The sequence below is a fragment of the Sardina pilchardus genome, chromosome 10 (assembly GCF_963854185.1).
Source record: "Sardina pilchardus chromosome 10, fSarPil1.1, whole genome shotgun sequence".
NCBI lineage: Eukaryota > Metazoa > Chordata > Actinopteri > Clupeiformes > Clupeidae > Sardina > Sardina pilchardus.
The window spans coordinates 29,780,581-29,852,669 of NC_085003.1; the positions used below are offsets into that span (position 1 = coordinate 29,780,581).

The 72,089-nt window shown below is 42.6% G+C and overlaps 3 protein-coding genes across 3 annotated transcripts in view; all 3 read left to right on the top strand.

The window, feature by feature from the left end:
• Positions 1-4,128: 4,128 nt before the first annotated feature.
• zc3h18 (zinc finger CCCH-type containing 18) lies at positions 4,129-56,067 on the top strand. Its single transcript, XM_062547592.1, has 20 exons — positions 4,129-4,275; positions 5,259-6,232; positions 8,547-8,631; positions 12,255-12,403; positions 12,740-12,835; positions 16,833-16,990; positions 18,018-18,047; positions 18,550-18,667; positions 19,884-20,179; positions 38,634-38,825; positions 39,011-39,136; positions 39,732-39,833; positions 44,020-44,211; positions 47,998-48,108; positions 49,830-50,003; positions 50,088-50,110; positions 51,147-51,364; positions 51,580-51,679; positions 51,942-52,038; positions 54,662-56,067. The coding sequence occupies exons 2-20, from the start codon at positions 5,270-5,272 to the stop codon at positions 54,888-54,890; spliced, it is 3,459 nt and encodes a 1,152-aa protein (XP_062403576.1). The 5' UTR covers positions 4,129-4,275; positions 5,259-5,269; the 3' UTR covers positions 54,891-56,067.
• Positions 56,068-58,191: 2,124 nt separating this feature from the next.
• il17c (interleukin 17c) lies at positions 58,192-59,954 on the top strand. Its single transcript, XM_062547470.1, has 3 exons — positions 58,192-58,285; positions 58,468-58,691; positions 59,267-59,954. Exons 1-3 carry the CDS (start codon positions 58,271-58,273, stop codon positions 59,496-59,498), a joined length of 471 nt encoding a protein of 156 aa, XP_062403454.1. The 5' UTR covers positions 58,192-58,270; the 3' UTR covers positions 59,499-59,954.
• Positions 59,955-64,860: 4,906 nt separating this feature from the next.
• Positions 64,861-72,089, top strand: part of tango6 (transport and golgi organization 6 homolog (Drosophila)) — a 28,366-nt gene continuing 21,137 nt past the window's right edge. Inside the window, exons 1-11 of the mRNA XM_062547591.1 lie at positions 64,861-65,000; positions 65,533-66,203; positions 66,711-66,833; positions 67,194-67,368; positions 68,053-68,159; positions 68,264-68,426; positions 68,746-68,813; positions 68,985-69,097; positions 69,344-69,523; positions 70,296-70,422; positions 71,743-71,943. Coding sequence (XP_062403575.1) covers positions 64,949-65,000; positions 65,533-66,203; positions 66,711-66,833; positions 67,194-67,368; positions 68,053-68,159; positions 68,264-68,426; positions 68,746-68,813; positions 68,985-69,097; positions 69,344-69,523; positions 70,296-70,422; positions 71,743-71,943 — 1,980 coding nt within the window. The 5' untranslated portion in view covers positions 64,861-64,948. The remainder of the gene's footprint in view (positions 65,001-65,532; positions 66,204-66,710; positions 66,834-67,193; positions 67,369-68,052; positions 68,160-68,263; positions 68,427-68,745; positions 68,814-68,984; positions 69,098-69,343; positions 69,524-70,295; positions 70,423-71,742; positions 71,944-72,089) is intronic.

Consider the following 72,089-nt stretch of genomic DNA (forward strand, 5'->3'; position numbering starts at 1 on the left):
TGACAGAAAACACAATATAATTATTTTTTTAAACTTGATTAGGACTTGTTGTATTTAGAAGTGTTGTGTAATAGCAATATAGCAACTGGTTCAGCTAAGCTTAACTTTCTGCACTCTCAAGGAATACTGACATACATTACATGCAAGCAACTCAGTCGTGGAATAGGAATAGGAAGACATTGTTATATCCCTTCCCTAAAAAAATAATACAAATAATAAAACATTCACACAACTGTGGTCTTATTTAGCACATGGTGGAGGCTGCTTCTGAGCTGTCTGTCTTCGTGCCCCTTAGATTAGACAGCTCAACCGTCACCCTTTGCCACTGCCGAGCTCTTACAATCTATGGTCTAGCTCCTCTGACAAATTTAGGCAGAATAAAAACCAATTCAGGTCAGCTTCACTATCAGACTGGAACTCACTCACACTGTTTTACTGCAGACCATTTCTGCTTTTCTATTTAGTTGCTTAGGGACCACAGAAGCTTGGCTGTCCAGCTGTGTCACTAAAGCGTTCCATTTGTGAGAGAATAGACATTTGCTCACATTTAGCTGTGCTCATCTCAAAGGCAATTGACCCTTTATAGAAAGTGTTAATGCAGACAGGTGTTTGTTTTTATTGGCCTTGATTTACCTTGACAGGAAGGCACGTTGAAACGCCTGTTGTTTTAAATAGTGCAAAAACAATGATGCTTTCCTCCAATGAGACTGTGATGTATCTTTCTGACATGTTCAAACTCTGAAACATATAGCTCACTATTACCTGTTCTAAGAATAACAAACAAGAACATAGATGCATCTAAGTAGGCTACCACAAACATTTCTAGTTTAATTCTGTCTCAAAATAATAATACTACTGTAAATAATCTAATAGTAACTTTTAGAGTCAGGTACTCTGATCATATTTATTTGCTGTGAAATTGCCAATCCCTGACAGCAACCTTGGACTTGCCAGCCTCTCTCTGGCGTGCGCCCTATTGTTGAGAAGAGGTTGTGGAGGGAGTGAGGCTGATTCAGAGCGACTGACAGCAAGAGCCACATGCCTGATGAGTGTTTGATACGAATTAGACTGCCACTCATTTTCAGCGTCTGCATTTTTCAGATTGCGTGCAGTCGGAATAATAAACATGTGAGTGACGGAGCGCGCTATGCTATAGCCTTCATGAATGCAACAAATAAAACAGAGGAATTTAGTCATTACTGACCGTGTAAGAATAAATAATAATAATAATAATAATAATAATAATAATAATAATAATACAAATAATAAAAATGTATATGGTCACATTTTTAGTACGCCATTTGACTGTATCGGTTTTCAAAGCTTTAGTCGACCCTAGTGCATCAAACACGGTCAAGCTTTGAGAGTTGAAGAACGTGGGGACAGAACACTGTTTCCAACATGACACATCTAATCATCTTTTTAGGAGTGAATGAAACAAAGTAGGATAATTAGCTACTTAAATCGGTTAAGTAGCCTAATTCAGCGTCTAAGAAGTTAACCCAGACGTCCAGACAACATGTTAATGGCTTTGTCAACGCATTCGATCTGCAATATTAATTTCCATTATTTCACATTTACTTAAACACACCACTGACAGTTTCACCCCTGACTGTTTCACACTATCTCCGATGTGGATAAAAAGTAGCCTGTGTTAATCGCTTTTGCTTCTCTCCTTATGTTCAAATGATGCTCATACTGATGCTCGGGTATGGAGCAAATCACTTTCTTCTGGCGGTCTCAACTCACATTCTTTATGGGCCTACTTAAACAAAGATTCAGCTTACCTGTTATCCATTCTCGGTGTTCGAGGTAGTCGACAGATAGCATTTGCCAACCCTTTCCAAGTTCTGCCCTTTTTCTTGCTAAACACAACTGCATGTGCTGTGTGGCGCTTGACTGCACGTTGGATGCGCGCACGGACCCGCTTCATGAAGATGCTAAATTCAGGTGAAGCTCATTGGAGTCTGTTGTTGCGCAGGCACAACTCCCCCTAGCGTTACTTAAAACATGTCGTTCGCCAGTCGTTGCTCTTATAGTGAAATTTGAATGACTGAAAAAACGAGATTTATTATAATTAAAAAGCAAAATACTGCATGGTATTGTCTCCCTGAAAGATGTCAAACAGCACATTCGACCAGCATCAGGTGTTGCTCGTTGCCATTGCTGTGTAAACTCAGGTTTGTGTTGAGTTAAATATCAGATAAACATGACTGTTGCAGCTGTGGCTTGCACTTAAAGAAGCCTTCACAAACCCAGCAAGCCACCTGACATAGGTCCCTGTCCCACAGAATTACATGGTTGGATATGCATCTCTGTGGAGATAATATATATTTTCATAGAACATGCTCAGGTTTTTCTTGGGATTCTTGATGGCCTTTGGAAATAAAAAACAGCCCACAATATAACAGCCCCTCCACCATAATTTCCATTAGACATGTTTTTTTTTTCAGTAGTCACTCTTCTACGCCAAACCCGAAGTGTTCCTTGCCAAAGCACAATTTCAATTTCAACTGACAACAGACAACAATTCTAGACAAAGTCACTGTACCATTCAATAACTCCTGCCATTTAAATGTGTAACTAGAAAAGCACTCCGAGAGCGCAGACCTCTGCCAAGTGAAAACATAACCACCTCCTAGATCTAGACGGTGATACGATCACTCCTTAAAATTTCATGAAAATCCATCCATAACTTTTTTAGTTATATTGCGAACAAACAGACAGACAGACAAACAAACGCAGAGGTAATGATAATTAAATTAGGCTTTTACCTTGCATGCCCCCTAAATAATCTATTAGCAATGATACTTTCAAAGATTTTGGGGGGGAATTGGTAACCCAAAGATGATACCTTTTCTGTAATTCTCCAACAGTGGTTCTTCAGGAATTCTTTGCCTCTCTTACAATCGTCCATAATGTGCATGGGGGTATCCACACCCAGACTTGAGTTGAAGTGCAGATATTTGATCAGAGAATGACTTAAGAAAACATTATCTTTACCACTTAAGTAAAAGTATCTATTATTTACAGTCCTTATAGCTCCTTACAAAACACTTCCTCATATAATGAAAGTAGCCGTACAATATACTTGTAAAAGCTTTCAAGGCCAGGTGGGGTGACCCGTCCCTTTGCTATGCTTTTAATAAGCATAGCAAAATAAGTAAGAAATTTGGAAAACCTGTTAAATTCATGCACCTTAGAAATTGCCTATATATACACTTCATACACAATGTCTTCGAAGCCTGAATAAAATGGCTGCCACTCATTCTTCACTGCTGCCTCTATGGCTACTTTGCCTATACACGTACGTACACTCGTTGAAAGCCTCAACAAAATGCTATCAATGCAAGTTCTAATGCAGTTAGAATTGTACTTGAATCCAGCTCCTTATACAGCCCATAGGCCTTGATGAGTTATGTCTTAGGTAGCCTATATTTGCTAGGACTTAAATCTGTGTCTTCACTCATGTGTCCTGTGGGGACATCAGGTCAGCAAATGTGAAAATGTCAGTGTATTCTCTTGTCTTTTCCATGTTGAAAAAGACTAGGACATTTAGCCTCTGTGTCACGTAGGCCTAGCCTAGGCTACATAGGCATACCTCTGATTAACTCAAAGAAGTTGTTCAGCCTAGGAAAATGCTTCTGTTAGGCCTACATAAAAAAATCTCATTGTGAGATTAAAATATAGGCCTATCACCTAGATCATTCAAAAACTTTAGCCAGTTAACTAAAAACAGGTAGGCCTGTTTTTTTTTTTTTTTTTTAAATACAAATCCATTTTTTCAAATCCTTTCTTTTGTCATTTTTTTCTCATGCAATCCTGTAAAACCTAGGCTATTTAAATAATTATTTTCGAGTAGCCTAATGCACAGGTGCATGAATTGTTTAGCCTACTTTAGACTTAGGTGTATTATTTGATCTTGTAGCCTACATTTGAACTTGAGTTGTTTGCTCATTAATTTGCTGCTGTTTTTACCATAGACAGTAAAAGAAAGGTGTTTACATGTCATAAAGTAGGCATTTGACGTTTGTCGACTTGATTAACAAATTGAAGTTTGAAATGCAAAATGCACCCGTTAAGTGACACTGTCGTGCACTGATGACGTCAAGGCAATGGCCGCTCTCACTTTGTCGTGCAGGGTTTACAATTTTCTCCGGTAAAGAAAATAACAGAAAATCGGACACATAGAGATCGTCGTCAGGTACAAAAAGAGTGAGACCGGGTAGTTCTTAATACCGAGACCCTGTCTCCCGAGTCGTTCAAGTTGGAAAGGTGAATAAGTGTTATATTTACTTTACTTTTGAGCTCGGAGAAAAGAGGAGGGCTGCATTGTTAATGAAGATCGGACAACCATGCTTCGTAGCCTATTTCAAAGTGGCATTTAAGGATCTAATGCTATACTCCAGTCCAACGTTTTTATGAAGTGAGAGGTCATTTTCACGATTGTTTTTATACTAAGAGAGTGACCATTAGTCACACCTGTGTTTGCAGCCTGCGTTGGCAATATTTGGGCCTTGTGTTGCTAGCTTGCGAAGTAAGCTAGCTAGCTAGGCGTCTCGTTGGCTAGCTAGTTTGTTAGCGGTAGATACCATTAGCCAACGTTTACTTGCTAGCTGCCAACAACCTAACCTATATTGCTTATTTGCCCCAGTAGCTTGCTAGATGCATACTGTTTTTTCGATTTTATATTTGGTTTTTAATAAGTTAACGAGATACATGCATTAGACAACGCTTTCATATGTACGCTGCCATAGTTCGCTAGCTAGTCCTAATGTTAGCTATATTATGAATTAAGTCGTTAGCCTAAAACACTTCTGTCAAAAGGCGTAGCGATAAATTGTTTGGTTTGGCTCGCTCCTTGTGTCGGCAGCGGTGAGTCTTGATTGATAGCTTATAGGGTAACATCATGGTTGGTTATGAAGAGTTGTTATAAGTATATTTGACTCCACATTTGCTTAATTAGACGTAAACGTTAACGTTACCTTGTAAGGTAAGACTTCGGTCTGGTTGATGATAACCAGTGTTAATAATTGACACTTCATTGAAACTCGTCAATGTATGTAGTGTAACTTTATCTTTTTTATTCATATGAAATAGCAAGGTTCACAAATAATGTTAAAATGGCTTATGTTGACTGAAAAGGAATGACGTGGGAAGGATTCATCTAAGTCATGAGCCAGCTTATGATAAGGGTTGCAATGATAGGCAGTACACTTGACATACATGTGACATTTTCTCTGCTAATGGCTTTTCAGAATAAACACTGATGGATACCCCGGAGAGCCCTACCCAGTCCCCACAATCACCAGAGGAGGAGGAGAAGGGCATCTCTGACAGTGAGTTGTTGGATTCACCAGCTGAGCTAGACCAGGCTGTGTCTGATAGTGAGCTGCTGAATGACGAAGATGACGAGGGTCTGGATGAAGACCGAGTTGGCAGAGACTCAGAACTTGAAGATGATGAGGAGGATGAAGGTCTCAGTGGAGCAGCAGTCATGAGAGGAGGAGGAGGTAGTGGCGGTGGTGGAGGTGGCGAACAAGAGAGAGTGTCTGATCCAGAGGAAGATGGGGTAGATCATAGAGATTTGAAGGGTGCCTCTGACCTGCCTGGACACATTGGTGGTATGATGAGTGCCAGCGTGAACGTCCGTCAGTCGGCAGACGAAGACGAGGAGGAGGAGGACGACGAGCAAGAACACGAGCATGAGGAACGAATCAGTCCCGAATCGCCGGACTTCGAGCCCGAGCAGCATAGGCCCCTTGGCCTGCCCGAAGAGGAGGAAGACGACGATGAGGAAGAGCGACCCGGCGGCCCGGCCGCGGCGAGGGTGGAGGGGGATGAGGAAGAGGAGGACGAAGAGGAGATGATGGAAGCGCGCCGACGGCGACGAGGGGTGGTGGTGAGCGACATGAAGGACGAGTCGTCGTCAGTGTCCCGCGAGCTGGACGAACACGAGCTGGATTACGACGAGGAGGTCCCCGAGGAGCCCAGCGTGCCCACGCATCCCCAGGAGCAGCCCGAGGAGGAGGACAAAGAGGAGGAGCGGGACGGCGTGGAGCGGAGCAAGCCGAAGAGGGAGCGGATCCCCATCCTGCCGCCCCCGTCTGACAAGGACGGCCAGCCCAAAAAGCCAGACGAGTCCCGGGGTCCGGAGCGGGGGAGGAGAGACTCCCTTCGAGACAAGAAGAAGGATGAGGACGATGGAGAGATCGATGAGGGGGAGATCGACGTGAGTAACCAGCTCTCTATGTTTTCATTGATTAAGGCCTTTAAAAAAAAAAAAAAAAACTTTAGACTGAATAGATTTTCTAAACACTCCAAACAGGAAAATGTGTAATGGCTTACATGATGAGAGGAGACTTGAAGTGAAGCAAGTAGATGCATGCCTCTCTTAAGTGATCCTTTGAAAATGCAGGCAAGAGCTTGGGAGAAATAGGTGTTTTCAGTCCCATGCTGTGTGTGAAAGTGTGAGTCATGTTTGAATGAATATGCTAATGTGGTTGGCAGAAAATATCATATAACAGAACAAAGTCAACATCAGTATTCACACTGAATATGAATTTCAGTATAAAATTGTAGTGTGCAATGGAAAGGATGAGATTAATTTGCAGCATAGAGAGCAGCACAGCCTATTGGTGTGAAATTCATGGCTCATTTGATCGCATTTGGTGATACCAGCTTGCGAATGACCATCAGTATGTCACTTCACTAAGAAGCGCAAAATGAATGGTCAGATTGTCCATGTATGGCTGCCGTTGCCTTTTACTGGTCGATGGAGTGTCTTATGCTGCTGTTCAGGTTGTTTGCTGTGAAGGCTTGCACCAATCAGACCATAGGCGAGAATGCAAAGTCCATGTTTGATTGTATTGGGCTGGAACTACAAGTGGTCAGTGGGCTATTAGAACTCCAGTCAAAAAAAGATTCGTTTTTGTCCTTTTCCCTTTGTAGACCTTGTTTTTATGTCAATAGTCTCACTAGCAACATCATGCATATAGACTGCTGTGAACCTGCTGCATGACTGTTCATCAGCTGTTACTACGTTATTACTAGAGCTGTGGGGAAGGCCGCTACTGCGTTTGTTTAGCATTTCATGTTATTGATGTAGGCTAATTTCGCAATGTTTCTGCAGCAAAGTTTATTGCTTGGCCTCGCAGAACGCGTTGCCAACCTGACGTGAAATCCGAAAGGTGTGCCGGTATTTAAAGATTCCACACCTGTGTGAAAATTCAGCCTGGTGCTCCTGGAATACTGGTATACCGCCCATCTCGTAGACATGCCTATCCACTCCTCTGTCTGCTCCTGCCAAACAAGGTCAGATGTGCGCATTGGGATGGAGGCCTTGGATCAGGTGTCGGATAGATGGCTGCTTGTTTATTACCTTGTCTGCGTTTCGCTGATCTGTCTGACTCCATTGGATTATTCATATGATTGCAAGTATGTATGCTGATGCTGTGATACCCTGGCTTAGCACACACTGATGCTGGATAGGTGTGGCCAAAGCGGCAGATAAAACAGAGTGGCGACACTCCCATAGACCTCCATAGGAAAAAATGGCAGCGCTTTTTCCAGGCTATTTCCGCGTTATGGGACTTTTTGGAACTATTAACAGCCAATCTCTTGGTCAGTAGTCAGTGAGTTAATTGATTACACCCTCCAGCATCCAGAAGTACATCCAACCCTCCTGCGATTCAGCCATTCAGTGCAGGTTTTTTAGAACTTTTGATCGTGTGGCGACTACATCAGAGAGTGTCACACCTCTCTTTCTATGGCTCTGGGTGTGACTATTCTATACTCACAATCACTGTCTGTGAGTGAGAATAGACTGAGACAGAAGTTTGCGTTCTGTATGGTCTATTAATAAATAAATAAATAAGTTTGAATAGGTTATTTATACTTATTTCAGTGATTATTAAGTTGTCCATTTAATTCTGGCATTAAGGATTTTGCTCAAAACATGCAGACTGTTTTTGCTGTTGAAGTGACACGGGATACCTACTAGGGCAGAAACCGTGTGTAGATGTATCAGTTGTTTGGCTTTGAATTGATGTTTATGAAAATGATGCGATTTACGTAGTTTTTGGTAGGTTATTTTATCAAAAGGACAGCACATGACTGACTGGTTTTGCTGTTTTATGTACAGCAATAAGCAAAAGTTTAGATCCACCAGTCCATGAATCCACCCCTGCTGCATTTGAAAAGAAAATCAAACTTTTATTTCTAATTAGCTTAAGGTTCACTGTCCATTGTCTTAGTCCAACCATTTTCTGTGTTCATATGAATATCAGATTCAAATACTATTGAAGCATTGATGCATCGATATCCTTTTGATTCAATTCGATTTCTCTCTCTCGCTCCCTCCCTCCCTCTCTCTCTCTTTCTTTCATTCTTTCTTTCCTTCTTTCTTTCTTTCTTTCTCTCTCTCTGCATGAATGTTTACCACTCTGTTGAATGTTTAACACTCTGTAAAGCGCCATGAGACATGTGTAATGTTTTGGCGCTCTATAAGTAAAATTGAATTGAATTGAATTGAATGTCATCTCCAGGATGATGATCTGGAGGAGGGGGAGGTCAAGGACCCCATGGATCGCAAGATTCGTCCCCGTCCCACCTGCAGGTTCTTCATTAAAGGTATGTCCTTGGAGGATGTCAGGAGCTGTACATTGGTAAAGGATGTTTGGAGAGGCTGTGCGTCTAGAAACTGCATCAGTAGCTGATTCCACAAAGAAGACACTAAACCTCGTTTGCTCTGCAGGTGTGAATTTCACTCCAGCAGCAAAAAATATTTGCAGGCTAAAGTATTATTTAAGAAAAAAATCATCAATGTGAAAATATGTGGTGTGATATTTTGCACGCTGAAAAGATGCTGTTAAAGGAAGGATAGGAAACGCTGGAAAAAACGCAGCCAGAGAAGTTAGATTCAGTTGAAGTTTACAACAGTAGATCCAGCAGAAGTTCCAGCCACTCCACTTCACAGCACCGGAGCATAATTTACGAGAACATTCGTCCACACTCTCGAGTCAGCAGTGAGGCTGGCAGTGGCATCACCTTCGAGCTGAAATACAGCAACCATGGCGTAAACGTCCACGGCTTCAACCTCATTAGTTGTCGCCATGCATCCTTTCCACTCGACAAGTTCCTCAGCTCTTAACATTATCAGGAGAAAATGTATGGAGGTAAATCAGGTGCAAAAGTCTTGGAATGGAATTTGTGTTCCAGCAATAAGAAATCTGTGAACTTGTAACCTCTGTGTTGTATTTGCAAGGCAGAAGAAAAACAATCTGTCACTTCAAATTCCATGACACAAGTGCACAACTCATTTTCACAGTACACAAGACTTTTGCACCTGATTTACTGTGGTGAAGGTAGCAAGACCATCGTAGTGGGGGGACGTTTAATCTGTGAAGTGTAGCATGGTATTTGTGTACCTGTAATTAGAAAACTGTGAACTTGTAACCTCTATGTTGTATTTGCAAGGCAGAAAAAAAAAAATCTGCGTCTTCAAATTCTATGACACAAGTGCACAACTCATTTTCACGAGTACACAAGACTTCTGCACCTGATTTGCCTCCATAAAAATGTATCTTCCTCAGCTGGAGGCACTAGGTCATCCAGGGATGGCTGCATTAAAACACAAATGTTGGGGACGCTGTGGCGTAGCAGGCTACAGCGCTCGTACCATATACGGGTCCGAGTGCCCACGGGGACCCAGGTACGAATCCGGCCTGCGGTCATGTCCCAATCCCACCCCATCTCTTTCTCCCACTTGTTTCCTGTCTACCTCTTCACTGTCCTATACCAATAAAGGCAAAAGGCCTAAAAGATATAAAAAATGTCAAACTAGTTGGCAGATTAGTAACTGATCATTTGTGACGGCCCATTCCAAATGACTGAATGGGCTTTTAACAACCCTGCAGTTTCTAGAGATGACTGAGATCTTTTGATGTCAGAGCATTTCATCACTTTGGTTGCTATCAGGGTGTAAAGAGGATTTCAGGTAATAACTAAAAAAATAATTCAGAAATGATTCTTAAGAAATTCCTGACCTATCCTACCCTGGAAAGCCACAGTTCTCGCGAGAGCACTATGAATTTGCTCAGCGAGTCACTCTGGCAATCAGTAATTGTGTTAATTAATTTCCCCTTCCCCTGGAGCCTGGCTGCACCAATCACATCGGTGTATCTGATAAAGGCCGGCCACAGGCGAACTGAACAGATGATGACAGTGCTGCGACATCGAAGTCCGACATCATTCAGTGAACACGGGTCGTGTCGTAGTGTTTTCCAGTTGCGTGTAGCGATATTTTGAAATGCGTGCTTGGTGCTGCCCTTGAGTTGGGCCATTTTTCATTACTCATAGCCAGACCCTAAATCTTTTTAGATTTGGGTCTGGATTTCCAGGTTAGACCTATCCTATCTTTAACAAATATATTACGTTTGCACTTGCACTTGTTTCAATAAAGCAAATACAAAATGTGTCAATCAGTGCGTAAGTATCTTTCAGTTGTGATACTTGTTGCTGTTTTCTTCTAAATTGTGAGTCAAGGCGCATTGTAGTATTTCACCACTAGGGGGTGCTATAATCAAAGAAAAGGTAATGCCATTTCTGATCTGTTGTATGACTTATGAACCTAATTGGGCTCCTTTTAATGCTCCCATATGTTTTAAATGATATTGCATATTTTGAATAGTCATGGATGACTGTGAAAGTATACATTTTCATCATTCTATGGTGAAAATAGGATTTACTGGCCTAGAATTCTCTATTTCTGTTGGACTCTTTATGTGATCACCATACTATTCTAGTATGTATACACAGTAATTCGTTTTGCTTGATAAATTATTTATATCCTTCATATACAACAGACTTCCATGCTCTCAGTTCAGTTGCTTGAGATAGTAAAATGCATTTTCACTCTAATGTTGCTGAATGCTCTTGGTGTCCTCTTGGGGGAAGCATTGCACAGCATCTGACACAGTTACAAATGGTCTGATGGCAAGGGTGCTATGGAATCTCCACATTTGCATGTCTGGTGGTATTAGAAAAGTTCAGAAGCAGGGCATCAACTAAGCATTATTCCTCGTAATCGATTTACCTGTAGTCATTCTCGATTAATCAATTATGTCAGAAAATTGTAAGAAATATATATATATATGTGTATATATATATATATATATATATATTCATCAGTGTTTCTCAAATCCCAAGATTTTGTCCTCAATTGCCTTGATTTGTCCACATGGCAAACATATTTAGTTTACTACCATAGTAAGTTTAAGAAACTGTTATCTTTACATTTTGTGTTATTTTACAATGAACAGATTAAAAATGATTATTGATGGTTAACAACTAATTGATTAATTGAATAATTGCAGCTGTCCTACACAGAAAATGTAGTTTCCATAGAAAGCCATGAACTGTATCATGAGGTGTTGTCCAATGGAATGATGAACTCTGGTTGAGGTTGAACTCTGTGCGTGGTATCATTTAAGCAAATGGTATGTTCTTCCTTACACATTTTGCACATCATGTTAAAGATTGTTGGGAGACGCACAAATCTCCCCACATGCGCACTGGTGACTCAATTCTCTCCATGCACCTTGTGTGCTGGACAAAGATGTGGGAGCGTGTCGTAGCCTTTAGACATACCGTAATTTCCCGACTATTAGCCGCGGCTTATACATTGATTTTGCAACCTCTTCAGCTATGAGGTTAATACACAGGGACAGTTAATATGGTATCAATATGGTTTTGTTTCTTTTAACTTGCATAAAACACTGCCCCGCGGCTTATACACAATGCGGCTTATATGAGGGAAATTACTGTACAGTTCATTTGATGATACCTGGGGCTACCTTTTGAGTAATGTTGCTGGGTAATGTTCCTCATTGTTGTGGTTTTGGCATCTTCCCATTGATACTGGCTGATACATTTTTTTCTAGAGAACACAAGTCATCAGTAGGTTAGTCATCATGATTAAATGAATAAATGAAACTGATTATGCGGTTGCTCATTGACATTGCTCAAACAATGGCTGTAGTGGTGTGTCATCATCACCCCTACAGCCATTGCCATTGTGCGTTGGGTTGGCACAATATGATGCCTTCAATGTAGAATAGTAGCACTAGCAGTTCTTTTCACATGTTCTGTTTTTCAGAGAGATTGCATTCCCTTGTGTCACGTGAAAAGAGTAATGCATTCTCTCATTCATTCTTTCTCTTTTCTTCCTGTGTGTGTGTGTGTGTGTGTTGCAGGGAACTGCACCTGGGGTATGAACTGCAGGTTCATCCATCCTGGAGTGAACGATAAGGGGAACTACTCCCTAATCAGCAAACCAGATCCCTTCTCCCACAACGGGGGCCCACCAGGTGGACCTCACCCCCTCATGCCTGCCAGTCCTTGGGTGGGTATTCAACCCCTCAGACAATACTGCACCACATCTCTCAGTCCAACATCCTATTTGTGTTATCGACAATACTGCACCACATCTCTCAGTTCAACATCCTATTTGAGTTATCGACAATACTGTACCACATCTCTCAGTCCAACATCCTATTTGTGTCATCGACAATACTGTACCACATCTCTCAGTCCAACATCCTATTTGTGTTATTGTGTGCTAATGTGTTTGGAATGGGCTTGTGTGTTTTCAAAAAGGCTCCCACCACGAGTAAACAAATGTATTGCTCTCTCTTTCTCTACCCCCATCCCCTGTTCTGTCTTTCTTTCTGATGGTCAGGGTGCACCGGCTGTTGAGGAGCTTCCCCCACCTCCACCTCCTCTGGACCCCCCAGTGGAAAGTGCTTGGGAGAGGGGCCTGAGACACGCCAAAGAGGTATTTTTTAACATTTCATATGCTGTGTTTGCATTTCAGGGTAATCGTAATGTAAGCATTTCATCACAGTTTTTAGCGTTCAGGGTTGGAGACCTCTGTGATGTAGATCGATATGCATACATCTCAAGGATGCCCTCCAAGCTGGTTTGTTGAGGAGTTCATTATTTTCCTGGCTCTTCTAGAATTCTCGAACGATCTATGGTTTCAGTGTTTTTCGTTCAGTCTATTGGGGCTTTTCCACTGCATGGTATCCGCTCAACTCGACTTGTCTCTACTTGCTTTTTTAATCTTTCCATTAGCAAAAACTGGTACCTGGTACTATTTTTGGTATCACCTCCGTTGAGGTTCCAAGTGAGCTGAGCCGGTACGAAAAAGTGACGTTAATGACATTACAGTTGTTTTCTTCAGCGTCGCTATGGTAATCGGCTAGCTGATGGGGGTACTTTATTGCAGTGGAAAACGAACACCCGGTACAACACCCGGTACCAGAGTCGAGTCGAGTCAAACTGATGCCGTGTAATGGAAAAGTCCCATATGGGAAAAATCCCTGAGGGTAATTGTCACACCACGGTACTGAACTCTCAGTTTGCGAACATTCTCAACACATATTTATGACCGTACTCCCCCAGAGCCATCGATACAGATATGTATCGATGGCTCTGCGTACTTTTCTAACAGGTTAACTACAGTTCTCTCAGGTCGTAGTAGCAGTGGAGGCCAACTCACTGTGCTCCTCCTTCTGGCTTCCAGCTCACCACCACTTTTTCTTCCAAGAGCCAACTGGAGGCTCTTTCAGTGGGTTATTCCGACAGTCCATCCTTGGCAACAGGTTGCATACAGGCTGTGTGGGGATTCCTGGCAGCTGACCTCCATGCTGATCTCCCCACCACAAATAAACATGCACAGTTCATTTTGTCACATTTACGATTTTTGAAAAAAAAATTTAAGCTTTTTTGCCTTTATTCAGATAAGACAGTGAAGATGGGGTGGGATCAGGACATGACCGCAGGTCAGATTCAAACCTGGTTTCCCGGTGGACACTTGGACCACAACGCCCCCGACATTTATGACATTTTTGACTTTTTGCACTTGTGCACTTGGCAGTCAGATCAATCACTGGCACAATTTAGACAGACATTTGGATTATTGAACTGTATCGATTCATTGACATTCAAAAGTCGCTTATCTGGGGGAAAAAAACAATCATATCATACCATCATCATATTGCAAATTGCAATATCTGAAAAAGCACAATTAGATATTTTCCCCAAATCTTGCAACCCTACTCAGAAATGGAGCTTCCTTTCCAGCTCAACTCTTATCTCGCATCCATTTGCTGATGAAAGTTGGATGAGCGTGGCTGAGACCAGAGACTCACCTCCCTTTTCCTTTCCAGGTTTCCTCCATCTTTCCTGCTCTAAGATATCTGTGAGCATGAACAGTACTTCATTATGGCGTTATCTGTACCTGCCTTGGGTCAATAATGTCTTGCTTCCTTACAGTATGTGCTTCATGGTTCCTCTTGTCTGCTAAGCAGCTTCCCTCGTGTACCTAGTGTGTCTTCCCCCACCTGTAGTTCATTGGTGCAGGGACACGATCATAGACTGCCCATAGCATGGAGGATAGGAGATCGATCCAAGTGATCTTTTTTTTTGGAGAGGTGCCCTTATCCAGGCTCAAGGTTTGTCAGCAATGCCTACAGTAGTAGATCTTCCTCATCCAGCCAGGGTTGTTCAATGCCCCCCCCCCCCCTTTTTTTGAACACCTCCACCTCTTCTTTTGAACTATAAATGTCACTCTTTAGTCTTCACCTAATAGGGATTTAGTGAAGCAGGAAGGGTTCTTGAGAGTGCGCCCATTCTCTCTTGACCTTCTCTCATCCTTTTTACATTTACATTCACATTTATACATTTGTCAGACGTTTTTATCCAAAGCAACTTACAGTAATATATTAACATTTAAGCTATCACACACACATATATTCACCCACACTGAAACACACACGCACACAGACACAGACACCGTAATATAATACTGTACTTTACACAGACTGGGATTTTCCTTCTTTTTTCGGAATGGACACAGTTTGTTTATGTTGGTGTTTGACCTCCAAGGCCCAATTGTAGAAGTATAATGTGTTTGTGCTCCCTACCTCACCATTGTGAAAGAAGATCAGGTGTCATAGATTTCCTTTTCACACTCTTGCAATCATCCCAGCAGGTCTGCGAGTATCTTCTAAATTTAGTCGATTAATCGACTATTACAGCCGCTTGTCGGCAGTCGGCAGTTGATTAGAATCAAGAATGTATCTGCTACAGGGCAGGGTTTTATGCGAGTTAAAAGAAACAAAACCATATTGATACCATATTAACTGTCCCCGTGTTTTAACCTCATAGCTGAAGAAATTTAGAGTAGGCCTACTCCCAAGTGAGCGTTTTTTCCCCTCACAGTGAAGTTGTAACACAGTCACCCGACAGTGGTCCAGTCTCCATGTCTCCCACATTGATGTCCTCGTTTTTTTTTTTCTTGTTATGAACCAATAACATGGCAGAGTTGACTTCAGAACTTATTAGGGACGCTCTAAGAACGTCCTAAGAACGCTCCTAAGAAGTTATTAGCACTTAAGAGCTTCTTAACGAATCTGGGAAACCTTGCCATCGACAGTGATGAGTAATGCAGGTATGCGATAGGCTAATGTTTACTGATGGCCACTGTCAGGAAAATCTTCCCAATATTAAGACACAAGAACCACAAACAAGTAGTATTTTTCATTAACTACTCTGGCGCCAAGAGGAGAGACATAGAGAGGAAGTGCTTCTCCTCTCCGAAACAGTCTCTGAGCTCTTGGACACAAGAAAGTTCTGGTAACACTTTACTTGACCGGTTCGTTCATAACACATTCATAACAGCTGTCATGAACTGCACGTGAAGCATTCATGACTGTTTCATGAAGCATGACTCAACATTCATACCAACCCTTTCATGAATGTGGAAGACAAAACGTCAAACACTTGTCAAAATAAAAGTCGCAAAGGAGCATTGCTGTCTTTTTTGTTTTAGCCAACCTGATCATGTCACATCTTGGTCAACGGGGAAGTCCAGTGTCCAGGATAATTTAGTTTGTCTGTTTGTTTATTTTATGATAGTAACCTCTGAAGAATGCAAAATTGTCTATAAAACAGGAATGTCCAACCATTCAGAGACAAATGGTCAATAGCCTAGTTCACTTCCCAGTATGATGAATACTTCACAACTTGTATAGATAGATAGATAGATAGATAGATACTTTATTGATCCCCAAGGGGAAATTCAAGGTCCCAGCAGCTTAAGACACCACACACAACAGTAAAGTGACATTTGAAGTAGACTTCATAAAATATTCATGAGATGTTTACAAACACTGGGGAGGATTCATAATACCCTGTATATGGATTACTTCGTTTTCGTCATTTTGTCTTCCACATTCATGAAAGTGTTGGTATGAATGTTGAGTCACGTTTCATGAATCAGTCATGAATGCTTCATGTGCAGTTCATGACAGCTGTTATGAATGTGTTATGAATGAACCCGTCAAGTAAAGTGTTACCGCGCCATCCTAACTCCCTAAATGTCTTATCTTTTCCAGGTGCATAGCTTTCCTGTGAGTCTCCCAAGTGAAACTGTGAATAACAAGTTATGAATAACAACTCTGTGAATAACAACTCTGATGCACACAAGTGAAGTTAATAATGATAATAGTTATATGCATTTCTTTGTCAGCCACACTGTTTTAATCGTTATAAGTGTTCGCTGCAGGTTTTGGTGATTCCAGTTGAATTCTTTAGCTAAGGACAGAACGAAAAATGTGTGTTTATGAATGTTTGTGTATGTTTACTTTCGTGGTCAAGGCATCCTAGCTGCCAACTGACACCCGTTGCTGCAGGCTGCTGTAGCTTATTTGTAGCTGCTGGGATTGACCAAAGCCCTTCCCCCCTCCCTCTCTCTCTGTTTGCACCAGGTGCTGAAGAAAGCCACCATACGTAAGGAGCAGGAGCCCGACTTTGAGGAGAAGCGCTTCAACGTGACCATCGGCGAGGACGAGCGTGAGTTCGACAAGGAGAACGAGTTCTTCAGGGAGCGTGGCTACCGTATCACCCGGGAGATCCGAGAACCAGGGTGAGACCTCAGGCCGCAGTCCGTTAGTGGGTGATGTGAGTCGCCATAGCAGAGGATGATATTTCCATAGTAATACACACGAGCACTATACTATAAAATAAACGAAAGCATTTATCAGCGGTTTGTTCGCACTTGTAGGTCACCAGACCTTTTTACAGCGGTGACCATAGTGAAAGGGTTCCCATGATCATGGAAAAGCTTTAAAAGTCAAGGAATTGTAAAATCCCATTTTATGGAATCCCAGAAATCCATTTAAAGTTTCGAAAAATCGTACCAGGAACATAGATAGGATGCATAATATCACAAGAATTCACATCCTTCATAGTTCTAGAATGGAAGGGGAGAGTACAGATTTGATTCAATCTTGTTATTTAAAGGAGACATGTTGGGACTTATTTGTATTCAGTCGATACATACCCTTCGTGCGCATGGTTACTCAGTCTGACGCACCCACGGCTAGCCTATCTTAGCACAGCGCAGCACAGGTGCCTCAAAGTGGCTGGCACTCTATGCTTCATAGTACTTCTGAATGACTCCATTGCAGCTTGTTGCTTTGTTATGATTTAGACATGGAAAGAGGAAGGTGCAGAAAATGCTCTAGGTGCAGCAGAAGATCTCCGCCACCAAACAAACGTGTATGTCTGATCTGTTTGTTTGACAATGGGATTCATTTGTAGGCCTGTAAGTAAAACATGATGACGTTCATGGGAAAACAGGATGTTTATTTGGTTAATGCAGCTTAAATCTTTAGTCACAAAGTCACGAAGCATGTGAATGAATTGAAAACATTCCCCGCTTTCAAAGTGCCTCCTACACTCAAAATGTAAATGAACTCTAATGCCACCAGGTGTGTGTGTGTGTGTGTGTGTGTGTGTGTGTGGATGTGATGAGGTGTAATCTGTTGAGTTTCACTGACCTGTGGGTGGTTTGAGTCAGTGGCACACCTCTATTAATATCCTCCTCCTCCTCCCCCACTCTTTGAAAGAAAGAAAGATTAAATAAATGTTTTTCATGCTTGTTTTTACAGGGACATCGAGTTCAGAGAGCTAGGCTACGGGTGAGTACAAAGGCCCAGATGGTACATCAACTACTCTCACTATGTCATCTCTAAATGTTCACGTCACCACTAACTTATCACCTCTGACATCAATGATCAATGATGCTGTTCCTGTTCTGACACGTGTGTGTGCGTGCGTGCATGCGTGCGTGCGTGCTCAAAAGACATATTTATATTCTCAACTATAGGGAAATCCCGAGAGCAAATTCCCTTCAGTGCTGCTTTAACACAAAAATAAGGAGACTCTTGAGAAGAGTTTTGAAAGTGTAATGAGAAGAAAGTACAGATTATTCTATGAAAATGTAGGGGTGTAAAGTAGAAAGTTGTAATAAATACTCCAGTAAAGTACAGATTCCTGATCATACTGATTAAGTACAGTTCTTGAGTATAGTACTGAAGTATTTGTACTTAGTTACATCCCATCTCTTTTGTGTCTGTACACATTTGTGTTTTTGAATATGTGTTTTTTTTTTTGTCTGTGTTGTGTGTGGCTGCTTGACAGAAATGACCCTTACGCTGACCCGTACTATGACTACGAAATGGAGGCCCTTTGGAGAGGAGGCCAGTACGAGAACTTCAGAGTGGAGTACTCTGAGACACCTTTACCATACCACTACCCAGTGAGTACACTCAGAGTCCCCCGAAATCCCCACTTTAGTGCTCGGAATGCAAAACTACAACTGAAGTGTGTGTGTGTGTGTGTACATAGGTTGGCGGTCCATGGACTTTGCATTGGGGGACTATATAAGACTAAGGCTAAGCAGCTAGTAAAATACTGTTCCATATCAGCAGTTATAGGTAGCATGTTTATTTGGAAGAGACAATGTTTCCTATACCCTTGATCCTGTAAACTCATGATAGATTGCTGAGCTGCTTTAATCTACTGGATTTATTCAGGAGATTTGATTCCTAATGTACTTGACTTGAGTGGAATCAAATAAAGTACAGTGAGGAGAAAATGTATTTGATACCATGCTAAAGTTGCCTAAAAAGAGGAATATAAAATCATCATTTGACAATTGATCTTAATGTCTTAATTAAAAAATTGAGTAAAAATAAAACCGCTAAGTACCCCAATTTTCTTTGTGATCGAAGAATGTTTCGTAAATAAATAAATGTTCTTCCTAAATGCTAGGGGGAAGGAAGTATTTGACCCCCAATGTAACCCTATGGGAATTTTCACTTAGGGTTAACATAGGGGCAGGCAGATTTTTATTTTTTAAGGCCAGCTATTTCATGGATTCAGGATATTATGCATCCTGATAAAGTTCCCTTGGCCGTTGGAATTAAAATAGCTCCACATCATACATACCTTTCACCATAGCTAGAGCTTTTTCCAGTAGGCCTATTAGCCTGTTTGGTGCTCATTGAGCTCAATGCAAATCAAACAGGCTAATAGGCCTACTGGAAAAAGCACCATGCCAATCTCTAGCTATGGTCAAGGGAATGTGATGATGTGGGGCTATTTTAATTCCAAAGGCCAAGGGAAATTTATCGGGATGCATAATATCCTAGATCCATGAAATAGCTGGCCTTTAAAAATAAAATCTGCCTGCCCCTATGTTAACCCTATGTGTTAAATTCCCATAGGGTTACATAGGGGGTCAAATACTTCCTTCCCCTAGTATTTAAGGAAAACATTTATCTATTTACGATACATTCTTCAATCGCAAAAAAAATTGGTGTCCTTGGCGGTTTGATTTTTACTCATTTTTTGAATTAAGGCATTAAGATCAATTGTCAAATGATGATTTTATATTCCTGTTTTAGCATGGTATCAAATACATGTGCTCCTCACTGTATATAAAATGTGTGTGTGTGTGTGTGTGTCTGCAGGAGCGAGAGCGTGAGCGAGACCCTCGCGAACGAGACCCTCGCGAACGGCACCGCGAGAGGGAGCGTGAGCGCGACCACCGCGAGCGGGAGCGCCGGCAGCGGGAGCGGGAGCGCGAACGAGAGCGCGAGCGCGAGAAGGAGCGTCTGCGGCGGAAGGAGGAGTGGGAGCGCGACCGGGTGAAGCGCGACGACAAGGAGCGCCCGCCCCGCGAGAGGCCACTCCGAGAGCCCCGCGACAAGAAGGATGACAAGGACAAGCCCAAAGTGCCCCGGTCCCCTGGCGCCATGCCACCCAGGTAAGGAGGACACACCTCCACACACTACCTACTACACCTGCATCCCGTCAATCGCACTGGCAACAGAGACACTGACATGACAATGCAATTATACCAACGGTGGGAGGTGTAAACTGTAGAGGTGTACCAATCAGATGTCTACCGTAAACAGTCATTTCGATTGCAGTGTTAACTTTACTCTACTCTTGTCTTTTTGGTAACATATCCTCACAAACTGCTCTATCACAGAACACAGAGACAAAACTCAGAGCACTGAGAGAAAACACAGAACTATTGCATTGTGTAACTAACTTTTTTTTGTGGCATTTTTTTGTGCCATTTGTGGCGTTATCTAGTAACTTCTATCACACATGCTTTGTACGTAAATGTCTTTTAATATGTAGGCCTATTTGAGGACAGCAATACTCTCATGGCCTGTTACGTTTTAACTGATACTTATCACAAAATATCACATATTTACATTTCCCAAAGTTTACTTTTCTAAGTGCTATCATAAAGCCTGTCATTTGAAGTTTGTGAAGTGTAATGTTTTCCAGTCATAGATGGCGCCCTCTGTTTGATTAAAGTTAGTAGCACTAGGGTCTATTTTAAGGTTTGCAGGATAGAACAATGCATTTTTTTTGTTTTGTTTGTTTTTCCACTGTTTTGTGGGCTGGACGGACGCTATATGCTGGTAGGGTATTGAGCAGCAAAGGGACAGCAAAAGGGATGCCAAGGGATGATTCAATATTTCCTCCCTTAGAATCGATAGACCAGAACATTCCAATAATTCATCATATGCTTCATTAGCCCGAATCTTGAATAGATAATCTCTTATCCATATACCACACCTTGCACTATGTCAGCATCAACTGTTCCACTGCCAAGACCCAACACAGGAAAGACTAGATAAATCACTTTTGCCACCACATCTGTTGACTATGAACAATTGTGTGTGAGACATAGTGGTCATATTTTGTATGCTATGTGGTACATCTAGTTGTTTACTTCATTGTTCCTGTGATGACTAAGTTATGACGATACTTAGATAATGAAGAGAGAGGAATGCCGGTGCAACACAGATGTCTTCTTTAAGATTTATTTAAAAGATACTTAGATAATGCTGGTGTATTCTTTGAGGCCCTGAAAGGAGAATTTCGGTTTTGGAATTTCAGCAGTCCTTGGTGACCTCGAGAAACCCTTTTGTATTTAAATACTGCAGGTGTATTCCTGGAGGTATTCAATCAGTACACTTCACTTGCTGTATCAGATGGATCACTTCTCTGTGCACTCAGAGAGCTGCGTGCCTAGTCAGTCCATTCTCCTGTAACGGCCCCACTTTAACTGGTTCAGATGGGTCTGCTGAGGTTTCTGGTTTCAGATGGTCCAACTGTATTAGTTGTCGTTTGCAGCAGCATGGATAGCAAGACCACACACACACACACACACACGCACACGCACACACACAGCACACGATCTGAATTGGGGATGCTACCATGGAAACTTTGCACAGGTGAAGTGTTGACGGGAACATGAAGAATGGGCCTCACTAGCACAGAAAAGAAATATGCAGAAAAGTGATACAAGCCATTGTGAACAAGAAGAATTGAAAATCTGGATGAAAATGGGTCTTTCGTGTCCATAAGAATGGCCCCCTCTTCCTCCTCATGGTGTTAATGACTTTGTTCAATTATTTTGAATTTTGAGCTCACAAGATCCTATTGAATGCACCATCTGTCTCTCTCTGGTCTTTCTTCTCTCTCTCTCTCTCTCTGTCATGCACTCTCTCTTTCTCTATGTCATGCGTGCTTGCTCTCTCTCTCCCCTCTTTCCCCTCTCTGTTTTCTCTCTTTGTCCGGATGAAGCGCTGTCGCTTTGTCTTTGTCATGCTCTCTCTCTCTCTCCCCCTTTCTCTCTCTATCTCTCTCTATATCTAGCATTGATTGAGTACATTAAGCTCTACATTAAGCCAGTGATGTTCCTCAGGAGATCAGGATACGACTGTGTGCAAGTGTTATTGCAACACCAACTCACCATAGCAGAGAAGAGTAGAGGGAGAGGTTGATTTGCATGAGGCTGGAAGCCTGAAAACCACAGTATCACTAAACGCTCCTGTATGGAGTGTCAGAGGCTTGGGCGGAAAAACCCCCAATAAACAGGTGGATGCTTCCAAAAGCACTAATGGTGTATTTTCCAAATGGATTTTCCCCAAGTGTGGAATTTTCATTCAAACACGTTTCTTTTAGGATGTGATGGGAGATTATGAGATCTGTTGGTGTAGTATTGAACAGGGTGTAGTCAGACTCCTCAGTTGGATTTTGGAGCTTAGCAATGACGAGGCCCAACAGGTGTGAGCGGAAGTACCAACCTTTGACTCATGCAGGTGTGTGTGTATGAGTGAGTGAAAGTATAAAAGGTCGAATTAACGGATTCTCTGATTTCCGCATGCTGATGTGATGAGTCAGGTTGTTTATCACTCTGCTTTAATGATATGATTGTCTGGGAGTTCGGATTTGATGACTGGCCAATATCAGGGAGAGGTTTGACATTCTCAAACAACACACATAGCAAAGGTGCAGATCCTTATGATGCACCTCCCTCTCGCTGAGTGTGACCATGGGCGTCAGAGGCATTTCAAACCTGGGTGGGACAAATGGGGCGAGGGGGGGGGGGGGTAACCTGACTTTCGCCAGATCCTGTAGTTCGCTGTCTGCTTCACACCAGGATCTGGGACTTCTCGATAGGAGATGTATTTCTGAAGGCGGGTCCTTGTAAAACATCCTCGCATGTGATTCGATAAACCACTGGCCTGTTATCTTGAATGACGTGCTAGGCTTCTTCAAGCTCTTGCCAAACCCGGTCGGAAGAAGAGTAAAAACATCCTTGCCACCAATAAATGTCTTCAAAACTATTCTCTGTTAATCTTTTAAAGAATGAATACTCGATAGATTCTACAAAACGGTTGAAATAGCAGAATCAATGTCAGCACAAGACTCCTCGCTGCGTGCCGCCATTGTTATTTGAATCAAACACTCGCTTCGGCGCTCCTGATTGGTTGCTTATTTTTTGATCACTGGCCCAGGGGTTTGGATTGCCCTCGCGTCCAGACCCTTGTGTGGAGCTCAGCGAAACGCCTCTGGTGGAGCATGGCGGAACTACAAGGGTCTGGCGAGAGTCAGGCTAGGGGGGGGGGGGGGGGTTCTGGATGTCCTCCCTCAGAAATAGTTTTAACTCAGTAGATGGGATTTCCTTAATTCCGGTGCATCAGGTGACCTACTAGAGAAGGCTGATGCCTATTTTCGTTCACATTACGTCTTGACTGCATAAGCAAACCTGTTTGAGCTGTCCTAACCTGTTATAATGGCAACCATGGATGTGATGTGACTAGGGATGTTAACCGGTGACTGTTTGACCGATGGTTGACCGTATCCACGTTAGCCGATCAAAGTTGTCGCTAGTCGGTTAAAAAAAAAAAAAAAACATCTCTAAATTAGGCTATTATTATAGACAGTGGACTAAACGCTACTACAGCTAGCCATCTCATTCCAAGGTCTTTTTTGCGTGAAGTTAACAAATTATCCCTCACACTCAATTTGTAATAACTCGCCTGCTTGTAGGCTACTTAATAAACCAATAAAAACATTCGCACGCATGCCTTGGCCGGTGCGTCTTTTGCAATCTGGAGGTGCCCGTTTTATCCATTGGTTTTTATCGTGTTGCAGCAACTTTCCGCATAAGATGGGCTTAGATTTGGAAACACATTACATCTACATTTCAGGAAGGGTCAGGAAGGGTCAGCAATGGTAACAGATAAGGTAATGATGATCATCTTTCTTTATTATTGTTAGTAGGCCTACTTCCTCAAACTATAGCGGGGTCTCCTCGGAGCTGTCATTTTCTTAAGTGAGCCGCGGCAATTTCAGTTTCAAATGAGCTTCTAACGCTAGACAAACGCCTTTATTTGCAACGCGATCACCTTGTACCCAAACCATTTCGAAACGAAGGAGCCATTTGTCCTCCACTTATTTACAAGCTCCTTGGTTTGCGGGACTCATGTTTCGCGCTCTAGGGGATTTTAAAAACAGTGACGTGAGTGAAAGTGCGGCGCCGCCACCGGGGCTGTGTGTGTGAGCGGGGGACAGAGAGATGCGACAGAGTTGCAAAACTGCGTGGCTGTTATTACAAATAGCGTAGAATATTTTAAACGAATCGGTTAACCGGTTTCAACCGGCTAATGAGGCTCGGTGGTCGGTCAAGAAAATTAGTAGTTTTCGCCATCCCTAGATGTGACTAGCGAGGTGGCGGGCTTCCCAGAGAGTCTGCCCCATCAAATGGCGAGGAAGTTCAGTTTTTTTGGCCATTAAAACGATACAATGCTGAGCTGCCTTCATGGATATTTGCAATCTTTTCAACGCCCTTGCATCTTCTTCAGAGTCAAGCTTACAATTTTTCTGTAGGTATAGCCGCACCCACTGGTAATTAACTGTTAGTAGCATTGGTAGCATCAAGAGTGGGTTTTCTTTTCTCTGTTAGCTTTACATTTTAGATATGGTTACGGAATGCCAGGAAGACAGTGCAAATTAATTGACAAATGCCCGTTTCTCTATATTTGTCACAAATAAAGAGGTTTGGATGTCCATTTATTTTTTAGGTATCATTTCAATCTGATTGAATTCGGATTTACCTCCCACACAGTTTCTGTCTCTGGGGAAAACGCCTCGCCCACACTGTTTGAAACGCTTCCTTGGCACACGCTGATGAAACCGGCATTGTGCCCACATGTCTTACCTTGTGTAAACTTCTGCATTGCGAAGTCTTGTGCCACAGGTGCTCATGGTCTCCCTCCTCGTTGTTGTACCCTGTTGTTGATGTTAGGTCAGTATGCTGGCAGTGTGCAGGTTGTTGGCCGGTTGGCAGTGCCGTTTGTTTCCGCGGCTCTTCTCATTTCATGCTGAACAACAGGTTTGGCTGGGAAGGAATGGAGGACATTTCTCCATACACTGAATGATTGCCAGAGATTGGTTTCATGTAGAGGAATTGCCCCTTTTACACAAAATTGCAACAACTTGCTCTTTGGCGTGGCATAGGCTGTGTGGGAACCTGTTGAGGTTAAACTAGGAATTTTCCACTAAAGGGGGCCAATGAATCTCACATGATCAGACCCCATCAGAGGGCTCAGAACCCAGGATTAGGGCGAATCAGAATTATTTCCCAATTGGTTCTACAAATAGATGAGTGAATGACTGTAAGTTAACCTCACCAAGTCATATTGCACAGTCTTGTCAAAGAACGAAAAAAACATCATTAACCCGTTACTATTATTTAGATAAACGTTTCTGTTCAGGAACATAAAAAAATGTGAAGTTTCTGGTTTCATTTCTGTTCCTAGCAAAACATCAAAAGTTTCTGGTTTTCGCTTCGGGTTCAAAGCCTTGCCCAGGAGCCTTTCTCAAGAGGTGTTAACTCTGGCTGTTTTCGAAAGTCGAGCATGCTCCCTTGATGGAATGCTTTCTTGCGAGTCGGGTTCTATAAAGATGAGTCTAGAGGCCTCCCTAGTATAGTGTTCTCAGGCTCTACTTTGGAACAGACTCAGTGTTTCCCACAGATTAGAAGGCAATGTGTGGTGGTCGCCCTACGTCTGACGGGGGGGGGGGGGGGGGGGTGCGCACCCATATTTTTCATTGCATCGCCTTTTTATCGCTCTCCTTTCATATAATGTAACTTTTTTTTTTTTTACCAACATGTGAAGCTTGTCTTTATTTGAAACACACACACATTATGTAATTATTTACATTATATAGGCCTATACTGACATTTCTGATATTCATAACAGCAAACTTTATGCAGATTAGCCTACTATTCATATTACAACTCCACTTCTTAAATTCAGCGTTCTGGTAGAAGCCTCAAAATATTGTAAACATAGCAGGCTAAGCTTATCATACTCTACTGGTTGGACTGTTCAGTTTCCCCACATGTGTTTAAGTTTCAAGGTAATACTTTTTCTCCTTGGGACAGGCCCTTTTACGTCTTGGAGTTGAAAACATTGTTGGTCAGTCAACTTGAATGCAAGAGTTTTAATCAAATGTCTGCAGTATAGCCTACTAATGATGCTAACCGAATATAACAGTAATTTAGGTAGTCGTCTTCTGTGCGTCAATGCGTCCACGATTGTGAATGTTTTATTTGGATTAAATGTGCATGTGGAGGGCGGCTGTCCATTGAGCGCGCACGAGAGCGGGCCAAGGAGAAAAAGTTTACTTCTACTGTTTGGTAAGTTGCACGCATAGACTACAAACGTTGCGGGAGAACTTTATGCTTCTACCCGAGCAGCGTCAGGTGCATCAGTGCGACCACCGACCACGCTTCCAGGGATGATCTCGTTGGTTTTCATGGAGACGGACAGCCGCGGTGTGCACGGAGGTGTGTGTGTGTGTGTGTGTGTGTGTGTGTGTGTGTGTGTGTGTGTGTGTGTGTGTGTGTGTGTGTGTGTGTGTGTGTGTGTGTGTGTGTGTGTGTGTGTGTGTGTGTGTGTGTGTGTGTGTGTGTGTGTGTGTGTGTGTGTGTGTGTGTGTGTGTGTGTGTGTGTGTGTGTGTGTGTGTGTGTGTGTGTGTGTGTGTGTGTATATATATATATATATATATATATATATATATATATATATATATATGTGAGTGAATGAATGAATGAATGAATGAATGAATGAATGAATGAATGAATGAATGAATGAATGAATGAATGAATGAGAGAATGAGAGACAGACGCGCGAGTGACAGAGAGGGAGCGCAGGGAAAGGAAATTCAGCTTTACGAATGCTGCATGTTTTTCAATAGCGTTTCAAAATAAGAATAAATAAATAAATAAATAAAAGAATAACGAAACGCAATATGTGGCGGCCGGTGCTGAATCTGTGGCGCACCGCCACAAATTTGTCTATGTGTGGGAAACACTGGTATAGTCGTCGTGGGCGTCAGCACAGTTTCGCCGGAGTGCTGCCACTTTTAACGGCAAGCTTCTGTTTCAGCCGTTTCGATGCTTGTCATCACAGAGGATTATGGGTATTTTGTTCACTTGAGGATCCACACATGCACCCTTGAAATTCTCAGAACGAAGGGTGTGGATGTTGGGGTATTCTTGACATTGGAACAGTGCTCGGTGGAGTTGGATGACGTGGCTATAGTGTAAAGGCGATAGTGTACTACTGTCTTGTGAAATATGAACGATATGAATGTGTTGCAGGCAAGCACACACACACACACACACACACACGCTCACAAGCAAGCAAACATACACACACTCTCTGTCTCACAAGCGAACCCACTCACATACACACGCACGCACACACGCATGCAAGTACGCACACACACCTAGAACCTAGATAACCCCCTCATACTCCTACAGCTACACACATACAGTACTCACAAGCAAAACAACACACACACACACACACACACACCATTAAAAAAAAAAGGCACAGCTAAACCTTGTGGAAAGCCTTCCCAGAAGAGTTGAAGCTGTCATAGCTGCAAAGGGTGGACCGATGTCATATTAAACCCAATGGATTAAGAGTGGGATGTCACTGAATTTCTTATGCGTGTCAAGACAGGTGACCCAATACTTTGAATATCGTCGGTCTGCGGAAACATAAATAGGCGTTTCTATCTAAGTCGGAAACACCCCCTTTTCTTTTTTAACATCCGGTCTAACGTGTATGTCAAAGTAAGGGCACAGCCCGCTTTCCATTAGCATTGAACCAAACTTAGTAAAGCAGAACTAAGTTTAAACGCAATCCAGCAGAAGAAGTTGAAAATGGTTGTGCAGTGCATTGTTGTAGGCCTACTTGTTAAATAGATTATCCGTTATGAAAAAAATGTATTGTACTGCAGTATCACGACAGTATTCCTATAATAATTACACATCAACGCCTACAGTTAATGCAATTATTTGGATACGAAAAAAACGATATTCATAAAGTTACCACTGCATAAGCACCATGCTACTGAATTGTCAAAAGTCAGTTCTTTATTGGCCATTTGTGCATAAACCATAGACAAATTGGAATTCTTGTGCAGGCCCTTCAAGTCAAATATTTAAAAGCAGACATGACAAATATTTAAGAGCATACATGACAAAAACATGATTCATACAAGACATCAGGCAAACATTGACGTCAAATTATACTGTGTACCCAGTCTAAGAATAGCCTACAGTCCAACAGAGGCAGAGTAGTTTAAGTGCTACAGTAGCCTACAGTGCAAATCCTGCGTCCCTGAGACTGTGTGTGTGTGCGTGCGCAAGTGTCACACATCCAAGATATTGCACCCTGTCCCATGTGGATACAAGTGCATACTTCTCATATTGCAGTTTAGATATTGCACAGTTGTCCCATTGATATTGCACCGGATTTCCATATTGCTCAAGATATAAACATTTTCCCATAATAATATTGATATTGCACATGATCCCCACATTCCAGTTAGAATATTACTCAGTCACATTGTTGCTGCACAGTTGTCCCACTAACAATATTGCACCTGATTCATATTGCACATTGTCCCATTAATAGTATCGCACAAGATATTGCACATTGTCCCTAGTATTGCACATAATCTCCACATTACACTGACAAAGTATTGCACATTGTCCCCTTGTTAGCCTTGCATGTAGTCCCATATACAGTACAGTATAAGATATTGCATATTGCCCTTATTCCCCTTTGTAGTATTGCACCTTTCCCATATTCCACATGTTTACAGGTTTGTCACAAGTTGTATGTGCAGTGTTTGTGTCTGAACAGAGAGTGAGCTGGGTGAAAGGAGTCTTTGATGATTCTCTCTGCTCTCTTCTGGCAGCGCTGTGCATACATGTTTTCTATAGAGGGAAGTTTTGTTCTTATGATCCTCTCTGCAGACTTTATAACATGTTGTAGAGCCCTTCTCTCAGCCTGTGTGGTGTTTCTGTACCAGACAGTGGATTGTAGGATAGGCCTACTGTACAATACAATATTGGACACAAAAATGCTGCAGTAGTGTCTTCCCTTCACTCCTTTGTGAGTCACAAATCAGCTGGCAAAGCATTACAGTCTCATAATATTGCTTTGCATTTACAAGGATTTAGCTCAACAATACACAAACCTAACACATCATTCCCCCCTCCCCATTGATCCTCCATCCCTGCAGCACCCTCTCCGATGAAGTAGTCCATAGGCTGACTACAGTCAAATGTCTTTCACTATTCCCAGGCTGTGTATCCCAACAAATTAAAAATATTGATTAATATCCTGGTCATTGAGCAAATGTGTTTAAGGTATATGGAGCATTATGTAATCAGACAGCATAGCGCAAGTTCATACTCAATATGGATTGTTCAATAAAGACACAACAACCATTTATTTGCAAAGTAGCCTAAACTTTATTATAGGACAAACCCAGAAGAGATCAACTTTTTTCATGTTTCATAACAGTTTAAGCACCAAGCATGCATTTTCCCAACTTTTGTTAGAGAACAAATGTGCAAATGCGCAATGCTGTAGATTTCGCCAATACTTTGTTGTAGAACAAACACAGAAACTTCTGCAGGCCATGCAAGATAAAATAAATAAAAGTAAAACAAAATCTTGGCCTGTGTGTACATTTGTATTTGTAGATCACATATTCTGAACAACAAAAGAATAATTTGTAGATCACATATTCTGAACAACAAAAGAATAATTAAATAAGAAATAGATATAAACATCAAATAGCCTGCTAACGTTACATGAAACAATTGAATGGCAACTTCACTTCATTACTAATAACATTACTTTCAGAACCTTTTGTAATTTCAGAACCAATCCATACAGTTTCATAGAAGACCATGATACAGGGCTAAGGGCTTAACTATCAATCTCATACATACCTCCATAATGTACCACCGTTTTCAAATGGCTCTGCATGTGCGTTTCCACCCTGGCATAGTCACCCTTGTACTCTGGGCAGAAAGGGCAGTGGAGCAGCGTGCATCCTGGGTCTAAACAACTTCGTAATTGCGGCTGCTGACCGCTAGACAGTATGGAAGAATGTAACTGCAGTGATAGGAAGACATATGGAGAACATTAACTTATTAGAGAACATTATCCAACTTCTGCTAAGATTCTAGTAGTGATCAACTAACAGGCCTCTAAAGTCAAACTGACTATTCATGGATTTCATCAGGTCCCTTTCCACAGGTGTATACAATCAAGCACCTTGATTATCAATGCAGACTGCATGGTGCTTGATTAATACACCTGTGCAAAGGGACCTGATGAAACCCATGAATTCAAGTCCATTTGCACAGGTGTATTAATCAAGCACCATGCAGTCTGCATTCATAATCAAGGTGCTTGATTGTATATACCTGTGTAAAGGGACCTGATGAAACCTATGAATACAGTATTAGTAATTGTACTGGTCAAACGTTGTAGAACTCCTAGATGTCTTTGTTTTACATGACAACTCTCAATAATTCTTTATGTCAATAGGAACATAACAAATGAACCTTTTGGTTTTTAATTATGGCATCACATGTAGCAAATGCATCACATCATTGCAAGGATCTTCGGCATAGCCAAAACAAATTCAGCTCGATTCAGCTCCACTACAGTCACTCTAATCAGAATTTAGGGTAATTTGGTGTTAACTGTAACCATTTTTGAGGCCGTTTAAAACGCACCAAATCAACAGGCCACCTGTTCACCACTCAACAGCCGCAGAAAATAGTTACAGTTAACCCCAAAGTACAGAATTTAGTTAGGCCTACGTTACGTCTTCACTTTATGTGGGTTTAGTTGAAAACAATGTGCGTTGCTGGCATGCTTTTAACGTTACCACATAAACACGATGACTAATTTTATCACGTATCATTTTAAGTAGGCCTACATATTTTCATACAAACAAACAAGCACCATATCACAAGCAAACAATCTATTCCTCCGTTCTGCTTACTTTCGCCTTGCTACCCATATTCTAATATAACGCTGGAATTGCTTAAATGGTAGTATAAGACATAGTTATAGATATAGAAGTTACTTACGTCTCATCGGTTTAGCTGCAATTTCTCTGCTATCGTAGCTTCTCCGTAATTCTCCGTGGCTTCGACGAGGACTTCAGGGGACTTTTACAAACTGATAAAAGGAAGTCAAACTCCGGAAATTAAGCATTTCCCAGAATGCAGTGCAAAGCTCCTTCTGATTGGTTGACTATTCACGACAGGAACGCCTAATTGGGGAGTTTCTTGCAACATATGTAACGCCCATGCCGCAGACCGACCCTCCTCAATACTTTTGGCAATGTAGTGTATGTCTTTTACGTAAGAGTGCAGTCGGACTATTTTGGGATTGCGTGTCTAAACACCTCAAGGTTGCATCATGCATCATCGAGCGGTAAGGAACTAACAGGAAGTCTTCAGGATATGTGCCACTAAAGTGATGAGTTCCTGTGTTTTGTCTGTGTGTATGTCTGTGTGTATGTCTGTGTGTATGTCTGTGTGTATGTCTGTGTTTGTGTGTGTGCACATCGCTGTCTCCCTGCTTTGTTTCACAAATAACCGAAACTCTCATGAGTTCTCATTCATTTTGTATTAAGCCACTCCTTTACCGTTGCCCCAAAGTACATGATCTCATAGGTTTGACACACATCTGTATGCAGCCTATGGTGGATTGGCTTGATTTGTAAATACAACATTGAGGTCTTGAAGGTGCTATGTGAAGTTTATTTTTTTAAGTTTAAATTATTCAAAAATGACCTAGAAATAGCACATGAAGGAACAACCTTTTTGCTGACTAAATATACGCAAGGCAATGAAAGAGTGCTGTGTGACTGTGTTTTTGACAATCCAAAGCTCGTACTCCTTTAAAGGGATATTCCGCCATTTTTGGAAATACGCTCATTTTCCACCTCCCCTCGAGCAAAACAATCGATATTTACCTTGCTCCCGTTCATCCAGCCATTCTGTGAGTCTGGCGATACAACTTTTAGCTTCAGCCTAGCAGAGATCATTGAATCGGATTAGACCATTAGCTTCTCGCCTGCTAGCTTCATGTTTAAAAGTGACTAAGATTTCTGGTAATTTTCCCATTTAAAACGTGTCTCCTCTCAAGTTAGAAAGTGCAATAAGACCAACTGAAAATGAAACCTGGCGTTTTTCTAGGCTGATTTGACATGGAACTACACTCTCATCTGGCGTAATAATCAAGGCAACTTGCAAACGTACCATAGGCGCAGTGATATCGTACACAGCATCTGAAAATAGTCCCCATAGACAACAACCAGTAGTAGTGCCAGTAGTTTGCAAGTTGCCTTGATTATTACGCCAGATGAGAGTGTAGTTCCATGTCAAATCAGCCTAGAAAAACGCCAGGTTTCATTTTCAGTTGGTCTTATTGCACTTTCTAACTTGAGAGGAGACACGTTTTAAATGGGAAAATTACCAGAAATCTTAGTCACTTTTAAACATGAAGCTAGCAGGCGAGAAGCTAATGGTCTAATCCGATTCAATGATCTATACTAGGCTGAAGCTAAAAGTTGCATCGGCAGACTCACAGAATGGCTGGATGAACGGGAGCAAGGTAAATATCGATTGTTTTGCTCGAGGGGAGGTGGAAAATGAGCGTATTTCCAAAAATGGCGGAATATCCCTTTAAACACAGACTGTGTTTTAGTCTGCGTTGAAGTGTTGTTTGCGTACAGTCTTAGTTACGTCAACATGCCTGACGTGCCAACCCACCCCCCCCCCCCGTCTGAACGAACGAACGGAAACATTAGTAATTACTTTGAAATACACAACATATACTGAACTGATGACAAATGTGTCTGTGCCTGTCTTTTTCTTTGATCATGTTCCTGTTTACCTGGTCCACACAGGTATCCGCCATGCTTACTATTAAGTATAGCACACAAAATCGACCGCAGTGTTGGTTTCTCTTCCTCTCAGTACCCCTCCATAACCGAAAGTCACACACAGGCATCTTATGTGAACTCATTCAAAGTCTCACTTCAAAGACAGTAATATCTAGAGGATCACTAATCACATCATTAATGCTCCCTTGGGTCATGTTAATATTACATGGATTTGATTACCGCTTGGTAATTCCGGGTGTATCTGCGGGTTACTAACGCCCCCTTTACGCCCAATCACACCTGGTAGTGATCCTTATCAGGGACTTACTCCCATTCTCGTCGAAACGTCGAAACGTTAGTCAATGTTTTGCACCTTTTAAATAAATACTAAAGAAGACATCTGCGTGGCACCGGCATTCCTCTTCTTTTCATACACTATCTGTCCTGGCCTGGTTGCGCCAGATTGTCGCACAACTGCAGAAGCGCAGAGAACTTTCCTTTGTTTACGTTAAATTATATCATCTCTTGTCATGTTAATATTACATGGATTCGATAGTCCGCTCAGATTTGATGTAGTCCAGTACCCTGCCTCCTTAATTGGCTGACTTGTTTCTCAGTTTGGCCTGTCTAAAGGGAATGTGTACACTTCCAAGTGTTTACACTGTGGCTAACGGAGCCTGGAGTGCTGGTGGGATGCATACAGAGTTTTCCTGGAAGTTTATGTCTAGGGCATAGGAGTTTGATACCCGATGTTGCGGTTCAGACCATATCAAGTTAAGGTTTAGCTTACAAGACTTGAGTGTTTAGGTTAAAATACTTGAGTGGGTAGTTTACAATACTTGGGTAGTGTTACAACCCAAATTTCAAAAAAGTTAGGACACTTTTACTATGATCAAAATGCTATGATTTACAAATCAAGTCAACCCTATATTTAATTGAGAATAGGTCTAAGACAAAATATCAACTGTTCAAGGAGAGAAATCTCAGAGAAAATATAAGCACATTTGGACTTTGATGCCAGCAACATGTTTCAGAAAAGTTGCGACATTATCAACAAAAGGTTACAAAAGTTGTGTAAGACAGCAAAAGGAGGAACATTTCACAACTTATTAGGTGAACTGGAACAAGATTTGTCTTTGAATTATTCTCAATTAACTATAGGGTTGACATGATTTGTAAATCATAACATCCTTTTTTTTTATTCACATTTTACCATGTGTCCCAACTATTTTTGAAATTCGGGTTTTACAAATCAATATTTCAAGAGGGGGGAAATCCACTCGTATCCTGTATAGCCACTTAAGGTTGTGTGTTTTCCCATTATCATTGTCCATATGTGTTCTTTCCTCAAAATGGGAAGTTGAATATACAGTAGTAACACTCATGTTACAGTAGACCCAGCTTGCCAACAGTCATCAGCCTCATGTTTGGTTTAAAAAAACAAAAAACAAACAAACGGCCATCTTGCCTTCTATTTTTAGCAACTCTGTTGGCCCCTTTGTAATAAGGCTACACATTTCACATCCTCAATCGTGGTGTGTGTGTGTGTGTTTATGTCTGCAAACATGAGTGAAAAGAAGTTACAAAGTCTTTGACGTCACTGTTTGTTTGACTGCCAGGCCTCTCTTGAACCTTTTCCAACCTGTGAGCTTAATGAACAACTTCAGGGAAAGTCTGAGAGAGGGGAAGTACCTCACAGGTCATTGAACCTATGAAGTTAAAATTTTGTATGTGATGAACATATTGCATGTGACCTAAGGGTCGTCCAGGAGTTCACAGCGCCTCACACACTAATGCCGTGCTTTTGCTGTGTTTTACAGTGGTGCACGCATTGTATACTCTTGACTGCTAATAACAAAAGAAAAGTCTTAAATGTTAAGCAATAGCGGGCGGTATGTTCCCTGTTCCCTGTTTCTCAATGCTTGCAGTTAGTGAACATGGAGTGAAGTAAAGCACCATACTCTAGATCAGGGTTCCTAAACTTTTCCAAGATAAGGACCGACCAAATACCCCAAAAGCCCGCCTTTTACAATAGGTCTTATTAAACCTATTCACAATGCTAAATCAAACTCATCCTCTTTTATCCGTTATTTAACCAGGGTAGTCACTTTGAGACAGAAGTCTCCTCTCCAAGTGAGCGCTGGCCATGGTAGGCATTCATACTAGTATGTGAAAATTACATTTGGGTCTTACTGCTTGATGAGAGCTGTCACTCCACTGTTATTCCCAGTCATAGCAATAGCCTTGTCTGAACACACTCCCACGCAACAAGACTGGTCAAGTCTATTTGTCTTAGCGTACTCGTTCACAGCTTGAAAAATAGCTCCGTTTGGCTCTACTTTCAAAAAGGTGTAAATTAAAGCAGCTAGCGAATGTAAATAGCACGAGCACTCATGAATGTCATAGACTTCACCAGGGCTACACTGACTGTTTACGCAATTCGGTTCCGACGTCACGGGCCCAACAGCTTTTTTTGTGATAAGACTTTTAGTGGCGCAGCGAGACGTTTTTTGCAACTTGTAAACTTTGTCATGATCACCTCCATTTTAGCGATTGTAAAACAAAATCGCTAAACTTTAACAGAGTAATTACTTTAGTTGTGCAGCCAGATGATATATTCAAGGGTAACTCCAGGCTTCCGTGAAAAATAGGATTTGATTAGGCAACAAGTCAGTAGTAAGATGACAATTTTCTTAAAGGCTACTTAGAATAGCTAAATGTTTTTATTATTATTATTAATTTTTTTTTTTTTATTTTGTCTAAAAACAAAAACAGTCATTTGACCTGGAAAGAAATTTATCATCCCATTATTTCATGATCACTTAAAAACCGAATGACCGAGGTGTTTCAATAGATACCAGCCATCAGAAAGAATATCATGGAAAATATGATGTTCAGCTGTGTAATTATTCTGTATGTGGTTGTCTTTTCATTCATTCATTCATTCATTCATTCAATAATTCAATCAATCATTCAATCAATCAATCAATCACTCATTCATTCATTCTGGCTTCCTTGCTTTAAATCCAATCCTTGCTTTTTCCTGTCCGTTGAAGGCCTTGTAGTCTTCTGGTCGAAACTGAATGTGAGGAATGCAGATCTTCTCAGAATCTCCTTCATCAGCCCTGGATCACTATCAGATTTTAGTTTCCTGCTTGTATCTTTCCACATCTTTCCACAACCACAGCCCAGCCAACCCACACACACATAGAATGGGAATCCTTTAGGTCAACCCCCAGGTTGCGTTACCCAAATATTTTCCGTCATTGACACAATGTTTGATAACTGATAATTGTGGTACGACGGCAGAAAACTTTGATGGCTGTCTATCATTTTCACTGATTAGAACACTGATGACTGCATAGCTTCCAAAGCTCAGTTCAGATTGCGGCCGCAACCCTTGTGTTTCGTTGCGAACAACGCCCATTAGCGGTTTTAAAAGTAGTGTAACTTATGACTTCATGGGGCTTATTGCTTAAAGAAAGTAGTCTCTCCTCTGATCCAAGCTCTTGTTTCAAGGAAATTACGAAATCGATTTTCTAAGTTACCATTTGACATTTCCTTGTGACAATTCCAGGTTAAATGCTTGAGAAATGAGTGCATATCTGAGAGTATCTGACAGCTTCACTGTAAATTTCCAGGCCACATGTGATTGTTTTAATGCCAAATTGACATTACACTTAAAACATTACACTTTTTTTTTTTTTTTGCAACCCAATCAAAATGAAAGTCTAACACAACCTCTTGTATTATTTTCTTTTAGTATCCTACATAGTAAAAATATCCTGAACGTAGTTGTAGGCATGTTTTGGATTACACATTTTTCAGTTTTATAATTTCTTTAAAGAAATAAATTCATTATAATTTCTCTGATCGTAGTAGTACAACATGTGCGTTTGGGTGTTTGGACAGGACACCATAGTGGGGACCATGAAGCAGCTGTAGTGGCACTTGCCTGTGTAATGGTTGGCCCATATCTGTGGAAACATCTGCTTACTGGGATGCATTCGTCCTATTCAGGATTAAAGTCCTCGTTACATTTCTGTATCTCAAGTCTTTCTGTTAGAAGTGCATTGTTGTATCTGAAGTGCAAGCTTCGACAGCAGATTTTCATTTCTGCTGGTTTTTCGAGGGCAGTATAGGGGGCCTGAAAGTTATTGCAGTCTTGAGCAAAATCTTTGATCTTGAACAACCCAGTTGCAGCAACCCTGGCAATATTGCAATAATTGCAACAGTTCTACTTGATGGGCCATTAGAAATCCAATATGTACTGAATATTATGCTTTTGGTCACACACCCTTCATTCATGAGTCTATCAGTGCATCTCGTATCACAATGCCACACAGTGATAACACGAGCCATAACTATCCTTGCTTACCTAATGTTTACTCACTTACTTACACGCGCACACACACACAGACAAAGGCACACACATAGTGTTTTTTACGTCATCCTTGAAACTTTCTCGAATGTTTTATTATTATTATTATAGCTGCGTGTGACGCTTATGGAGTTATCCATTTACATGGGCAAGTCAAGTTAAAAGATCTGGATTTCTTGACAATGTCAAAATCACTGCCAGTTAAGTTGTGTAAATAGTGCCCCTGGGTAACTGACGTATTACAATTACACTATTGTTCTCCTGCAAGGCATTTCTGTCAGTCAAGGAGGAATTGCATGTTCCGTGTGAATGTTTAGAATGGCATCCAGTTCACCCTTGCAAGTTCTTCGAAAACAATTGGCAGAATTACCGCAACACTGTTTCGACAAGAAAACGAAAATGTCATCTGTCACAAGATGACAAGTAGATGTGACGTTTGTTTTTTGTTTTGTTTTTTATTCCAAGAGTTGTGAAGTCACAAAGATGTCAGAGGACCCTGTTTCGTGTAGCCAACAATGGCAATCACGTGGTCTTTAGTGGACATGTTTTAAAACTACCCAGGCCTGGTGGTTACAGCGTGACCCACTTAGTCACTTGCCTTTCTCTGCGAACCTGAGAGATATGAAAGCTGAGTGGTTTCCAATAGAAATAACCAGTAACACACAGTGAACCCGTAAAAAGCACAACTCACCTTTTAAGCTTTAGGTTTCTTGAATACATACGACATGACGAGCCCATCAGAAGCCAAACCCAATACAGAAGAATAGGACATACATTGTAGTAATGTGTAAGAGAAATGAGTTTGATTTTCTGAAACAAAATGGTACAGTTTTCCAGCATCAATGTTTTTTGTTTGTGCTGGACATCTTGGTGTCTATGGCTTGTTCATGAGCTTTACTGTGTCTGCTTTTGTAGTGTATTTAGTGTTGCATGAAGCAGGAACACACTGTTGGGTTGGGCTGATTGCTTCTGTTTATTATTATGTGGCTACGTTAATGTGGACTAGTGGTAATGGAACACATGATTCATCTGTATTATCAGATTGGAATTTTGCTTCTCTTTTTTGTTGCTCTCTCTTACTCACACACACACACACACACACACACACACACATACACACACACTTTTTTTCTCTCTCTCTCTCTCTCTCTCTCTCTCACTGTCTCTAATTTGCGCTCTATTTCTCTCTCTCTCTCATTCTCCCACTTTCGCTTTTTCTTCACCTCCGTCTCTCAGGCCCATGGAGCCCGGGGGCGGCCCGGTGAAGAAGGACATGGTCCCTATGATCAAGCGTCCCGATGAGTGGAAGGACCCGTGGCGCCGATCCAAATCCCCCCGCAGGCGTCCGGGCATGACCGGCTCTCCCCCACGTGGCAGGCGACGACACCGGCCCTCTGGTTCCTCCGTTTCACTGTCCAACTCCTCCAGGTACACACACACACACACACACACACACACACACACTCATGGTACAAACTGTGTGAGACATGTTAGCCAAATTTGCAAACTCATTTCAGATGCACACTCCTAGAGATCTACTGTATGCATACCTATATGTCCATGTGCTATGACAAATCGTGTGTGTGTGTGTGTGTGTGTGTTTGTGTTTGTAGGTCGTCATCCCACTCCTCGTCCTACACAGGCTCTGGCTCATCTCGTTCAAGATCTCGGTCCTCCTCCTTCAGCTCCTACTCCAGCCACTCTTCACAGCACAGCTCTTTCAGTGGCAGCCGCTCACGGTAACACTCACTCTCTCACACACACTCACACACACACACACAGACACACTCCTCCTTCAGCTCCTACTCCAGCCACTCTTCACAGCACAGCTCTTTCAGTGGCAGCCGCTCACGGTAACACTCACTCTCTCACACACACTCACACACACACACAGACACACTCCTCCTACAGCTCCTTCTTCAGCCACTCTTCAGAGCACAGCTCTTTCAGTGGCAGCCGCTCATGGGAACACACACACACTCACACACACACACACACTTCTCCTTCAACTCCTACTCAAGTCTTCACATTGTACACACTCTAACACATACACTACTCACAAAAAGTTAGGGATATCTGGCTTTCGGGTGCAATTTAATGCTTCAGTACAGAAAGACATGTGCATTAAAAAATTTAGAGAAGGTCACATTAAGTTCACCTGTAAAGGTTATAGTGGATTTTACGTTCATCCTGAAATTTCACTCAAAAGCCGAAAATCTTTGACTTTTGTGAGTTGTGTATATGGTTGTTCACAACCATACAAACAGGAAAGCTGAAGCCATGATGTGCGTCCAGCTGTATTAAGTCATGTTCAACTCTTGTCTCAAACTCCAGATCCAGATCCTTCTCATCCTCGCCTTCGCCCTCCCCCCACCCAGCTGTTCAGAGGAACGCAGCAAAGCCCAAACCAGACCAGCCTCCTGTGGTCTCAAAAGGGTATGCACCTAACACCCACATACACGCACACACACACCTAACATATACATGCACATACGTGCACCTAACACACACATACACGCACACACACACCTAACATATACATGCACATACGTGCACCTAACACACACATACACGCACACACACACCTAACATATACATGCACATACGTGCACCTAACACACACACACACACACACACACACACACCTAACATATACATGCACATACGTGCCCCTAACACACACACACACGCACACACACACCTAACATATACATGCACATACGTGCACCCAACACGCACATACACGCACACACACACCTAACATATACATGCACATACGTGCACCTAACACACACACACACACACACACACACACACCTAACATATACATGCACATACGTGCGCCTAACACGCACATACACACACACACACACACCTAACATATACATGCACATACGTGCACCTAACACACACACATACACACACGCACATACACGCACACACACACCTAACATATACATGCACATACGTGCACCTAACACACACACACACACACACACACACACACACACACACACACACAGACACACGCACATATATGCACTTAACACGCGCACACGCATACTGTTCATCCTGTCGGGAATTATTTTCCGATAATGACCGGCGTTCTATACATTATCCCTTACTTGTTATCTGATATTGATACAATGGGCTTGTAAAATGGCCATTGTAGTGACGATGTCGGTTAATCAGTCTCTGAGTAGTTCACCTTCCTTTTCCTCTTTGGTCTCCCGAGTCAATAATAGCGTAGTAGTAGTAACCAAGGCAGTGATGTGGTTTTCACAGAATATTTCTATCTGAATAGCAGAAGATAATTTGAATTAGACAAGCTTGAATTTAAGTTATGGCTATGGCAAGATCACAAGGTAGTTTCTAAGTGTTTAAATACAGAGAATGTTAGCAAAAAAGCTAGAATAAGTCTTGGCGAACTTCAAACTTCATTTCTAAAGAACTTTTTTGATAACATGGTATACACAGACCTGCCAACTTGTATGCATTCTGCGTAGCAACCACACCTTTTCACATCAAAGTGCGCCTTAGCTATTTTTCACTTTGCAAAAACGAGCAGACATTCAACTTCTTCGGATCTCTCCCAGGACCATGTGATTTAGAATATTCCGCAAATCTATTTCATGTGATGGTGAAATACAGAGAGAAAGTGACAAGTGAAAATGACGGGCAAAACTTAATGGCCTCTCGTTATGCTATTTTTTTTTTTTTTTTTTTTTTTCAGTCAGCCAGTGTGTTAAATGACAGACTTGATTAGGTGAATTCCCTCAGCTTTCATTTTATTCCGAAATTAACAAATCTCCACTGTGTGAGAATGTAGAATGTCACTAGAGGTGGAAGTACACAATTCCTCTACTTAACCGAAAGTATAGATACGCCATGTCAAATATTACTCCAATACAAGTGAAAGTTGATCATAAGTATTCAGAAGTATTTTTCCTTTTTTTAATGTATTGAAATGTGATGTTTATTTGATCAAAAATAAGATGTACATCCTTTGGTTGGTCATAGAATTTGAAGAGACCTTTAGTCCCTTACCAAACAAAAACATTTTACCCATTTTCATAGCTTTGCAACTGTTCAGGTGGATGCAATAATATAATAATTTAAATCATTATCCATTATTCATTCAATCTCAAATCTAAATCATTTTCACTGCCGAATATGAAACCAGACAATTCAATTATGAGTAGATTATTTATCATTTAATAATATAAACTAAAGATCTAGCTATGTGGTGAATGTCATGTGATTGTCTAATTTCATTCGAGTTTCACAATCCTGATGAAGAATAGCTTGGTTAACACCAGACCGCTTCTCAAATCTAAATTGCTAGCAGTTTCGTCTGGGTTCTCCCAAGGGACGTGGAAGATGTTCTGATGAAGAATCTGTTGTGACCATCATTACCACAGTTCAAATTTAGCTATTGAAAAATGAAACTTCAAGATGGTCTATCGCATTCTTGCGTTTAAGGAATGAAATGTGGTTAAAAGTAACGAGTACTTTATGCTCACAATTCAAATGTAGTGGAGTCAAAAGTACAATATTTCAAATGTAGTGGAGTCACACATTTCCCAAAATATTAACACCTAGGTAAAGTATAGATTCTGAAATCATACTTAAGTGCAGTAATCAACTAAATGTACTTTGCGTTGTGATGCTACTATCTACCTCTGAAATTCACCTATGCCTAATCGTTTGGTGTCGTCTTGTTAAGTTATTGCTTGTGTTAACCAGTAATTTCAGTCAGCATTATATTTTACACACATCACTGATTGTTTTCATAACTATAAGGCACTTAGGCGGTGCAGACCAAGGTCAAATAGCCATTAATAACAAGTCTGAAGTGGACCTAGGCTTAATATTTCTGGCTGCTCAGTGAGGAGTGTTCATTTTGCATTTAAAAGATATAGCATACAAAGCATTTTTCTTGATTATTAATGCAAAAACAAGTGAGAACTAATAATAGGCCTCCAGATAGTGATTGCACACCTACTCTATGTTGATAAAAGTATTTGCTCACCTGCCTCAACTGATATATGAACTTCAGTCACACCCCATTCTTAATCCATAGAGTTTAATATGATGTTGATCCACTCTACTACTATAGCAACTATAACAGCTTCAACTCTTCTGGGAAGGCTTTGCACAAGGTTTAGGAGTGTGTTTATGTGAATTCTTGACCATTCTTTCAGAAGCACATTTGTGAGGTCACACACCGATGTTGGACGAGGAGACTGGCTCTCAGTTTCTGCTCTAATTCATCCCAAAGGTGCTCTATTGGGTTGAGGTCAGGACTGTGCACGCCAGTCAAGTTCATCCACAACAAACTGTGTCATCCATGTCTTTATGGACCTTGCTTTGTGCACTGGTGCACAGTCATGTTGGAACAGGAAGGGGCCATCCCCGAGCTGGCCTCGGTCTCTTAGTTCCAGTGAAAGGAACTCTGAATGCTAACCAAGAGATTTCATGCTCCCAACTTTGTGGGAACAGTTTGGGGATGGCCCCATCCCGTTTCAACATGACTGTACACCACTACACAAAGCAAAGTCCATAAATACTCTTAAACCTTGTAGAAAGCCTTCACAAAAGAGGTTAAGCTTATAACTGCAAAGAGTCACTTCCATACTTAATTAAGTATGGGATGCCCTCTTCCAAATGCTCCCCTCTGGGAGAAGGCTACGGCTCCCAAGAGCAGTGAAGTCCCGGCATCGCCTGAGCTTCTTCCCTACAGCTGCCAGGCTTTTCAATCACAGCTCGAACTCTCTCTGGGACTGAATGCACTGACGCACTGTTTGCACCTTTTACTGTCTGTCCACTGCACTTTACTGCTCACTGCCTGGCATAGCATCAGCACTTTCAACATTACTACCTCAGCATCTACCGTCACTATTGTCATGTCTATGTCTATTTTATGTCTGTTACTGTCAACCATATCCATACGTGAATGGCTGTAAAACATTCCTATTGTGCGTCTTCACTATATGGCAATACATCTAGCCTTGACCTTGACCTTGACCTTAAGTTCATATGTAACTCAAGACAGGTGAACAAATACTTTTGGCAATATAGTGTTATATCTTGGGAACATGCAGTCATTGCATTGTGCCAGTAAGTGCATGTGCAAGTGAAATTCTTCAAAAGGAATCAGTAATTTGCATTAGTCACCAGGTAATAATTGAACGTATTTAAAAAAAAAAAATGTTGATGTTGGAATAACATGAAAGTGGTATCCATGTCTTTACAAAAGAGTTGTAAAGCTTATACATTGATTTTGCGAAATGTATTCAGCTATGAGGATAACATTGTTTTAATATGGGTTTGTTTCTTTGAACTTGCATAAAACACTGTCCTGCGGCTTAAACACAATGTGGCTTATACGCGGGAAATTACTGTTATAATAATGGGATGAAAAGAGGTACTCTGGTATAATGCATCAAATGGCAACATTTTATGTTTAAAATGGTACATTGTCCCAAACAAGCAAGCAAACAAACAAACAAATCAATAGATAAATAAAACTCAACTCATATGGAGTGTTTGAGTGCATTGCCTGTATTTCCCTGCAGCTCCATTATGCCTCCATAAGCTTAACAAGCTCTACCCCCTACAGCCCCATGCAGAAGCCTGCCACCGTGCCCCCACCACGCCGAGACAAACCCCCTCCCAAAAAGATGCCGAGCCCCAGCCAGCCCGGTCAGCCCCCTAGCGACGGGCCAAAGCCCCCAGTCCTGAGGGACCCGGTCAAACAGCCCCCCAACGCCAGGGAGGGCCGCAGAAAAGACAGGCCGCATCCGCCACGGAGGTAAAGATCTCTCTCTCTCTGTCTCTCTCTCTGTCTCTGTCTCTCTTGCTCTCTCTCTCTCTCTCTCTCTCTCTCTCTCTCTCTCTCTCTCTCTCTCTCTCTACCTCTACCTCTACCTCTACCTCTCCCTACCTCTACCTCTCTCTGAGTGTGTTTATTTGTGTATGTTTGAGGTGCTTTTTTGTGTGTGCACAGGATGTACAAGTGTTTTTATCGATGTGCACTTATATGTGTGTGTTTGAATATGCACGCCCTCATTTTTGCATCTGTGTGTGTTTGCTCACACCTTTGAGTGCCCTGGAATGTGTTCCCTGTTTGGTCAATTTGATTTGCATGCTTAATGTGGGTGGCCATGACATCAGTGGCACTTTGATAAAGCTTTGGGTGTGTTTGTGTGTCTGTTAGGCTGGTCTCTGGCCGAATGATGTTTGTGTGTGTGTGTGTGTGTGATAGCGAGGGTGTCAGCATGCATGTTTGTATAACCTCTACGTGGAAGATCCCATAGTACAATTTTGTGGTCAGTAAGAGGAAGGACTGGAAAAGCCACCTACAGCTACTCCTACAAACACACACACACACACACACACACACACACACACCCCGACACACACCAACACAAACAAACAAGCACACACTGTGGAACACACTGTGGAACACCCTGTGGGGGGAAGTTGCTGCTCCCTGGTGTGTCCAGACACAGGGCTGCTGTTGTCCTGCTGTTGCTGCACCGCCCACAGACTCCCCCTCACTGCAGCCCTTGGCCAGCCTTTTCACACCACACTCTCCCAGAGCAGCACACACACACACAGGCCTGTTCCGCACCGCTGACGCCACCAGCGGTGTCATACGAGTGCTCCCGTCCGTGACGGAGTGTCCCCCCACACGTGTGTCCCCCAGGCATGCTGTGTGGGCTTTGAAGCCAGGAGCTGAATCTCATCGAGTTGCCCTGTTGTCTCGGAAAGTGTGCAAAGATGAATCCAAGAAAGACCTTTTTTTTTTTTTAGACTGGCTGTGAGAGCTCTGTGAAAGTGCTGCGGTTTAGTGTGTTTTTGTGTTTTGTTCCATTTGTAGAACTCTGTCCAGGAAAGGAAATATTTGTGCTACAAAAAAATATGAATGAACAAGGCTTGGAATGTTGTTAAGCTTGTTAGTTGATGTTTAAAAAATTCCATTCAAGTGTACCCAGTTGTGCATCAACATTACAGTTGCAGTGGAGTGTAGTGCTAAGATCACCGCCAAACAATCAATCAGCCCGGGCTTAGATCCTGAACCCTGCTTTCGATGAAAGAGTCTGCTATATACCATTTTTGTGGAGAACGGCTGCGCACATTCAAAATGTATTTTCACGGGTGCCAGAAAAACGTGTCAGAGAGAGGAGGAGAAGGTTTGCACATTGGTTATGAGAAAATACTTATTTTCCCTAAAAAGGCAATGTTTCAGGCCTGATTAAGATCTTATTGTAGATCAACAACCTGATAAGTTATTATTTACTGATAATTCTACTTTTGAAAAATCCTATTTTATAGCCGGGTCATTCAGGATATATGGTCATTTGAAGTAACTGAAAGAGTTCCCGCTAGCTAGCCAGGGTTTTCACCATTTGTGGTGATAGATTTGTGCTCCAGATCAAAACCCCCCTGCACATCCCTGAATACAAATTATTGCATCTATCAGGAACTTAGCTAGCTTTTATTAGAACCAAGCTATCTTTTATCAGTAAAATATAGCATCAAGCTTCCCGGCTATCAGGGTCATGCATGCTAATTGCAAGGCAAGTTTGTTGACTGTTAGCTTTTCAACAATGCTGTCTTATGTTTGCTCTCTCAAATGTAATTATTTGGTAATTATTGAAAACATATCGATACCTACAACTATAATTGCCAGTCATTTGTACTGCTTAAGCATAACTAGGCACACCCTTCCTAGTTGTTCGGCCTCGAGGCTACGGCCGAACAACACCCGTGGGAATATCCAGCAACAACCCACTCCCACTCGTGCTATATTGCTTAAACAAACAACAAAGGCAAACATGATAATCCCAATGGCAGCCTGCAAGTGTTTGTGTGTGTTCAGCAAAAATAACTGACATTGCGATATGTTTAATGTGGTGAATATCAGAAATTGTGAAGGAACAGTTAAAATGCAAGCATTGGGTCATCAGTGACGAGTTTAAGCATGGAACACAAGTTTAAAGGTTTTGAAAGGTGTTACATTCTTTGTGCTGTAAGTAGGGAAGTTCCTACGGTCGCTGATTAACAACCAAGCCTATTTGACATTACTCAACATGGCACGGACAATGCCACACAACCGGCTTGTGGTATTTGTAAACGTGCATTTGTCACCGCATGTCATACCCAGGACCTGTGACGTACAGTAGATGAGATCTTTAGTAATCTGCAAGTAAGAGGACCTCTGGCTGCTGGCTATTTCATTTAATCCTGCTAGATAATTTATCGGTCACACAGTTGTTAGTCATAAAGCATATACATCAGTCGTTTAGATGCATAAGGGTTTGGATTATGTGTAGAGTTTCCATGTGGGATCAAGTGAAATTCTGTGAAATTACTGTGCAGATTCATGACCGTGCATAGCAGGTTGAAAACACAGTTCCAATACGAAACAACGTGAAATGCATCAAACACAAGCCTGGAAATGAAGATGAATTTAATTAGTGTGTGCGTGCGTGCGTATGTTTGTTTTTGGTGGTTGTATGTTTTTTCTGTATTAGAGGGTGAGTGAGTTTATCTACATCATGTGTGGGAGAGGTTTATTGTTTATTGACACAGCCTCTGTAAATCAAGCTGTCTGCGTGTGTGTGTGTGGGAGGGTGGAGGTGTCATCACTGCCTGGACTTTTCCTCGTGAGCTCGTGGGTGTGTGTGCTGGGGTTTCCTCTTAGCCACAGCTCTATTGTGCTGTCAGTGTGCTCAAATGCCACGGCGTCCCCCCGGTCCCTTCTCCTTTGAATAAAAATCTCCCGCCGCACGCTCTGCCCCCCCCCCCTCTCTCTGCGGTAGTGCCTGTGGCTGGCCAGGGTTAGCACATCTTCCTGATCCAGCGTCCCTGGTCCGGTTCCAGGGAGGTCGTAGGTCACTGGGTTACCCAGGGTGACCTCGGGAGGGAACCGCTGATCTGATTTCAAAACAACATGTCCCTTGTGAGACAGTAGGTGCTAGGTGCAGTGTTCTTGTAGAGATCAGCCAATACTCCTGAAGTCACCTACTGTAGAGGACCCAGGAAGGAACCCCAACGTTGTAGGGGGTTTAGTGCTCTGCGGTGCATTGCAGTGCAACACAAAGCAGTACAGTACTGTACAGTACAGTGCAATGCAAAACAGTAGTTGCTCTGCATAATTCTGTGTGTTTTTCACCCAAGTATTCACTGATTTTTTTGTCATTATTCCTTTCTCTTTTCTTTCTCCTCCTCTTCTTGAACTCCTTCATCTCTTACTGTCCCCCCCCCCCCCCCCCCCCCCACCCACACACACACATCTCCCACATCGCTCATACGGGCCCCTTCTCTCTCCCTCTCTCTTTCTTTCTTTCTTTCTTTCTTGCTGTCTTTCTCTCTGTCTCTCTGTTTTCTTTCTCCTCTTCTTGGACTCCTTCATCTCTCTTTGCCACCCCACCCCACCCCCCCCCCCCCCACACACACACATACCTCCCACGTCACTATCACACGGGTCCTCTCTCTCTCTCTCTCCGCTCTCTCTCGCTCTCTTTCTTTCTTTCTTTCTTTCTTTCTTTCTTTCTTTCTTTCTCTCTTTCTCTCTCTCTCTCTCTCTCAGGCGGACATTGAGTGGCAGTGTGAGTGGTAGTGGCAGCAGTTACTCAGGTTCCAGCTCTCGCTCCCGCTCCTCCTCAGCCTCACACTCACGCTCTGGATCACGCAAGTCTAGGTGACCACACACACACACACACACACACACACACACACACACACACACACGTTTCCACTCCTCAGCCTCACACTCACGCTCTGGATCACGCAAGTCTAGGTGACCACACACACACACACACACACACACACACACACACACACACACACACACACACACACACACACACACACACACGTTTCCACTCCTCAGCCTCACACTCACGCTCTGGATCACGCAAATCTAGGTGACCACACGCTCACACACCCACACACACACACACACACACACACACTTGTTTCCACTCCTCAGCCTCACACTCACGCTCTGGATCACGCAAATCTAGGTGACCACACGCTCACACATCCACACACACGCACACACACACACTTGTTTCCACTCCTCAGCCTCACTCACGCTCTGGATCACGCAAGTCTAGGTGACCACATGCACGCTTGCCTCACACTCTCACTCTAGCCCACGCAAGTCTGTGCAACTCTCTCGTGTGTGCATACACACACACCCCTACAGCGTCATTCCTACAAATTCCACATTGGGTCACATCCAGGTTACAACACACAGCCACACATTCGCACGCACACACCCATACCTTCATGTCACAACAAACACTCTCTCTCTCTCTCTGTCTTTTTCTTTCTTTTTCTTTCTCTCACAGTCTCACGCTCTCACTCACACACACGCGCACACACACACACACACATATAGGGTTGCATCCCAGTGCATTTGCAGTCAAACATATCCACACAAGCAAAACAATCTGTCCATAGACATACACACACACACACACACACACACACACACACACACACACACACACACACACACACACACACACACACACACACACACACACACACACACACACACACACACACACACACACACACACACACACACACACACACCACTGACATTCCCACTCACGCGCAAAGCCACATCAATATTATGAAGAGGTGTGTCAGTTTCCACTGTGTGCTAATCAAAAAAGGAAAACTAACTTTGAACTGTTCTTTCTCTCTCTGTCTCATACCTGATCTTACCTGACTGTGTCATGATTTGCCCATCACTGGTTTGCCCATCCCCAGAAAATCCAGGTACCGAACTTTTCATTCTCTGGAGTTCTTAATGTCTGAAAGCTACTGTATGTCCATCTTTCCTTTACTGATATCTGTTTACCTGCAGTTAGTACAGCATAAGTGATGGCAAGCTTGAACATCAGAAACTTCTGGAACATTCAATTACCCTCACACACTGCAATGCCCCCCCCCCCATCCTGCTCTTCTTGTCCTTGTCCTCACTCTCTCTCTCTCTCTCTCTCTCTCTCTCTCACACCCCACTCATTTCCTCTCTCGCTCTCTCTCCTTCTCTGCCGCTGTTGTCCACTCTCTGTCTGTCACTCTTTCTTTCTGTCATTCCACTTGTCTCTTTTTCCTTCCCTCTCTTGTTCTCTCTCCCTCTCTCCTTCATTCTCTCTCTTCTCTTGTTTGTTCTCTCTCCTTCTCTCCCTCTTCTCTCTCTCTCTCTCAATCCCTCTCTTTCGTTCTCTCTCCCTCTCTCCTTCATTCTCTCTCTTCTCTCTTTTGTTCTCTCTCCTTCTCTACCTCCTCTCTCTCTCTCTATCTCTACCTCCTCTCTCTTTTGTTCTCTCTCCTTCTCTACCTCCTCTCTCTCTCTCTCTATCGCTCGCTCGCTCTGTCCATCTCTCTCCCTCCATCGCTCAGATCTCTGAGTGTGAGCAGTGTCTCGTCGGAGTCCTCTGCGTCGTCCAGCAGCAGCTCGGTGCGAAGCGCCGACTCGGACGACATGTACGCCGACCTGGCCAGCCCCGTGTCCTCGGCCAGCTCCCGCTCGCCCACCCCGGGACACCCCCGCAAGCCCCGCGGACCCCCCCGGGACCCACGAGACCCACGAGACCCACGAGACCCCCGGGACCCACGAGACCCACGAGACCCCCGGGACCCACGAGACCCCCGGGACCCACAGCACTCCAACAAAGACAGAGGTACACACACACACACACACACACACACACACACACACACACACACACACACACACACACACACACCGAGCCCACACCAACTCCCAGTCAGAGGTTCACACACACACACACACACACACACACACACCGAGCCCACCCCAGCTCCCAGAGACCCATAGTGCTCCAGAAAGTCAGAGGTACACACACACACACACACACACACACACACATATACACAGACCGATTCCACACCAACTCCCAGTCAGAGGTTCACACACACACACACACACACACACGCGCACACCGACCCCACACCAACTCCCAGAGACCCATAGTGCTCCAGAATGACAGGGACGCTCACACACCGGCCAACCTCACACCACAGCCGAACTGGCCACAAGGTGAAAACCAATCACAGTGCGAGCAGCTGATTAGGAACTTTCTAGTTCCCCTTGGAAGTCACATGGGTCCTTCGAGTGACTTCGAGTGATTTTCCTACAGGAGGAATTGCACTGTCACTGTTGTGATCGTGATAGTGTTGGGTGTTTTTTGAGCTTACCTGGAAGTACTTGTGGTTGTGTGTGAGCATGTTGTAATTGTGACCGTGTTTGTGTGTCAGCGTAATTGACATTCCCACACACACAAAACAAAAGCAAAACAAATTCCGTCAGCCACTCACACAAGTAGGGTCCAGCACGTACTCTTGCGTGTTTGTGCTAGACCTGTCGTAAATCTGTAGTGTGTAGAAGCCTGAGAGTTGTTGGTTAAATTCCTGGCTTCCACCGTTGTGCACTTAACCCCAAGTTGCTCAGGGGACAATATGATCCCTTGTAATATTAGCTGAAATATGTCAGTCCCTTTGGACAAAAAGAGTCTTCTAAATGTAATGTGATGTAATGTCTCTCTTTTTTGACATTCTCACACACACACACACACAAACAAAAAAGCAAAACAAATTCTGCAGGTCAGCCGCTCACACACGTACTGTAGGGTCCAAGCACGTACTCTTGCGTGTTTGTGGTAGACCGGTCGTAAAACCTCCGTCCGTCTCTTTTAGGAAAGCCCCCAAAGAAAGAGGAGCCCTTCAGAGAGGAGCGGCGGCGGATGAGTCCGTCGGGGGGGCCGCCCTTCCGGCCGGGCGCGGCAGGTTCCATGCCCCGCTCGGGCCCCAGCAACCGGGGCCACCCCATGCACCCGCCGCACCCGCCGCAGCACATGGGGCCCCCGGGAGGCTACGGCTCCCACAAGGACATCAAACTCACGCTGCTCAACAAGGTACCCTCGGCTGCAGACTAGAGGAGCTAGGCAGACACTGCTGATCGATCTTGCTGTTTGTCTATCTGGCTGGCTGGCTGGCTGGCTGGGTTATTTATAGTTTGTCTGTCCAGATTTTCTCTCTTGTTAATGAAATAGCCATACTCATTCTATATGCATAATTTGCTAGGTTTAAACCGTGTGTGTGTGTGTGTGTGTGTGTGTTTTATGAGCAGCAGCAGCCTGACCGAGGCAATAGGAAAAGATATTTCCCTGCCGATAAGGAGAGGCCGACGTCTCCCCTCAGCAAGAGGATAGCCATGTCTCCTGACAGAGGTAAGGGGGGGGGGGGGGATAGCTGGATGACACTAATGTTCTTCTCTCACACCAATACATAGACGAATGCATAGACTTGTAGACATACAAAATCATATGATTGGATAAATTCAAATACACATGTGACTGGAAATCCTGGATAAATCACAGTGACAAATCACTGGTAAACCACCTTGCATTTATTTGTTATTCAGTGCACCTCTACCTGGTCTCCTGCCTGATTGTGAATGTTCTGGTAACTCCCATCTCCTCTGTGTCTCAGGTCGGGACAGGAGGATGCTGGGCAGACCCCCCCTCTCTCCCAGAATGGACCGTCCCAGAGGCCAAGGCCCACGGCCAATGCCCCCACAGGGGGACAGGTGGGTCGTACCCCCAACAGCCTTGTGCCACCTCTGCTACCACACACACACACACACACACACACACACACACACACACACGCACACACACACACACACACACACACACACAATACATCATCTACAAGAAGATTCACATCCTCTTATGCCTAACCCACTGTTTCCCCTAACGACGAGTACATCCTCTGGTTTCAAGCATAGACATTGACCTTTTGTAGCTTGTGTCTGACTACTGCATACAAAGCCCATTGTTCAGTGCCCAAGTGTCAATGGTGGTGATTGACAGCACATGAATGGAGAGAGAGATCACTATTATTATTACTACTCTGTCCATTTCTATTTTTAAGGAATGAAAGAAGACCAATGTGTTTCATGAAAAGAATCCTGCAGCATTTCCCCTTTCTAAACACCCCGGTTTTGTTTAGTTTGCTTGTGTGTTGGATATAAATAGCATCACACACTCGGATTACAGCCTTTCAGTTTTTCTGTCCCATTTCTAAAGCGCAAGCAGTATTATTGCTCCTCACGCTCGGTGAAGCATGCCTAATGTTCTTTATCACCGTCCTGGTAATTGGTTGTAAGTAACCCATAACACCTCCATATAGGTGAATGTGCACGGCCTTCATCGTCATCCATCTTCTATCCTTTAACAGCTCTATTCACTGTGTGTGGACATGCTATGGTGTGTGGAGATGCTGTAGCAAACTAAACTTCCAAGCTATCTAGCTCTAGCATTTATCTTGGTTGTTTTTATTTCAAAGCTCTTATTCTGTTGCTGTAGACCCATAAATAAATTCCTATCATAGCAGGAAAAATTAATGTCCCCTATCTTTACAAGGAAGCATACCTAGCTGTTTTGTAGCAAGCAAAAATGACTACAAAGGCAATAGTGAAACAATTTCCAGACCATAAAGGACAACAGCAAACAATCTAATAGCTGCTGGTGACTCAATACACTTCTAATTTGTGTAGCAGTAAATTTTTTCCAAATCACTTCAGCTAGTTTGCTTGTCTACATCGACCAGTTACTGTCATGTGACTACATTTCCATGCTTTATCTATTCCGAATAAGAACCATATTATGTCGTTATGGCAGTATTCAAAATATTGCTGAGCAAATTACACTTCTAATCGACGACATGTATGTTATGTCAATATCTTGACCAAATTTGGATAGCTAGAGTGATTTTATCATTAAATGTACCACTCAGTCACATTTCTTTATATTTTTTTTAATCCATTGTATTTCAGTGTGGAAGTATGTTTGAGGTGGGAAAATGCAATGTTTTGAGTAGCGAAAAGTTACTGAAGAAAGTTAAAAGTAAGCTAGTGTTACAATATACTTGCGCTGCATGATTAGCCTAGTCCAGAGGTGGCTAACCAGTCCAGTATGAAGAACCAAAAAAAAAAAAAAAACCACCAATCAAAAGAGCCACACAACAAAAAAAGATGGCCAACAGCAACAATGACTTAAAGGCCTATTGCATAACGAAACATGATCGTTTCAATAGCTCCTCTATTTTTGTTTAAAGTGAGACACTTGGCAGATGCTACAAATTATCATTTTCAGGAATGAGTAGCAACCAAAATATCTGAAACACATCACAAATTCCCCCTCACTGAATGACCTATTAGCATATGCAGTGCTCCGATGTAACAACTAATATGATGCCTATGTCAAGTGATAAGATGTCAATGTCAAGTGTTGCCTTCGTTTTCAAAATGAAAATGAGCAAAACGAAAATGAGTGCTTTTCCGAGTGGTGTTTAAATAGACTTGTACTTCACCTTGTACTTGTGAAGCTTAGTGCCGTTGAGTGCAATGCACTACAGTTAAAGTTGAATCTAATCTAATCTAAAATAAGTAATTGTGTGGGAAATACTGGTGTTTATCTCAATATAAATATTGCTGATGTAAAAAGGGAAAACTATTGTATTTCTGATCATGTATTTATGACTGCACTCATCTATGCAGATATTGGCCGGGTTTCCCAGATTTGTTACAGTAAGTGCTAAGAACTTCTTCGGAGCGCTCTTAGAACATTCTTAGAGCGTTCCTAAGAAGTTCTTAGCACTTGAGAGCTTCTTAACAAATCTGGGAAACCCGGCCCACTATAGGTACTGTTACTATTCTCTCTCTGTCTTGTGTCGGCAGCACCGGTGGAAGCCTGGAAATATTATAAACAAAGTAGATTAATTGGAGAACTTATCAGTAACTGGTCTGGACTGGTTCCCTGAATGGTTTTCCTCCTTGGGACAGTCCCTTTTGAGTCTTGGTTTTCTATGCTTTTTTATTATTAACATGGTATTGAGACTGAAATGCTGAAGACTGAAATGAAACTAACCGTATTTACCGACCACAGTCCTTGTGCGTTTGTGAGTTTTTAGATCAATGGGCATGTTGAGGAGGGCCGTGTCTTGTCATGGTAGAGGGAGAGAACGGGTCAAGGAGATGCTGGGCCCCCTAAGCTGTAAAGCAGTGCAGAAAACGAATAATGGAATTGTGTGCTCATGTCCATTAGTTAGTCTATAGGACGTACAGCTTCTTGTGTGCTTTGGACACCCATAACTGGTCAGACTAACTCAGTCGTATTTTTCCCCCATTCTGTTTTTTTGCTTTACAGAAAGCGACCCCTGTCCCCACCCCCAAAGTCTTCTGGGAAGGGACCGGCCGCGGCCCCAGGCAAACCCCCGGGTCCAGGTTCTGGTTCTGGGTCTGGGTCCGGGTCCGGTTCCGGCTTAGGCTCAGGGAAGCCGAGCAACACGCTGAGCCGTCGAGAGGAGCTGCTGAAGCAGCTGAAGGCCGTGGAGGACGCCATCGCCCGCAAGAGAGCCAAGATCCCTGGGAAGTAGAGCCGGCTGCCGCGACACAAGACACGAGACACAGAAGAGAAGAAACGCACCATCCCCTCTCTCTCCCCCTTCTCCTCCTGCCAAATGCCCTTCAGCTGATTGCGTCACTGAGGCGTCAGCAGGCGTCTAGCAGCTTTGGGGCGAGTGGACAGAAGGATGGACTGACAGACGGACATTTAATGAATAAACAACCGCAAAAACAAAACAGAACGACAAAGAAATGCGGCCAGGTGTGAGGATGCGTGATTGAGGCCGCTGCGAATGAGAGTCTTTGCTCATGTGTGTCCCTATGGCCAGGGGCGTGTAGATTTTATACGGATGCCACACAGATTTGTGTGGGGAGGAGGGGGGGGGGCACTCATCTCTTCCAACCCCTTTTCCTCTCCAAAATGAACTGTAGGAGATGTTTTCTTAATTACGAGGAGAATAAATACTGTTTACCCATGTTCTCCGAATCCCTCCATCTCTCTCTCTCTCTCTCGCTCTCTCTCTCTTTCTCTCTCTCCCTCTCTTCGCTCTTTCTCTTTTACTCCTACTCTCACACTATTTTATTCTCTTCTTTTTCTCTCGACTCCTCTCCTTAGTTGTGTGTGTGTGGAGGGGAGTTGAGGGGATGGGGAACCCTGTGCTCTATGTACAATACACTGAAGATCCCACACATAGCATTTGATGACGAGATGGTTACCTGCAATTGAATCTAATTTGTGGCCTCAAGTGCCCACCTCAATAAGGCCAAGTCATTTGATTCCCCGTTGATCCAAGTTGATTCCACAGTGACTTCCACGATACCCAACTTCTAACAGCTGGTCCCCCTGGTACATTTTTTTTTTTTTTTTTTTTTCAAACACCCTACCAATGTGTACAATTATAGTAAGCAGAAGACAAGCAAGTTTCTTTTAAAAAGAAGTGTATTATTCTAGAGCTCAAATGACAGTGATGTGAAGTATTGCATTTTGTTTTCCCTTTCTTTTTTTTAATTTTAAGGATCTGTTTTTTTTTTTTTTTTCTTAGCTCGTCTCCAGTAATAAACTGTTTTATTATTCGTCCCTCATTTTTAGTTGAAACAAAAGAGTGTGAGCGGTTGTATTTGGGACACCAGGAGATGAAGAGGAACTCCGTCTAGGTTTTTTGAGACAGGAAAAAAAAAGCTTCTAAATAAACTATTTTGATAAAGAGATTGGCTGTCCATCCTTTGTATGCAGTTTTATCTGAGAAATCCCACTATTTAAACAATTTAATCTTCAGCAAAATGCTTCGGGTAAACATGCACTAAAATACATGAAGAAAAACCTCGCTGCATTGATTCAGTAAACACGGGTAGATGTGAGTCACTTCGGTAGTGTTTAGAAAGTTAATGAATATATGATTAGGGAAGCTATGCTAGATATGTATGTGCAGTGGTGGCGTTTGCACGTGTGATTGCCTGTGAGGCTGAGTGGAAATCACCAAACTCCGCTGGTAAGGCCAGTGAGTTCAGAATCGGCTGCTGGCCCTGTCAGCCTCATGCACACCAACCTCATGTCTTGGACAGATTAGCTGTTGGAACAGTTGGTTTCACTCCTTTTGCCCAGAAAAAAATATAGAATATTCCAAGGGGACTTCATGCAACTTTCAAGCTTTATCTTAACTTGATTAAAAGGCCCACAGTTACAGGTCCGTTCTAATTAAAGATCACTTGTTAAATCTAGACATGGAATTTGGAGATAAAACTTGACATATTTAATTAGAGCACGTTCCTTCATCTTTCCTTATGATCACTAATCAAAGGAAGTGATTGAACCAGTCGGTAATCTCATCCACTCAATTTTACTTGTTCCATCATGACTGCAAGTCATATACTAACGGTTCTGAGGTGGCAAGATGCAGTATATCTGCAGTTGTTGACAACAGGGATGTTAACTAATTTTGCCATGAATATATAGAACTATTGGTCCCAAAACCTTATGGCTGAGTCATTAATGTGTTTAATTGTTAAAGGCGCTGGATTGAGGGTTAAGTGCCTTTTAAATTCGGTTATTATCGATATGGCAATGGTCTTTCTTGCTGCCAACATGTAAAATGACTGGCCCTTGCTCTTAGGGCCAATACAAAAGAATGGACCAAGTGTGCCCAAGTCTGATGAACTGGCATTATTAAGTTGTCGTGCCAACTATGCAACTATGTACTTTACCTTGACAACAATCATTTATCCAGGCCAAGCTGGTAATCCCGGCACGGCTCTGGTTTGGGTTAATAGATTGCTAGGGCTATCTCACGTTACATTCACATTCGGTGGGAGAACAGTCACTGTGTCTGGTCATTTGGTCATTTTAAAAGTCCCAGGGCATGAGACAATGCACTGATCTAACCTCAGATTGCTTTCGATTAGAAATGGTGTGGGAAAGAAATCTGGCATGAAATCATGGCATCATCAGTGCCAAGTGTGCAGAGACTTCTGTTCACTGATCACGCAGTATACAGTATGTGTGTGTAATATATATATATATATATATATATATATACACACACACACACACACACACACACACAATCACAAAAAGTCAGGGATATTTGATTTACAAATCAAATGTGTTGGTCTTTTGTTTCAATAAATTGTTTGAGATGAGGAAATCACCATTGTATGCTCTGACTTAAGTGCCCTACTTTCATGATATAGGCTTTATTTGAACTTTACATTTTCCATACATTTCACTTGTAAGCCAGATATCCCTAACTTTTTAAGTAGTGTGTATGTCCAAGGTGTAGGGGTCCCTAAGGTTACATCTTTGAGCACATAGGCTATACATGTGGGTAATATATGGAAACACACATGTGTAGATGCGTGCCCTACACATTGGAAATATTGTGTGTGTATGTGCTACCGTTTATATAGGCCTACTGTATAGCCTCATATTTCATGGAAGAAGTAATGGGGATAATGACGTTATATATTTTTTTTTATATATATCAGACTGAGATGTGATTGATTAATTACTTACTTAATTACTACCTACTTAATTAATTATTAATCACCTACTTGACTATCGTAACAGGTAGCCTACGTGCGAATGTAATATAGCCTACTCAAACTTTCCATAGTAGGCCTATCAGTGATGGGGACGAGTTTAGGATAATCAATATTTCATTATTGTGAAACATCATAGGCTACTCCACTCAATAACTGAAGCGCCAACATTGAGTGGGAAGTAATATTGCAAGGAAGTAAACATTGTCATTCCATTTCCTCCTTCATACGGAATTTCCCACTGAGTCCCAAACACATATAAAAAAACCGGACACCATGGCATCTCTCACAGACACTGACTTGCTGAGCTTACTGCATACCCAAGCCTATTACCTAGAGACTACTTACCATACCTAAGCCTAATTTTCTTGTGGATATGAACACAATGATGGTAAGTGAATGAGAAAAAATATTCTTTTGCCTTCATAGCTTATGTCATCTAGACCCTAAATATGCATTTGAGCTACTTTAGTATGATGATTGCTGCTTTATGCCTCCGGGTTACTTATACTGCATGCTTATTTCTCACTTTTGTGATATCTTACAAGTCCTTCTTATGGTATTTCCTTTCAGGTCTTTCTGCTTGTGACACTTGCAATGGGATTATTATGCGCCGCTTCGGACACTGGTGGATGCTTTCCTAAAGAGCACGCCTGCAAGGTGTTGCGCAGGCACTGGCGACACCCACAACAGCTGCCGAACAAGCCACCGCGGATGCCAGTGTCAAGTTGCCCTGAGTTCAAGCTCCAATCGTCATCCGACATTAGCAACCGCTCCCTCTCGCCTTGGCGGTACAGGTAAGACAACGTCACTGCTATTAAATGCTTCTCCAGTCGGAGGCGTTTCTCAGTCTTGACACCTGCGCTCCGCTGCTGCATAGGCTTAGGCTCTCTCGAAGACATGTAATGTTAATGTCTCCGTTTGCTTGTCGAGACACTTCATATTGTTTTCGCTGATGATGGATTTGAAGTGAATTCTAAAAGTAACAAGGCTCAAGGCTGGGAACGACATGCGATTTGAACGTCTTCAGTTGGACTGTACACGGGGCGCGTAACAGGAGTGTTCCGTTCGCGGAGCGTCCAAATTGAATAGGTTACGGGTCTACTTGGTTGAATGTGTGAACAGCTCTTGCGTCTGGTATAGCCAGATTTCTTGATTACAGTGGGAAATATTTGATATCTGACAGTATACTCTCTGTGAATAAAACGCGTTAGTTGCGCACTCGGTGTTCATTGGCTGGTTAGTTAAATCAATAGGTCTACGCACGCTTCGAACTTCAGCACCTCAACTAAGTGATTGATGACAACTTCTTATGTCGATGGCTCTACTCTTACTTGTGACTAAATTGGAATCTGTTGGAATTCTGTTACAGGACAGACGTGGATGAAACCAGGTACCCGGAGCATATTTCAGTGGCTGAGTGTCTGTGCGCCGGCTGTATCATAGACGGAAAGGAGAACAGGGATTACATTTCCCATCCAGTCTTTCAAACTATGATGGTCGTGCGGAAGAAGGAGTGCGCTGTGAAAGGCCAATATTCCTTCAAAACGGAAATGATCCAAGTACCAGTTGCATGCACCTGCTTGATACCTAGGTCTGTTTAAGGACATTCATGACTAACTCTTTAAAAGAGTGAATAAGAAAAAAAAAGGTAGTGACATGTTTCACGTTTTGTTGTGTTTGTTCTAAAATGCAAAGAAGTTACTAATAACACTACTGTATATTGGCTTGCCGATAGCAGATGTTTTACATTAAAATAAGAAGTAGGCTACCTGATGGCGTCTTATTGCGTCCTCTGAGCTAGCGGGTTCTTTGTTATATATATTTAAATTATTTATTGTGCATGTTTTTATTTATTGATGTGTACATTTGCTATTTGTATTTTCTATTTATCAAAATTTGTTTGACAACTCTTCCTAAACTAGTCTGTAAATTATGGGCAATATTGTTGTGAATTGAAGTTGTCAGATTGGTTATGGTTTTCATGTTCTCTTGTGACACTAAGCTATGTGCATGCCAACATTTTCAGGTTCAAGCTAAAGAACCATTTGAATAAAATGATGTATTTATAAATTGTGGTGTAAAGAGGCATTTAATTGAACACATACCATTTGGATCATCTAGATTTGCATCCATCAGTAGATTCTAACATCTTACTTTCTTCAAGTGCTGTCTTTTGCTGTGTACTTTGACTACATATTTATCTTGTAAGGGCTTCATTTCATTTGATGTGGAAATCACAAGGTTGTTATAAGCTCTCACATCTCAAGCCTTTCACTTTACTGACTTAACAAGCTTAACATATCTAGCTACAGTTGTAGCCTGAGGTTACAGCTGTGTAGAGCTTTCAGGTATAAAAACTGCAAATAGGCAAGTTCACATAAAATAAAATATCCACTAGTTGAATTGATGAAACAGAGATTTACAAAAGATAACACTTTAGTGTGTCATGTCATTTCACTAACAGAAGATTATTATATGCACTAGTAGTGGACCTAGCTAACGGTTTTCGTAAGCATGACTTCAAGAGATTGTACCAGTACCGGGTCAAATACCCCCCTCCATCACCTCCCCAACATTCTAGATCATTTTCAGACACCAGATTGTTATGTAGCATAATTTATACACCATTTGAAAGTTTGGACTCTTGGGAATCAAGACATGACAATCTTTGTCATGTAAAATATGTGTAGTGCTTTACATTGTCAGATTAATCTTACTATGTCTTAATCAAATTGAATCAAAAATGCCCTCCTCCCCCTCCTCCGATTTTGGTGCCACCCTGACCTCTGGCTGCAGTGTAGCTGCATTACAATAAGTAGATCATGCAACATATTGGGTACTGAAATATTTACAAGAATCCATAGAAATTGAATCTTCATGATGTTTTATATCAGTTGTACAGATGTACTGTATATTCCATCGTATACACAACCATTGAACCAACAAAGTAAATGGAAAATTAGAGACGTTTGTGTAATTATTCCAGTTTGTGCAGTCATTCTATATCAGAACACCTGATAAACAATCCAAATCTACAAGATCCAAGTCCAAGTCCACAAACCCAAGTCTACAAGAAGCCTCAGAGTGTTACCTTTAATTTGAGACCAAGATCATGCTTCTACACAAAGGGGTTAATGTGTAGTAGCCTACATTTCCCGCATATAAGCTGCATTGTGTATAAGCCGCATGACAGTGTTTTATGCAAGTTAAAATAAACAAAACCATATTAACACCATATTAACTGCCCCCCCCCCCCCTGTATTAACTTCTAGCTGAAGGAATTTTGCAAAATCATTATAAGCTGTGGCTAATAGTCGGGAAATTACGGTAAGAAATGATTGTCAGTATGCATTTTGGATTGTCAAAAGTCCTATGGGGAATTTCCATAGGGGATTTTAAAAACGCATGAGCATACCTTGGTAAAAAATGGTCTACAGCACTCATATTTCATGCTATAGCCTATTGATCTACTTTTGCACCCAGCTTCACAAGACCTGGTGCTATATAGGGCTCAGTTGTGTTTCTAGGTCAGAATATATAAAAAAGGATAAAAAGTCCGCACACCAGTATAGCTCCCAGTGATAGTTTATTGAAGCAACGTTTCGAGCAATACGCTCTTCCTCAGGCTAGCCTTTTTTGGCTTTTTATCCTTTTTTGTATGGCCTTTTTTGAAGTTCCGGCACCCAGGTTGATTAGGATGTGCGTGGATTGTCTACTTTTTATAGGTCAGAATATATGACTTAGAGGGCTGATATGTGGTCAGTTCAGAGATGCTTGCAATCCGCCTGGAAGAAAAAATTATATTCTAGCCTCTGTGGCCCTGTGTCAGTACATCACACAGTTATTCAGATTGTCTATACTGAACCTGATGTGTCTCAGCTTTCCAGAGAGGTCAGACATTTGATGTAGGAGCAATGCTCTCTTAAGTAGATGATGTGCAATGTCAGGCACAAAGCTAAAAAAGGGGGGGTAAGCATAAGAATTTAAGAGATGTATTTCTGCAGTTACCTAATGACAGAAATACTTCCAATGATATTGGATACTTCTAATAAGTGAGAAATTCTCTGTTTCTCTGTGTTTGAGGCCTGCTTTCTTTCTTTCTCTCTCTCTCTCTCTCTCTCTCTCTCTCTCTCTCTCTCTCTCTCTCTCTCTCTCTCTCTCTCTCTCACACACACACACACACACACAAACACACACACACACACACACACACACACACACACACACACACACTCCAGGTTACGGAATTCATCATCTAATTGTATTTGATTTTATCTGTCAATTGAAATTGTATGTGGGGTAGTACATTGTTTGCTACTCGGTACCTGAGAACAGGTGTCTCTTTCGCTAAGCAAGATTTACTTGCAAAATGTTACTTTCAATTATGTGTTATACAATAATTATGTTGCTACTGCCTGATTGTTCTCTTCATCGGGCTGCATAAGTTTTGAGATCAGGCTGTCATCAGATGTTCTTCTTCATGTTGACATACCTGCAAGTATAGTACACTATAGACTAGTTCATGGACATCTATAATATCTCATTGTCATTGCTATAAAACTGACTTTAAAAAGCATGGAAGTGTTCATCAAAACAACATGTCTTTATACATTACAGACCTATCATATTTGTTCATCTTTAACAATGTCTCTAATCTGACAAAAGACAGGCAAATCATTGTGCGCATTTTCACAAACAATCAAATCAGGTCAGTATTCAGTCCTTTGGACTTTTACCCATTTTAGAGATAGAACAGAACTATAGACACATTCAAATTCAATGCAATGTGTTTGCCTTCCCATGTATAATTTTGTTCTGTATGAAGATGTAGCCTATCTTATGCTATTGTTAGAGGTACCAAATACACATACGATTGCACTGGACCCCTCCCACAAGTTACATAAGGAGTACCAGCTCCTGCCATCCGGAAGATGCTGTAGGATGCCCAGCTATAGGAGAAATAAATACACACATTCTTTCCTCCCTCACTCTGTGTCATCGCTCAATCAACAGAGGAGGGTAAAGTAGATCCCTCAATCATAGTCTCATGGACATCATCTGTGTGTAGGTTACACCTGTAACATGTGATGTGAATGATTTTATGATCTTGACTTGAACGTCATTTTTTTAACTGTCTTTCTATGATTGCTGAGCTGTAGTGCAAGACACATTTCCGTGTAAACAGACATCTAAGTATTATCTCATCTCATCTTATCTTAAATACAAAGTGCGTCTTGAGCAGTTCATTGACGGCACCAATTGCACTCACCGCCTATGGCTTGCTTGTCCAGAATGATGAAGTATAGCCATGATGCGGCTCCTCTTGCTACCGAGATAGTGCCGTTAAGGTGTATGCTGGTTCCTGTGGATGACACACAGCAAACTATTTTTTACAGTGCATCTGCTTAAAAGGTCTCAAAATGTCAGACAATAAGGGACATTACCTGGGTTTACCATGACAACAAGTACTATTAAATGTATAATTTGAACACATCTTCTAGAAGGTGCATGCTTTTCAGCTTGGGCAGCAGACATCTTGCCCTTGTGCTGAGGGTGGTATCAAATAGAGGCGAAGGATCGCCGACAGGTCACTATCCCATCCTGAAAAATATTTTTTAAAAAGCAAGTCTATGACCCACAGGAACATGTGGTTTAACCAGAATTATTATAAAAGCAAAACTGCAAACATCGTATCTCAAAATATTGGCCCTAACTTTGTTAAGACCTGGACTAGATAATCAGCGTGACTATAACATCTAATTTTGTGCTAAAATGTATATTTTATGTCTTCTTGGTCATCTCTATCAGCTTATTCTGCACCATCAATGAAGTCTTGAATGTCATGTACAGTACAATGAAGGCCCTTACATTGTGCTACTGTATAATCTTTTCCTTGGGGGCAGTTCACCATTTATTTATCCTTAAACTTAAACAGAAAGTCCTGCTCAATCTTAAAAGATAAAAACACACAATTGCTTAAAGATGATAAAATGTCTGTCAAATACAATTGACATAACACTGTATTCTACGCAAAACAAAAGTTGTGATTAAGGGTAGGGGAAGAGGTAAATAATTCCCTGCGCGCATACATTTGGTGTGGTGGTGCTTTTCTGAAGAAAAAGGAACCACAGACTGCATTAAGAACCTACTTAGATAGGCCTACAAAAACACTCAACTGTCACTAACTAGTTGGGTGGTTTTGCAAACACAGGTTCAGGACAAGGCAGGAGCTGACAGCCTATAAATGCAGCCATTTTTACTACAGTAACATATCACTCGAACAGCTAGGCATATGGCCTACACGGCCTGGTTGAAGGGGTCACCAATGTTTTGAAGCAACTTGGTGACTTGAAACCTCACACATTATTTTTTCAGGTTCAAGAGCTGCAATCACTCAGAACACACCCATATGCTTTGAATGTTGCCAATTTTCCATAACTGTAATTGATAGGCCTGTCCTTGATGCAGGCTATGTCCATGTGCTTGAATGGAAAAGTAGGCCTATGTCCATGCGCTTGAATGGAAAAGTACACTTCCTCTGGTTTTACTGTCTATAATGCAGATCAGAGGAAGCGTACTTTTCCATTCAAGCACATAAACATACATAGCCTACGTCAATGAGGCTATCAGTTATGGAAACGCTCCTTAGGAGCGTCAAATTGTGTGTTGGCCTTTGACCCCCACGGACGCGATCCGATTCTTGGAAGCGGCTCCTCATCTTTACTGTCTCCTGATAAAATATTTAGCTCCGCCTCTTTGATATGAATGATCAGAGAATGTCTAATAAGTCGTAGACGGGCTCTGGAAAGACGTTCACTTTTTTAAATAAGGAAAGATCTGGCCTCATCTCTGCCAGCAGATGGCACCAATGACTCAGAAGCTAGTGGGTTTCCTACCACCTTAACCCAAGAGGAAAACACACTGAATGACGCATTTTTCCTGCGACTCTGTCAGTGTTGTTGGCGCACACGCTGGTTGTACGGTCGTTGTTATCACACAGCAGTGGATAGCGGCAATGCTTGTTTTAACCCTATGGTTTTAACGCACCAAAATGACCAGTTACATCTTAAATGCACTGAGCATCCTAACTAAGCCCGTAGGAGGTCAGTAACAAAATTATAGCAAATGAGTAGGCCTATGGTACAGATATAGGATAAGACTGGGGAGAATCCGTCATTCACATCAGTAAACCTGGTTACCGTCAACTGAGCAGTAACTTAAAACACGTTGGCTAACTTCGGGATTTGTCTGTACAGTCAGTATGATATTTAACTGTAAACTTGGGTATTGGTGTATTGGTGTTGTCTGGTTGCTAGATAGATTGAGAGTATGGCGTCTGAAGTGATTGTGACAGAAGTTGTGAAGTATCTTTTTTGGGTGGGATGGGACATCAAGTTGACGTTATTCTTTCAAAGTAACGTTTTTTTTTGCAATCATACATTTAACCAACACGAATGTCATTCTTCACTTCATTTTATTGTGAAGCGCTGAACTGACGAAAGAGTTTGACAAGAATAAAATAGGCTAACTGTGTACATCCATCAGATGTATCCAAGACTGTTGTATGCCTTCCATAAAACAGATAATCAGATAATCTAACCTTTCATCTCTCTCTCTCTCTCTCTCTCTCTTCAGAAGTTTCTGTTAGTCAGGCTCATGACTCCCAGCAGAAAGCCTTGCTGGAAGCTCTGCAGGCTAATCAGGTCCTACTTGAGGAGCACCTGCAGGCTCAGGAAGGAGAAGCAGTGGTGTTTGAGGTTCTAGCAGAAGTACGGAGACAGGCCGAATGGGCCAACGAGCAGGTGGAGGACATCACCTGGAGCTTTGCCCGGGAGTGTCTGCTTCTGCTGCTGGCCTTGGCCCGCCACCTTTCCCGCCTACGGGAATCCTTCGACCGGGAGAGCTCGTCTTCACTTCCAGTTGGTGTCTCCCGCCGTCACACCCTCGATGCCGCCCCTCCCCTGCCCCCAGATGTGCTGAGCGTGGCACAGCAGAGGATGGTGAGCGCCGGGCTGCAGTTTGCCGTCACCCTGGGCCTGTGCCCGTACCTGGGGGCAGGTGTGGGGTTGCCCCTGGGTCGAAGGTCAGCGCTGGGGGCTGCGGTGGAGGGCGCAGTGAGGAGAGACGTGCCCCCCTTGCCCGAGCGCCGGCTCCTGGTCACAGCATCCGCCCTGCTGGAGATCAGCGCGGTCTCGTCCCTGGCCACCGAACTCTTCACCCGCCACCTAGGGGACGTCATGGCTGCCTTGTGCCAGCTGGGGTACCGCCCGCCACGGCCTGAGGGCAGTGCTGGGGTGACTGCACAGGTGAGGCGCTCAGAATTCCCATCCACATGTGTTGAAAGTTAATGGCTACTTCGTTTAAACTTTAAAGCAACACAATGCAGCAATTTGCCGCTTTTTGAAGTACACTCTTATCAGCCAACTAGTTTCGGTGTCATGGTCCAATTCATTCTGACTGTGGTCATGAGAAGGACAGATAAACAAGGTTGTCCTTCTGACCAGTCATATGGGCTATGACCATATATCTGGCCATGACCAGGATATGAACTATAGTTAAAATTAAAGAAAAAACTTTGGCAGGCAGCACCACATTGCTGACTGACTCTATTGGTAAATGACACCTGCATGCAATGTTAACAAGCTTCAAGCAGTAGTAATAAAGCTCTGGGCTGTGTTTGTATGCCTTTGGTATTAGCTCACTAGTAAATTGGTGCATAGTGTTGCTTTAAGGTAGCTAGAGATTTTTTGAAGGCATTTCTTTGAAAGTGTGTGTCAAGTCTGTCCTTTCATGGTAGTACTGTTATTTGACAGACTCAGGGCCTTAACGCTGAAGAACGCAGGAAGTGCAGGGAGGCTCTCCAAAGCCTATTGGGTAAAGTGTACCAACCAATCGTCATCAAGGAACTCTTGGTCCTCCAAGGTGGCCCTAAACAGGTATGACCTGAACTGAACTGAAGACGGACAGACTATGGATTGATCCCAATGGAAATGTTGTTTTTTCAGTTTAAAGATTAATTCATCTGGAAGTTGTCTTGAGGTCACTGTTATGTCCACTTAACATTCGAAACAGTGTCTCTTACAAAGTGGCATAGGCGTTTTTGACATTATGTCAAAACTGTTATCTGTTCACATTCTGGTGCTGTTTTTTTTAATAATTGTGAATGTTTTTACAATTTGTTTTTACAAAATCCTACACATATCACCTGTAAAGTGTCAGTAGGCATCATGTTGTTGTTGTTGTTGTTGTTGCTGTTTTGTGCTGGTGTGGCTCACTCTTGTGCTGTCGCCTCACAGGGTCGCATGGGCCCCGGGGCCAGTGGTGGTGGCGGTGCCGTTAGTGGGAGCAGGGCCCCTCTGGCTCAGGCCCCTGCCTGGCTCAGGCGTCTGTGTGGGCAGCTGCTCTCCGAGAGGCTGATGCAGCCCGGCGGGGTCCAGTACGTGGTCCGCGCCATTCTGGAGGGCTCTGCTGGTAATGCTGATGGTTTTCATCATACCATCTATACAATTAAGTTAACACACCTTTTCAGAAGCACAGAAGGGAGGGATGTCATTTGATTGGCTGTTGAACTGAAATGTCAACAACTGTACTCTGGGATTGTGGACTGCACCTTTCGAGGTGCCTATTGATATGTACAGTAATTTCCCGCGTATAAGCCGCAGGACAGTGTTTTGTGCAAGTTAAAAGAAACAAAACCATATTAACACCACATTAACTGCCCCCCAGTATTAACCTCATAGCTGAAGAAATTCTGCAAAATCAATGTATAAGCCGCGGCTAATAGTCGGGAAATGACGTTAGTAGAATCGGGAAGAGTCAGGCTTCCGCTGTCTGTCTGTCTGTCATTCTTTAAACCTTTCACATCCTCACATGCTTGCACAGACCCCTATTGTTTACCCGTAGCCTTCTTGAGTGTGGAGATTCAAAGTTCTAGTAGTTGAGTCACATTCATGTGTTGCCTTTTGTCTTTACATTGATTATGTGTAAAGTAACAACACATGTCTTTTTGTTTTTTTTCCATGGTATTGGTGTCTTGCCTTCAAAATGTATAAAATGTATAAAATGTATACACTGTAAAAACTACTAGGCAGAGACAGAAGAGCAGTTTCTATCTGCTATTTTGCAATTACCTGCTGTTCCTACCTTGGTCTGTAGGGGGAGACTCAGACTGGAGGAAGTGTGATGCTGTGGCACGTATTTTGGCAACGTGTCCTCAACAATCCCTCTCACCTGAGGCTTACTACAGTCAGGTCTGCCCACAGGTAAAACAGCAACTCTCTACTATTTTAAGTGTGTTGAGATGTAAGTAATATATAGTATATGCCTGTGAGTGTATATGATTTCTGTCTCTCTCCACACTCACAAGGTGCTAGAGCTCCTTCACTTCAAAGACAAGCTGACAGCGCAGCAGTTCCAGCGAGTTGCCACCAGGGCGGTGATCACCATGGTGGAGGAGCGTTTAGAATTTGCTCAGCGCTTCCTATTAGAACCTCTCCTCAAACCTCTCCAATGTTGTGGGAGAGCACCAGGTTAGTATGTTGAGCATGTTGGTACTTTCAGCATGTTGAGTGTGTATGTACAGAAATGTGTAAGCCTAACGCCAGAGACTTTACCAAGCATCACGGAGAGTCCTGGTCAATGTTTGGTTGGCTTGTCGGAATAAAGCAATATAGTGATAACCAGCATTCATCTCATTCTAATCTGGCTCTACTGTATCGTTTGGAAAGTAATTCCTCTGGAGGCTGTTGACAACACAAGGTTGCTTGTGTTCGCAATTGAATTTTCAGTTGCACCTTTTATTTACACTTCTATTTAGTGGTTTAAATCCCCCCTTTCTTCCTGTTGTAGTGGAGGGTGACGGGAAGAGCTCTGTAGAGGACTGGGAACTCACACGCTGTGTGGATGACGTGTTCAAGGTGAGTGGAAACAAGCGATCGAAAGTTCCCTGAAATGAGCGTTGAATTGAGGAACACTTCTATCATGTATTGCAGCACGTTTACAGTATGTCACCATGACGACTATAGACACAGAAAGAAAGGCACAGATATTTACAACATGTCATATTTTTGTGACCTTGTTGCTTTCAGATATTTGTGGTGGGGAACAGGCCAAGCGAGCCGCTGCTGAGGAGTCTGGGAGCTGTAGTTCCAGTCATCTTTGCTCTGTACAGCTTCACGAAACAGAACGCCTCTCATCTCCGGTCAGTGTGACTCAGCGCTATTCCCGTTGAGATTATGATGATTGGGGTCTAATCTAATGAGAAATTAATCGCATCACCTTATTTTGCAATCTTATTAGATGGACTTGTTATAAGTACATCCTGTTATGAGTGTATCCTATATCTTGTTATGAGTGTATCCTGCTGCTGTGAAATGTACGGTCAGTAATACCTTGCTTTTGTCTCCATGTTGCCTTCCATGATCCGTGTGTCGTTATGACTCCACAGCGCCCCCTGTCAGGAGATCCTGCGGTGGTACCTGTGCCAGGCAGAGAGTGGGCAGGCGTTGGCTCTCCTTAGGAGACTCTGTGGGCTGGAGGGTGAGACGGGAGGTGGGGTGGCACCAGGGTGGCAGTTCTCGCCAGGCAGTGAAGGAGGAGCTGTGCTCACACCCAAAGAGCCAATCAGGTGGGTCAAGCTTGGTGCCATGGTTACGGGAGCGTTCCCTCCTTTGTGGTGTTGTTGGCAAGGAACATAGGGCAACACAGCAGAGTTGTAGCACATCTTGAACAGGATTTGGTTATTCCTCACCGTCAGGAATATATTACAGTAGGAACTCCAGGAGCCCGTCTTTGTCTTTGTAGACTTTGTACATGAAAGTTGTCCATCAATGATATATCCCAATCAATCAATCTATCTATCTATCTATCTATCTATCTATCTATCTATCTATCTATCTGTCTATCTATCTATCTATCTATCTATCTATCTATTTATCTATCTATCTATCTATCTATCTATCTATCTATCTATCTATCTATCTATCTATCTATCTATCTATCTATCTATCTATCTATCTATCTATCTATCTATCTGTCTATCTATCTATCTATCTATCTATCTATCTATCTATCTATCTATCTATCTATCTATCTATCTATCTATCTATCTATCTGTCTAAATTCAATTCAATTTAGGTTTGTTGGCTTCTCTAGTGTCTTTAATAATAATGGTCTCAAAGCGCTGTTCAGCCCATGGTGGGAACCCACTCCAGAGCAAGCAAAAGGTGGCAATGGCAAGCATTATAAATCATCTCATCTTTGCTTTGTTCTCTTCTCCTTACTGCTTATCTCTCCTCTGCTCTTCCTACCCACTCTCCCTCCCTCCCTCCCTCTCTTTCTCTCTCTCTCTACCTCCTTCTTTCTCCCTCTCTCTCTCTCTCTCTCTCTCTGTGCTGCAGTGATGAGGATGAGGAGCTGTATGAGAGGGTGAGTGGGGAGCAGTGGCGTGTGGAGTGTGTGGCTCAGCTGCTGGGGGAGATGAAGGACAGCGACCTGCCAGCAAACTTCTTCCTGCAGCTGCTACAGGTGCTGCCCCCTACTGGACACAGACACACAGACACATACACCCACACACCCACACAGACACAAACACATACCGGTACACATACACACACACACACACACACACACACACACACACACACACACACACACAAACCCCTGAGTCATCTCTATGTGATGGAGCTTCCCCCACCCACCTTATGCAAACATGTATACAGTGTGTAGCGTTCCAATAGCATTCGTCTATGTTGAGAGACTATGTCTGAGATGTTCAACTTGTTGAAGTTCTTACATGAGAAAACAAAACGGCTCTCTAAAACAAACCACCCACAACTTGGTAAAAACGCTGTCACCACATTCTCCTGTTTGAATAAGAACTGCTTATTTTCAGCTCTGCCCTCTGAATGCATTACATTTGTTTATAGTGCCGAATTTCTTTGATATTTCAAATGCTGCAAACATGCTAATTCTGTTCCCACCCACTCTGGACCAGATTCTCCCAACAGTGTCTCCAGACACTTATAGCAATGTCCGTCTGGTGCTGCGAGACCAGAAAAAGCCATTTGAATATTAGTTTTCCTCTCACAAACGTCTGCCAAGAAAGGCTATTATATCAAGCTGCTACGTGTTTAGCCTCAGTTCAGCGCTCGTTCTGCTGCGTAGCTTCAAACCTTTAATCCATGCTGGCTCTCATGTAGGGATTTGAAAGCAAGTCCTCTGGAGGTTGCTGAGACCTTCATGAGCCATTGTGATAGAGATAAAACAGAAAAAAAATACCCTTCCTTTCAAACTCTGATTTGAGTTTAATCATTTATTTTTCTAACTTAAGAAGCTGTTTAAGCAAAAAACTTTTTTTTTAATGAGCTGCAGATAAGCTGCTACTGTTTTTAGCTACAGATAAAGTTCTGCATGAAGCTCTAATATTGTTCTGGAATTTTCTACGATTAGCGTTGAACTTTTCACTTCTGTACTGAAATGCTACCCTGGAAGTCCAGAGTTCCCGCGAGAACACAATTTGAATTGTGTCTTCAAGATACTCTGACCACGAGCAATAATGCACGTTACGTTTACCCCAACCATCGGGGGTAACAATCAAATCGGTGTATCTGATATAGGTGCGCCAAAGGCAAGCTAAACTGATGACGACAACGCTCAATTCAGTACACTTTGGTAGTGGTGTTATCCAATTGCGTTGAAAACTTTCAAATGCACGCTTGGTGCCGCCGCTCAAGTTGGGCCATTACATTATTCGTGTCCAGGCCCCTTAATTTGAAAGATTCCAGGGTCTGGTTTACTACCAGGCTACTGAAATGCCCTCAGTGATGTTAATGTGTTTTGTTGTAGGAGCTGACCAGCTGGACTGCAGAACAGGAAGAGGAGGAGTTGGAACAGGAAGTGGACACGTCCACCATGACACTGCTGGAGCTGGAGCAGCACCTTATTGGTCAGGTGACAGGGCGTGGTCAGAAGTTGGCATTGCTGCAAGTGCTGGCAGTGATGTGTGAAGGCCTGCCTCATACCGTGCTGCTGCGCAAGCCTGCTCAGGTGAGAACACACACACACACACACACACACACACACACACACTAGCTTAAAGGTACACTATGCAAGATCTTCACCTTTATGAAGCCAATTTGATGGTAATCCAACTTGTAATACGCAAATCATTCACCTATAGCTATAGCTATGCA

Bases quoted from the DNA above. Each gene is read 5' to 3' on its own strand.
- zc3h18 (XM_062547592.1), top strand. From the start codon at position 5,270: ATGGATACCCCGGAGAGCCCTACCCAGTCCCCACAATCACCAGAGGAG. The intron at 12,404-12,739 runs GTGGGTATTCAA...TCTGATGGTCAG, and splicing joins TCATGCCTGCCAGTCCTTGG to GGTGCACCGGCTGTTGAGGA. The intron at 51,365-51,579 runs GTACCCTCGGCT...TTTTATGAGCAG, and splicing joins AACTCACGCTGCTCAACAAG to CAGCAGCCTGACCGAGGCAA.
- il17c (XM_062547470.1), top strand. The intron at 58,692-59,266 runs GTAAGACAACGT...ATTCTGTTACAG, and splicing joins CTCTCGCCTTGGCGGTACAG to GACAGACGTGGATGAAACCA.